Raw genomic sequence first — 71,458 nt, forward strand, 5'->3', positions numbered from 1 at the left:
TCCGACACACGAGGCTTTTGTTCTTTTCGGTCCAAACGTGAGGCTCGTGTTTCAGACGTTTCAGGACTGAAGCTAAAGATAAAACAGCATTTCACATAAGAACTTTTATTTCTCATATTTGAAGTTCATCTTGTTTCATAAATTGACCTTTCGCTTTACAAAAGGACAGCGTCTTTTTTTATCTATTTGACCTTTCTCAATAATAAAAATAGTGTAATACAGTCGTCGTTCTGATCAGCTGCAGGCCGCCATAAACCAAAAACAAGCAAACGTTTACATCCTTAATGCTCCGTTCCACCTTGTGATGTCATCAAGTGGTAGTTCTCAAACAAACTCCTCCTCCTTTTACCTTCAGTTCAGTCGAGATAAACGGCGATTCCAGATTTGCTGAAATGATCCAAACGATTCCATAAATGCAGGTGTGTGGAGTTTAAAAACACAGCGGAGCACTTCCTGTATCGCCACACGATGACATCACAAGGTGGAACAGGGCGTTTTCAGTTTGAGAGAAGATACTCGGCGTCAATCTGCAGGGTTTGTTTGTGCGTTAAACGTGTGCGAATGAAACAAAAACACAACTCCGGGTCTGTTTGTGACGAGGAAACGATCAGAGAACAGACTCATACGTCCACTTTAACTTTAAATCATAAATATGCAGATCGTTACTGAATGTCGTATATAATGCAAACGTATGAATATATAAGAGACCCCTATAGTCCCCACAAGTGACTACAGATGAGCGCCTGCCCAGAGTAATAAATAGATGTAATAAGAGCGCACACACACACACAGACGCACACACAGACGCACACACACACACTAAACAGACCTCCTCTTCACTGCACACACACACATCTTTTACACTGGGCTTAATACTATGGGACGCTGTGGTCGTGTGTGTGTGCAGGGCGGCTCCAGCGCTGATCTGACGCCGACTCTGCCTCCGCGGAATTAGCTGCATAAATAAAACACGCGCACATCACGCACACATCACGCACACACGCCGAAACAGCACACACAGTAAATGCTCCGGCGTTTTAATATGCAGATGAGCAGGTTACAGAGAGAACGAACAAAACCCCGGTGTCTGTGCTCACGTGGTTCGGTTCAGCGTCAGGGGAACGTACAGTGAAAATTCCACCACTGAACGCTAGACAGAGATGTGCTTCAGGTTAGCAACTTAGATCAATCATTAAAGCTCCTGTGTTACGCAAAACCGACCCGTGTGAGGTTTAAGACAAGTTACGAAGCTGCTAACAGACCTGGAGTTGTGTTTTGTTTCATTCACACATGTTTGAGTCACATTTTATTATTAGTCTGTAACATCTACAAAGATCAAAACACTCTGTTCCACCTTGTGATGTCATCAAGTGGTAGTTTTCAAGTTAACAGCTCCTTTTACCTTTAGTTCAGTCGAGATAAATGACAACTCCAGAGCGGAAATGATCCAAATGATTCTAGAAATGAAGGTGTGTGGAGTTTATAAACACAGCGGAGCACTTCCTGTATCACCACACGATGACATCACAAGGTGGGACACATTGTTTATGGCCCTTTAAGTCAAACTTCAACATCATTGGCCGTGTCTGAATCTCTACACTTTTCTCAGAATTGGGGTCACAGCTTTTTGCAGTTCAGTCCAAACGTCCAATAAAATCCTACGACGCAAAGTTAAAAAGTCGTAAATATAGCCCAGAATGCATTGCGAGAGTCATAACACAACAGGGCAGCGTCGCACAAGTGTTTAGCTGAACGCACACAGTGTTTAAACTCACTGTTGAACTGTGATCATGAATAAACCTCTTAAATAAACAGTTTGAGTTTAAGCTGCGAGTGTCACATGACCTGAGCTGAGGAGGAAGTGTGTGTGTGTGTGTGTGTGTGTGTGTGTGCGTGCCTGTGTGTGCGTGCGTGTGTGTGACTCAGTCCTTGAAGTGTGCGCTCTTGAGTCCTCTAAAGGCTGCAGACTGTAGTGACTGAGGCGTTAGGAGCGTCTACATTCACATTCAACTACAGTATTTGTTTTTACGTAAATCCACTGCATAAATAAAATGTACAGTACTTCAAAATGTGCAGTAACAGTAGTATTGAAGCAGTAACGCAGTACTGCACACTTTACACTATCCCTACAGGGGGGCGCTATTTAAGGGTCACGCTATTTTTAAGTGCTGTCCAAATGTCCAGTTAGTGAGAAAATAGTGCACTCAAAATTTCCCACAATGCACTTTAAAAGGTAGCGGTCATCAGCGGTCAGTGGAGCGGTCAGTAGAGCGGTCAGCGTAGACCACAATGCACCGGGAGAGTCGGAAAAACAACAGAGACAGAGAGAACACGACTGAATGAAGGAGAAGAGCTGGTTCATCTCACTGTGGATCCTGAGCGTGAATAAAACTCTTAAATAAACCGGCAGCTAGCATTAGCCGCTTTAGCTTAGCTTTAGCCGTTAACAGAGCGAGAATTTACAAAAAAGTTCATAAATAAATCAATTAACGTGAGATGCAGCTGGACAAAAACGTGTGTGATTATTATTAGTCCATAAACTCTTGTCCCAGTCCGATCGGATCAGTATTTATGACACAAATCAAGTTTTATCAGAGTTTAGACTTTAGAGCCCGAGTCACATGACCTGAGTCACATGACCTGAGTGTGTGAGCCACTATAGAGCAGAGAGATGCAGAATAGTGAATGAAGAAGGATCAGGGCGGATTTTTTTTTAGATTTACAGCTTTGAAGTGACAGTATTTTCACTTAAATTCCATCCTGATTCCTCCGTATCCTGTGGACATGTTTCTGACACCTCCGTATAATTGAACTGTTAAATATCTACAACTCTGCAGCTGTTTAAGACACAAAACGCTTCTTCAATCCAACTTAAAGAGTCAGGACTTATTCAGCAAACACAGATGTCCTCAGAGACTCCACACACACACACACACACACACACACACTCGCGTTTCTTTTATCGTCCGTGCTAGACCGAGGTACACTCCTGACTGCGTGTGAGCTGCGTCAGCCTGAGATAGAAGCTCGCCGTTTCCTGACACAGACGCTGAGCGATGACTTAGGGAAATGGGTTAGAAGAGGAGAGAGATAGTCGTGTGAAAAATGGCTGTTTGGGAACCTAATTTGGAAGAGAGAGCCGTGAGGCACAAACTTAAAAACAAACGCAGAGTTTTCATCTGCCGCTAACCGCATTAATGATACAAGGATCTGAGACGTGTGCGACGCAACGCGCCGGGTCAGAGCCAACGCGCGGGGTTCACCGTGCGCCCAGGAAAAACACGTCAGTAGATCATTATAAGGCAACGGCACAGACGTGTAAAGAGGTGGACTGAGTGTGACGTCGCCCACAGAGTCACATATTTGGAATTCTGACTATGAGTATCATAGCAACCAAAGAGCCAATCAGGAGCGAGGCTGTTGAAGGTAACGCCCCACAACCTGTTGCTAACGCTAACAGGAGCGACCTCGGGGAAAGAAGGACCTGATTTGTCTGTTATTAATGTTCAGATCTTGATTTACAGACACAATAGTGAAATAAAAACCCAGGATCATGTTGAGGGTTAATACGAACATTTAAGACCAGAATGAGTCTGAAGCAGCAGAGACAGAGAGAGCACAGTTTATCAAAATATAAAATACAATAAACTAAAAATAATAATAATAATAATAATAAAATAACACAACTCAAAATAACTAAAATAAAAAAAAAACTCAAAATATCAAAAAAAAGAAAATAAACTTAAAAAAATAAAATAAATAACAACCTCAAAATAACAAAAAAAATTATAATAAAAATAACTTTAAAAAAAATCAAAATAATAATAAAAAAAAAAAATTCTAAAAAAATACAATCAAATTAACTTAAAAAAATGAACCCCAGGATCATGTAGAGGGTTAATATGAACATTTAAGACCAAAATGACGAGTCTGACAACAGCAGAGACAGAGAAATTAACAACGTTTTTCAATAGAAAGTGAATTGGAACCAGAGTCGATGGAGCAGGAAGTGCACTCTAGTGTTGGCTAGCAGGTTAGCTATGTCCATTTATATAAACAGTCTATGGGTAAAGCTGAGGTTAAACCAGTAAAATATATTTGCACCATTATCAAAAAACAACTAACAGCTGCTTCTTCCTTCAAGAGAAACTGCTGCAGCTTCAGTTCTTCAGTCATTAGAATCGTCTCGTTTGTTGGTCAAAAATAAAGAATTGGGAAATAAAATGGTTTGTACAAAGACCAGCCGCTGAAACCAAAGCGAACACAGAACTATGCAATTCATGAGCAAACGTGGACGAGTCGATGAAAAAAGGATTTCACCGTGTTCTCAGGCACAAACGAGACGGGAAACAAACAAGAATGTTCAAACTTTTGTTTAAACAAGTTTATTCACTTTGGTTTAGCAGCACGGCCCAAAAACATGGCGCACGTTGTTAGTTTAACCTTTAGCGGCTAAGTACATCCAGTCCCGCCCACTGCCCACTGACCACTGACCGCTCACATTCTCGTTCGTGTCGTACCATGTGACTGAGTTTAGCTAGCATACATAGGACATAGAGCGTAGCCGAAGGTGACAATTAAGAGATTTTTTAAGACAACAGACGGATTTTTAGTTGCAATTTTTTACCTATTTTCAGATCATAAACTTTTTCTCAACAAAACTGGACCTTTGTGAAAGCTGTAGGTCCCTGTCAGTCCCTGTCAGTCCCTGTCAGTCGAACACGAGCAGTTTGTGATCACTTTCACTTTATAAAAAAAAAAATCTTTTCTGGGCAGGAGGGATTTTTTTTTATTGTAGTACCAATGAATGGCCACTAGTCCAAATCAAGACTCTCCAGTTATTTTAACAGACCCGTGGCTCTTACACAACATTGTTTTACTAGTTAACAGAACAGTAGTGATCGTGATAATGCCCCTAGTGGCCCGACGCGGTCACTACACCACCTCCATTATGTGGCGTAAACAGGCCCCAGACGCCAAAGCTCCGCAGTGAACCCAGGATGCTCTGTGTGCGACGCATGTGAAAACACAAGTCCTAATTATTATTTCCATTGTGCGGCGCTTCAGTGACGAGGACCACTGCTGTGAGTGATTATGATGATTAGCCGTAGTAGAATGGCAGTCACGCTGTTGTGTCATCGGCGACACCACCAACAGATCAGGGTCAAAAAGCAACTTCAAATCCACGTACGCCATTCAAATATTGAGTCTGTTCGCTCCATCCGCCCTCTGCTGGGTGGTGCGAGAAGTGCAAGTATTTACGTACAGGGGCGGCGCCAGAAGGGGGGGGCGTGAGGGGCCCTAGTTTCTCCTAGAATGGTCAACGCTCCCCTAAAGATTTTTGCCCCACTTTCATTGCACATCGAGTCTAAAATGTTCAAATGGCGACCGCAGAGTTTTCAGAATGAGACTATAATAAAACATTTTGAATTCATTAGCTCGTATAAATCACCACGGCGCTAACTGCACTTTAAACTTAAAACAGCGGCTCAAATACGGCGGGAGATGGGGGTACGCTCCAGTGTTATGAGGCTAACTGAGCAGCTACACAGGAAGCTTTAGCGCCCCCTGAGAACGACCTCGAAAACAAAATGAAACTGTAAACAAACAGGTGCGTTAGCTTCAGTGTTGTTAGCGCTTCAGACACATATAAGGCAGCGTCCAGCAGTAATGACCAGAACTGAAGAAGCGGCTTGGACGAGCAGCCAAACGTCTTCACGCTAAAACATTTGTCCAGTTACAGATTAAAATTTTTTCTTTTACTCCGGGTCATTATTGTCTGGCTCCGCCCCCGTTTGCCTCTGGCGTGAGATTGTAAAGTGAGTACTGCACATGACATCAGGCTACCGCATCTGCTCAACAGGCGGCGTTCTCCCTCTACAGCGGCTTTAGCGTGTGATAAAACAACAATTAAATTCAATTATGACTATTGTTTGATTAGGGGACAAGCAGCACGGCATCTGCAAACAGCCTCACAATCACACTCAGGGAAATCACGGCTAACGCTAGCACAAAACACGCCAGATTAGCATTTGAATCACTTGACTTTTTACACTGAGGATAGATGTACTTATTTGTGCACATAAATTCACAACGTTGTTTAGAGTAGCCAACATGGCCGCCTTCAATGGTCGCTAATTATGTGCTGCAGCAAATAAACGTCGGTTCTATTCCCAGACACTGGCGGCGCGTTAAGTGGTGCACAAACAAAGCAGCGTCTACAAAATGAAAGAATGAAAGCTTTTCTCCCATTACATCTGGGTCCATCTGAGAGACGTGTGTGTGTGTGTGTGTGTGTGTGCGTGCGTATGTGTGAGTGTGTGTTACAATGGACAGCAGCCCCCTGACCGGCTGTATTCAGTCCATTCTAATCGTCCTTCAGTGCATCATTAAAGGAGCGAGACAACAGAACAACAATGTGTAAGAAAACCATATTACAAACAAAACCACACCAGCTCTAAATAGGCTCTGAATCGGCCCTAAACTGGCCCTAAACCTGCTCTAAACTGGCCCTAAACCTGCTCTAAACGGCCCAAAACCTGCTCTAAACTGGCCCAAAACCTGCTCTAAACCTGCTCTAAACCTGCTCTAAATCGGCTCTAAACCTGCTCTAAACTGGCCCCATAGCGGCCCTAAACCTGCTCTAAATCGGCTCTAAACTGGCTCTAAACCTGCTCTAAACCTGCTCTAAACTGGCTCTAAACCGGCCCTAAACCGGCCCTAAACCTGCTCTAAATTGGCTCCGAATCGGCCCTAAACCTGCTCTAAACCGGCCCTAAACCTGCTCTAAACTGGCCCTAAACCTGCTCTAATCCAGCCCTATACCGGCCCTAAACCTGCTCTAAACCTGCTCTAAATCGGCTCTAAACCTGCTCTAAACTGGCCCCATACCGGCCCTAAACCTGCTCTAAATTGGCCCTAAACCGGCCCTAAACCTGCTCTAATCCAGCCCCATACCGGCCCTAAACCTGCTCTAAATTGGCCCTAAACCGGCCCTAAACCGGCCCTAAACCTGCTCTAATCCAGCTCTAAACCTGCTCTAAATTGGCCCTAAACCTGCTCTAAACTGGCCCAAAACCTGCTCTAAACCTGCTCTTAATCGGCCCTAAACTGACTCCAAAGCAAAGGTTCTAAAGCAGGATTCATCTTATCGACAAACTGGGACTAATGTGTCAAAATGACTGAATCAGATCTGAGCATAAACCAAACCACGGTGAGGTCAAACAGCATCAGGATCTTAAAACGATTCAAAAATCCAAAATCATGATTATAAAAGTTACAATAATCACACAATCAACACAAACGGGTGTGAGGGGCGTGGATCTTTGAGTCGCTAATGATCCAGTTTCATTTCTGAAGCTTTTCATTCATAAAAAAGAACATTTATTTCACACATCTTCTCTGTCGTAGTGATCTTTATATAAACTGCACATTCAGACAAAATAGAAGTGTTTTTGGCTCAGGTGAAAGTCTGAAGGTGCCTCACGTTGTATTTAGTTGTATTTATTATTTTATTAGTTCATAATTCAATAAAAATAACAGATTAGAATTATAAATATGTTCTAATAAATGTATTTTAGCTAAAAACAATTCGGCAAAGTTAAACACAACGCTCCTAATCGGGCTGTTATGTCACGTCGACCAAACGTGAACTTTAAGAAGAAAAGACCAGGTTTTTATTTTTTTTTTTTTTTTATCATCGCGAATAAATGAAATCACAAAAGATTAAAACACAAACATCTCATTTTGTGACGATCCGGGTCAGTACGAGAATCAACAAAACTGAAAAAAAAAACTGTAGCGATCCAGCTTTTTCCTGTACTGATACCCATACCAACCCGATTCCCGATACCAACCGATACCAGAGACTGAAAACAGCATCGATTTTCTTTAAACACAAACAGCAGAAGGTAAAAAATGATCCAAACGTACAAATACAAGTTCATATTATGAGATAAATCGTCTTATTACACCAGTTTATAAACCAAAATGAACAACTGAACCGATATTTGGGAGCCGATACCCGATACCACCAACATTTTCAGAATCATATCAGTATCGAATCTCAAAATTTGAAGCCGTGACTGTCTGCGACCACGTCCTTTCGCTCCAGTCACACGACAAACGCTCAGACATCACCTGCTTTTGTTCTCATCCCGACCTCTCCGTCCCTTCAGATCCCATCCCCCTTTTTCCTCTTTACTACAAACGAAACACGCGTCGCTAACGAAGGTGACTCGGAACTCCTGTTTTTGTAGACTCCGCACATCCCCGGGCCGAGAAACAACAAACAAAAGCGCGACGAGGCCACAGAGTCGAGCGGCGACGTTATATAACAAAGACGTTTTAGCCGCTGTCGGGTTATTAGAACGGGGAGAACGCACGGCGAGCGCAGCGTGTGAACCCTATTAAAAGCAGCCTCGTCATAGAGATGGAGAATATCAACATCCACAGCAGTGAGGCGGATGTGCTGCACCTCCAACAAACTCCCGAGTCCAGTATCAGTATCGGTATCGGCGTGAAGAATCGTACGCTGAGGTGAAGGGGCGTCAAACTCAAATACACAGTGGGCCAGTGTTTAAAAACGGAGATAAATTCACGGGCGAAACTCAGTGTTTATTGAAAAATTGATACAGGTGTACAGATTTAATGCACAATTGATGAACTCACGGGCCCAATATAATTAAACCGTGGGCCAGATTTGGTCCCCGGGCCTGACTTTGACATATACGACCAAAGGGGAGGGGGAACAACCAGATGGAAATTTCATATTATCTTACACGAGGCTGGCGGTGGACGCGCAGCTAGCCCATAGACCGTCGCGGAAAGAGCCGTAAGAGACGCCGCGGTGACGTTTAGCGTTAATGCTACGAGTCCAGACGCCTCGCTTTCATTATCCGGACACAACCGCAGACTGCGTGAAGACGTGGGCTGAGCGAGTGCGACGTCACCCGCAGCGTTCGGTGTCAAATGAAGCTGTAGCGGTGACGTTGGAGCCCCTTCCCGTCCAACGCTGTCGACGAAACCTGCTGCTAACGCTAACGGGAGTGACTTTGTGGAAAGAGGCTGCCTGATTTGTCGGTTTTTAATGTTCGTATCTTGATTTAGGAACAAAATAGGATCGTGTAGAGCGGATTAATACGAACATTTAAGACCAAAATGACGAGTAAAGTGAATTGACGGAGCTTAAAATGCGGCGGCTAGGAGGTTAGCTGTGTCCATTTCTATATACAGTCTATGGCCACACCTAAATAGAAAGAAAAACATACTTAGACAAACTTTGGTGGAAATAACAGCGGCTGGGGTGGATGTTTTTAAATGAATCTACTGCAGATATATCCGGCCCTTGTGAGACATGCACAAGTTCAAACTGTTTCTCGCTTAAGCCTGCCAGCTGCCGTAAACGAACGCCTCCTTGGACCTCATCCAGATCGTATTATACAAACTTTCCATAAGACTCTTTGAAACATCATTGAGTTTGTTTTTAAAATAGCTGCGAGATGAATCATTATTTGAGTGTTTGCAATTGCCAAATGGAAAAGACAGTAATTATTTAAGACAATATCATTCACTGCACATAACTAAATATCCCGTCTCCATGGAAACGCCCTACGACGACGCCTCCTGACGACCCCGGAGTTTCGCCGGACGGTCGTTCTTGTTTTGGTTGAGCAGTTCATGTTTTAATGTTACTCCTCGACTCATTTAAAACACAACATTTGAACTAAAACTTGAATCTGACGCAGACAGAACATTTTCTCACCGCACTTTTTATAATAATAATCGAGATCGGCCGATGTGGGTTTTCTCTGGGCGATGTTGATATGATCGATTAGAGTCCACAGATTCTAGTCAGTATTTTTGGACCAATTTTGATTATTTTCCCCACATTCTGCCATTTAACTTTACTACAAACTCACTCACACCTGCACTTCAGTGTCAAATAAACCTTTGTGTGTGTGAACCTTTAGGCAGGAGGTCGGACAAACCCAAACATCGGCCTGTGCTGGAGAGTCAAGCCGATATCTGATACGCAAAAAAGTGTGAATATCGGCTCGATATATCTCTGATTATAAAACACACTGAGGTCGATTTGAGCCTGATAAAGACCAGACTGAACAGTATCACATCAGTGTTTTATCACGTAGACCGCGAGCCGTAGACCGCGAGCCGTAGACCGCGAGCCGTAGACCGCGAGCCGTAGACCGCGAGCCGTAGACCGCGAGCCGTAGACCATGAACTGCCAGACTCTTGAATGGAGCAGGCCGTCAGTTACTATGAAGAGATGCACCAAAAAACTATGAATGGCCACATAGATTCACACAATACCCTATATATATACTTTATATATTCACTTTATATATTCACTTTATATATTCACTTTATATATTCACTTTATATATACCATCTGTACCACTGCATATATTCTAAAGTATGTACATGTGTAAAATATGGTTATCAAATATACAACAAGAATTCACCACAGAATCATCTTCATCTGCCAAATGTTCAAATAAACTGTTCCTCCTGTTTCACTGTCTGAGTCCAGTCCAGACCAGAGTCCAGTCCAGACCAGAGTCCAGTCCTGACCACACTCTTCTACGGGCTCATTTCATCCAGTTTGAGTCTATCTTCAGTGTTTGTGTTCCACTCGTGGGCCGTGCTCCAGAGCTGGTTCATCACTGTCTAAGTCTCACAGGTCTGGTCAGGTCTGGTCAGGTCTGGTCAGATCTTTACACTGTTTCTGTCGTTCCATCGCTATAACAACAGCGACTCTGTGGAACATCTCTGACACGGATCCCCCCAAACCCTGCAGACAGTCGAGTCTGTACCACGTCGCACCTCGGCCCCAGAGCACGCCGCTCTGACAGAGGACGCCGCTCTGACAGAGGACGCCGCTTTGACAGAGGACGCCGCTCTGACAGAGGACGCCGCTCTGACAGGACAGTCCTAATGTCGTCTTGATTGCTCTGTTTCTAATCCGTTTCTGACTGATCGTTAACAGTTTTGCCTCTGCGCCTCTCGCCTCACACTGGCACATATTCTCCAAAACAGGAGCGTTGTATAAAGTAGATTAGCAGCGTTTGCCTGTCAGCTACAGATGTAATATTTTTGCCTGCCTCAGCCACTCTCCCGGTGCACGTCTCGAGGCCGGCGGTGACTGTGAGTCCAAACGTGTGTGTGTCTTCTTGAATAGCTCCTGTCTGGGAGGCAGAGCAGGCAGCAAAGAGCTCCGCCGCAGCAGCACCAGCGCCTCCGTCCCCGGGGACCCGCTGCGGCTGTCTCCTCACAGCCATGAAAAGCAATCAGGGCCCGGCGGTCTCCCCTGGACATACCTCTGCCTTTAATTACAGCACAGAGAAGAGTGAGTATACCAGTGTGTCATGGCTCCTAAAGCAGCTCCCTCTGCTCCACTGACGCCCAATCAACAACCGGAGCTGCACATTAGCACCGTCACCTCCGAGAGCGCCGCCTTGAACGGGAGCACGAGCCTGATCACACAGTTTGATACGGGAACTTTTAATCCGAGCTGTCGTGATTGTCTACGTCTAAAAACTGAGATGGGGAAAAAGCTTTTGGTTATTGTGCTCCCTAGAAATGGAATATATTTCAAGGACGTGTAAAACTCTCTCCACTGCAGCGCTTTAATAACGTGGAGATAAACATTTATAATCACACCTGCTCCTGTTTTTAGTGTTTTAAACGGATAAATGCAGTTTTTTAGTTTGTTTGGGTTCGTATTGTTCTGTAAATATTCGATTACGAGGTCACTCTGAGCGATATCCGCCTGTGACCAAACAAGAAATAACGAGATATAACAGCGTAATATTGATACGAGTTGATTTTATACATGTTTAATTTACATCAGAGGGTTTGTGGATCACAGGGTTCAGAGGTCAACCCGGTGACCCCAGAACAGGCCTGTCACGATCATCACCACATCAACTTTTACTTCAGTTTATGAACGATGGAAGTATATTTTGTAGAGTTAATATTTCTCGTGTTGCTTTTTCTTTGCTCTACTGGGACATTTTTGTTTATTTTTTGTCTGTACGATCAGATTTAAACCGTAAAAGTTTGAATAATTAACGTGTCTGACTCATTACAGACTCAAACTAACGACTAAACTGTTTCATTCTGATGTTTGTTTATTGCAGCTCATGATTTTGAACAATATTGTAGATTTAGAATAGTTTTTGTGGCGTAAATGAGTTTCAATATTATCGTTTATCGTCTATATTTACTTCAGCGATGTATCAAACTTTTAAATGCATCTGACAGTGTGAGACCTGAAACTTCTATGTAAAATATCAAGAATACACAATATGTAAAACCAGAGAAAATGAACATTCACTGTGTCTTTATCTGTATTACTGCGTTCTGCTCTGGCTCAGGATCAAACTCAAAGTATTTCACACATGTTCACACTTAAACACAAGCACATCATCATCACTGCCGAACGAGAAGCTCCCTCTGCTGTTTGGGAGAGTTTGTACAGGTAAAACACAGACAGGTAAATCCCACATGTATTTCACAGCAGCATAACACATTCAAAATATTGATCCATAAATACGATTAGCATGTATAAATAACAAGGCCACGAGCTGTCAGAGGGTGATGGATGATGATGGGTTTGTTCGGTATAATTGAGACTCTCCTGTTCACTTACACGAGGAGGCCTGAGGCTGTGGAGGAGCACACATGGGCCAAGGGAGATAAGAGCCATGTCCACAAGCGGCGAGCACAAGCCCCGTGCACACGCCCCGTGCACCAGCTCCACTGCAGCAGCATCACACTCAGAGCATTAGAAACACATTCTGTGTGTATAAAGTCCTAATGTGAAGCAGAGCTCCAGAGCCAAACTGTGGCATTGGGCTCAATTTCTCACCCAATTTAAACTGAAAGCAGATCAGCTCTTAAGCAACGGAGTCTGACCAGGAGCAGCGTCACACAGAGAGGCCCACGGCACAGGCACAACACGCAACTCAACTGTACACGTGTGTGCTCAGACACACTGCACACTGTGTGTGCTCTGTAACAGGCAAAAGATGCAACTCAACACACTGTACACGTGTGTGCTCAGACACACTGTACACACAGGTGCCCTTTAACATGTGCTCTGTAACAGGCTGATACACACGTGTGCTGTGTAGGCCTCAGAGTTTTAAAGTCAAACACTGAATTATCCTTCTAGAAATAGCTCACAATCTGCTTATTGTGGTGCCTAGCAACACCAACACAACAAACTACTGAATGAACGCACAATTCAATGTGAATTCAATCCAAGCCACATTTGTAACAAACCAAGTATCTGCACAGCTCCACAGACTGAGACACCGGCGGGACGTCCCGTCTCCAGGGTCCACAGCTCATCACTTTTACACCTGCCCCGGGTCCACGGGGCAAAAGGGGCTAAATGTTTGCACCTCATTTCAGAGGCAGAAATAATGTCCTTTAATGAAAACTCACTCAGTCTGCGCCCGGGCCTGTGTACGACCTGACTCTGTGTATGACCTGACTCTGTGTATGACCTGTCTCTGTGTATGACCTGACTCTGTGTACAGTCTGTCTCTGTGTCTCTGTGTACAGTCTGTCTCTGTGTACAGTCTGTCTCTGTGTACAGTCTGTCTCTGTGTCTGTGTGTACAGTTTGTCTCTGTGTACAGTTTGTCTCTGTGTCTGTGTGTACAGTTTGTCTCTGTGTACAGTTTGTCTCTGTGTACAGTTTGTCTCTGTGTCTGTGTGTACAGTTTGTCTCTGTGTACAGTTTGTCTCTGTGTCTGTGTGTACAGTTTGTCTCTGTGTACAGTTTGTCTCTGTGTACAGTCTGTCTCTGTGTACAGTTTGTCTCTGTGTACAGTTTGTCTCTGTGTACAGTCTCTGAGCTGCAGTGACAGGGACCTAACCATCAGGGAGAGAGCAGTGACCCTCAGTGCCTCGTTCACCCTCAGTGCCTCGTTCACCCTCAGTGCCTCGTTCACCCTCAGTGCCTCGTTCACCCTCAGTGCATCGTTCACCCTCAGTGCATCGTTCACCCTCAGTGCATCGTTCACCCTCAGTGCACCGTTCACCCTCAGTGCCTCGTTCACCCTCAGTGCCTCGTTCACCCTCAGTGCATCGTTCACCCTCAGTGCATCGTTCACCCTCAGTGCATCATTCACCCTCAGTGCCTCATTCACCCTCAGTGCCTCGTTCACCCTCAGTGCCTCAGTCTCTCCGCAGGCCGCACCTGGGTGTCCTCTGCGTCAGGACGCGTGGACCAGTTTAAACACTGTGTGTAAATCGCGCATGAATCATTGATGGGCCACGGCCCGTGTGGATGATGTGTGGCCCATTGGTTTCAATGGCCCATTCATGAATCTTTCATCAGTTTAGTGGAGAGATTATTCTCGTGGATTCGTTCCTTCGTTTGGTGAAGCTCCGGGCGCAGAGGCTGATTCAAAATGACGTCCACAGGCCAATCTCCAAAACACAACAGTCAGGACGGGCATCCGGGTGAACGAGCACACGTGCCACGTGCACTTAGGCTCTATTTATGAGCCTAACGCATCAACGCACATATGTGAGCCTATGGAAGCACCCAGCCAAAAGGAGCCGAGTGCACGTCGGCTCCTGCAGCTGTCCCAGAGCCGATACTACAGCACATGCTCCGAGTGTGGATGAACGAAAGCCCTGCCTATGTGAACGAACCCTCTGTGTGAACGAACCCTCTGCCCGTGTGAACAAACCCTCTGCCTGAGCTCAAAATGTGCTCAAAACGAGCCCGATGCATCGCACAGACATTAGCCTGTCAGAGCCGAAAGATCCGACTCCGTATTGACACACACAGCCTCAAATGTAGCAGCGTAGTATCGTTCCTACCTCCAGTGCGTTGCTTTTTTCTTCTCTCCTCGTCGCAATGGGCTCCTTCTCAGCAGCTTTTTGGACAGAGTGGGATATGCGTCTTTTTTGCCCCTTTACGCGCACACTTCCCCTGCATGTTACCCCCCCTCCCCGCCCTCCCCGCCGCCGCCTCAGCAGCAGCAGCCCGGGCCTGGCCTCCAGAAAAGAGCAGGTGGACGCGCCTCAGTGATGGAGACGGGCTCCTCTCCCGCGCCGCTCCATTTTCAATCACGGGCCGATTCTTATTCCAGGACTCGTTCTACGGGGCAGGCAGCATGTCCCCGCGTCCCCGCTGCTCTCGTGCCGTCGCTGTCACGCTCCGGTGTCGCGCCTCCTCCCGGCCTCGTCTCTGTTTTACGCGCGGTTGGATGTTGCCATTGTCGCGGTGTATTTTTTTTTTTTTTCTTTCTGTTTTTTTTGCAGCTGGACCTCTCCTCCCCTCCTCGAGCGCGCAGTCTCGTAGGCGCGCGCTGTGCCTTCTCTCTCCTTTTCGTTTCTTCTCGGTTTGGACCTATGAGCGCGCGCACAGTCGACGCAGGGCACGCTGGCGTCGGTTCGCGCGTGTGGACGACGCACCGAGCGGATCAGGTGGAGCCCGCACCGAGGCGCTGGATCATAACCGGGCAGCTGCAACGGCATGAATAATGAATCGATGCTCGTGTTTGTGCGGGACGATCCACCGCGAGCTCGCCTCACACGCGCGCGCCGTGTGTGGACACTTTCTTGTCCAGGAGCATGTGCACGCGCCTGACCAATTAACACTGAGCTGGTCTGCAGGAATGAGGCGCGTGCCACACACAGAGGCACAGCGCGTGGAAACACGTGAGACTCGGGACCTCGTGGACTTTTATTGTTCTGTTTTGTCTTTTACCGTGAGTCACACGAGGACACGGAGTGAACGGGACCAGAGGCGGGACTCGGCTCTGCGAAAGTCACAGTCACGTGACACAGAGTCAGTGTTTAGACAAGTTTAAAGTCACATCAAGAAAACACAGTCAGTGACGCAGAGACACGTGACCCTGGGCCCCTCATTGTTTCATACAGACCCGCTCTGACCCCCACGGACCCCCACTGACCCCGCACTGACCCCCTCTGACCCCTCAAGGTCTTCTAACAAAACACTTAAAATCATCTCATTTTAAATATAGACCCTGTCCCAGAACACAGGACCTCACACACAGGACCTGCACACACTGGACCTCACACACAGGACCTGCACACACAGGACCTGCACACACAGGACCTCACACACAGGACCTCACACACTGGACCTCACACACAGGACCTCACACACTGGACCTCACACACTGGACCTGCACACACAGGACCTCACACACTGGACCTCACACACTGGACCTCACACACTGGACCTGCACACACAGGACCTCACACACTGGACCTCACACACTGGACCTGCACACACTGGACCTCACACACAGGACCTGCACACACAGGACCTGCACACACAGGACCTCACACACAGGACCTGCACACACAGGACCTCACACACAGGACGTGCGCACACAGGATGTGTCTTTGTGTGTGTTTGTGAGGCGTTCAGTGACCTCAGATGAGTTCATATATAAATACTCTTCACGACTTTTACGAGTTTGTTTAATGTGCAGTAATTAACACACTGTGTGTCTGAGTGTGGTGGATATTGGCAGAGTCTTTGGTCACTTTTTACTAATTCACTCATTAAATCCTGGATAATATCAGTCCACAGTGTGAGTGAGGCCAACGCTCTGGCCTCGGGGTCACATGGGCCACACACTGTTCTCCATAAAGAATTATTTTTCAATTTGGAAACTTGTTAAAGTCATAAGTTAAATCCACTTCAGTGTCTCATACTGTGAGCTGTTGAGTTAGACTAAGTGTGCACTGGGCCTGAGTCAGACTAAGTAAAGTTTACACAGTTTCAGGCAGTGACTCTGAGCAGCAGCAAGTGAAAGAGCCACAGCTGCAGCTCTACAAGTGTATAAGTGTATAAGTATATAACTGTAGAAGTATATAAGTATAAGTGTATAAATATATAACTGTAGAAGTATATAAGTACAAGTGTATAAATATATAACTGTAGAAGTATATAAGTACAAGTGTATAAATATATAACTGTATAAGTATATAAGTGTATAAATATATAACTGTATAAGTATATAAGTATAAGTGTATAAATATATAACTGTAGAAGTATATAAGTATAAGTATATAAATATATAACTGTAGAAGTATACAAGTATAAGTGTATAAATATATAAGTATAACTGTAATGTAAATATAAGTATATAACTGTATAACCACAGAAACACAATGAGGCTTTAACAGGAGAACAGTTTTATTACGTCATTATCATTTGTAAGAAAATACTTAATAAAGAAACTGGTCCCACGTCTGACGATAAAACAGGAAAGAGACAGAGTTTAGAGTTTTGTTCATTTTGAAGCACAGGCCTCATCTCTCCGTCCCCTGATCCTCCAGCTCTGAGTTTTATTTACAAAAATGTGGAGATTTGGGATGTTTTTGTTGTAATGAGCCAATCCATCCATCCGTTCATCCATCCATTTTCTTCCTCTTATCCGGGGCTGGGTCGACCCTCCCAGACTTCCCTCACCCCAGACACTTCCTCCAGCTCCTCTGGTGGGACCTTTTGCAGTTCCGAGGCCGTGAGTCTCTTCAGCTTAAACGTGTTTTTCTGGGTTTCTGTTGCTTTATTCTTATGGCGTCAGTTGTAGAAAGTTGTTTGTGTTTATCGTTCATCGCCGTGTGTCTCTGGAGCGAGACGTCGTCCTTCACGGTCGTTCTGGCGACAGGTCGACTGAAGAACAAGTCTGACTTTTGGGAACATCTTGGAGGTAAAAACTGTTCCATGAAACCAAAGATAAAGAGTGCGGCAGTAAACACGTCTGATTATCTTTGTGTTTATTTTTGCTTTATGTGTCTTGTGCTAATCATCTCCATAGTAACCTCACATTTCTATAACCGCAGCTCCAAAAATACATTTTCTTCTGTGGGAAAAATTGACCGACAGCTTCACCTTTAAGCTCACACCTGAAGCGCCGTAACAGGACGAGCTTCAGGACGTACGCTCACACAACGAACGACATCGTGAACCGAGATCCTCAGGTCAGTTTGAAGATTAAAACATTTAAATAAAAATAAACAACAGTGCAGTCATGTGACGTGAGACGCTTTTCTCTGCCGTAAATAAAACTTGTTCTAATGAAGTTTGAGCATCTCCATTTTGTGCTGAGGAGAAGTCCAGCTAGGTGGTCCAGTTTTTATGATTTTTCAGTTGGACCAGACACTTTTTCCAATTCATTTACAGTTTTAGATCAGATTCAAGTTTGGGTAAAGACCGAAAGGAGGTCTTTACCCAAACTTGAAGACGGCGGACAAAGCTCTGGATTTACTGGTCAGTCTTTGTTTCTATACTACCTACGGTCCCTGGTCTGGTCCCTGGTCTGGTCCCTGGTCTGGTCCCTGGTCTGGTCCCTGGTCTGGTCCCTGGTCTGGTCCTGGTCCAGATCTTTGTTCCGACCTTCTCCTGTGGTCATGAGGCCTCCCTGCTCTTCCTCCGTGCCAAAGCCCTGATAAGAGGAAGAAGAAGACGGATAAATACAGACGACCAAATTATCCTCAGGTTTAATTACCTCATGTGTCTCATGTGTCACAGCAGCAGAACTGACGCTTCAGTCCCAGAGACGACGGCACCGGGTGAATAATGGGACGAGTCCTGAGGGATGAGTCCTGAGGGACGAGTCCTGAGGGACGTGGGAGTCCCGGGGGACAAGTCTCTGTGTGTGTGTATATATATGTGTGTATGTTTATATTTATATTAAGGATACATGTTATTCAATTTTTGTTTTTTTTAGCAATAAAAACTCAAAACTCTTAAATGTAAAATAGACTATTTTAAAGTGATCGACGTGGAGACACACAGGACAAAGTTACGTAGTGCAGCTTTAATGTGTTTGTAAATGAAACGGTAAATTCTTTTGTTGTGAATCGCTGGTCACAGACTCACTGCTGTGTTCGCTCTGAATGACCCGGATTCACCAACACAAGCTCAGAGGTTACATCATACAACAGCAGCAGCAGAAGAAGAAGAAGCAGAAGCAGAAGAAGAAGCAGAAGCAGCAGAAGAAGAAGAAGAAGAAGCAGAAGAAGAAGAAGCAGACGCAGCAGAAGAAGAAGCAGCAGCAGAAGCAGAGCACGAAACTGTAACAGAAAACTTCAGGTATTTACCCAAAGTGTGTGTGTGTGTGTGTGTTTAAGTACTTCTGTGAATATTCCTCCTCATTCTGACCACGAGCGCTGACATAGTACACTGGGATTACGCATATAAATTCACACTCCCACACAAAACGGTGGAAATAACTACATCTTCTCTGGGGCCTCGTTGCATATTTATCAAGACTAAGATGCCCTCGGCCTCGCGCTGGTGGAGGGTTTGTGGAGCGGAGCCGCGGCGCCGGTGGAGACTGTCCACAAAGACTCGGGTCAGAAATGTGACGTGTGCGAAGTCACCTGCAAACTCAGGCCTCAAGAGGGCGCAGTTCAGTCGGGGTATTGTAGATTAGGGCACAATTAGGGCTGCACCGATACAACACTGGCATCAGATATCGGCGGTGATACTGAAAAATCTGATATCGGCCCCCAAATATCGGTTCCGTCGATATCCTCGTTGGACATAAACACTGATGTAATAAAACCATCAGCCCAGAAAGTCTCATAATGTTTGATTTTTGCCTCGACTGAACTAAAGGTAAAAGGAGCAGCAGCTTCATGACGTCACAAGGTGGAACGTCGCATTTTGAGCTTTGGAGATGTAACAGACGAATTAAAAGTGTTACTCAAACGTGTGAATGAAACAAAACACAGCTCCAGGTCTGTTTTTTTGAGGAGGGAACATTAGAACATGACTTAAAGCTTCACAAGAGTCAGTTTCGTTTCACATACAGACCTTTAATGTTCCACAAAATGTCCAATAATAAAACGCTGGCTAAAAACAGAACACACATATGACACTTGATCTGTGCAGAACTCCTTTTCACCGGTGAATCTACGACCTCAGACCTCGACTAAACACGACCACAAACTGAGTGAAGAAGTGACTGAGTGAGTGTGACGTCACCGCAGCTTAGCAACGCTGTCAATCAAACCTGTTGCTAACGATAGCGGGAGCAACTTCGTGGAAAGAAGGACCTGATTTGTCTGTTATTAATGTTTATATCTTGATTTACAGAGACAATAGTAATAAAATAAAAACCCCAGGATCATGTAGAGGGTTAATACGAACATTTAAGTCTGACAGACGCGGGTACAGAGAGAGGAAATCATGTCGTATTTAGCACGCGGCCGTTAGCAGGTTAGCTTTGTCTATTTATATGCACAGTCTATGATCACAACACACATTTCTTTTAAGCAAATTTGAAAGGGAAACATTTTTGAAGAGAACCCGCACACCCGCACACACCCGCACACACACACACACACACACACACACACACAGCGCAGCTCACTGAATAATTAGCCCGGACGACCTGTTGGGGGCAGTAGTGGAACTAGTCACTAATGAATAGGCCCATAATCTCGTCCCGGGTTAGATTAGAAAGACGCCATTAACATCCAGCCGTCAGCGCGGACATCTGACGCTTGAAAGAAGAGCCATCCGACCCGTAATGCCCCCCCCCCCCCCGTCACCCCCCGTCCCCCCGTCTCTTTTATAATCAGGGCTCTATCAAAGTTGACTTTCATCTATTATGTTCAGCTTCCTCAGCAAACAGAGCCGGGCTTTACCGAGCGGAGCAGGAGGTCAGGCACTGTGTGATTTTGGCTATAGTCTGTTTCAGGTCTATTGGTGAATGAAGCGGGTCCTTAAAGCGACGTCAGGCACCTGCAGAAAAGCCAGATGCCCTGTCATTCTCAATAGTGAAAACAGATTTGATTTAACACTCGACATGTGGACCAGCTCCAGGTTATTCCCTCAGATTAAAGAAGCCAAGTCCCAAATGAAGTTATTTGGAACTTTACTTTTATTTTTAATTTCAAAATGTTCACGCAGTAGACAAATCAGAACGATAAAAGCTGTACATAGTGTCACTAGACAGATCACTGTTATTATTTAGTTTTAGGAAAAGGTGCGCAGATCACAGAGTCCTCAGAAAGGACAAATACACTGACCCTTCATAACGAAGTGTATTTAAACAGTTCAAAACAGTCAGTCACATTCAGGTTAAATCAGATAAAGCCAAATATTCCAGGGAAGCATCAAGTCGTATGGATTCATTTAGTGAATTATTTCTATACGGTGCAGATATGATCCTATGTAAATGTGAGGTTCACGTTGAAAAAAACTTGAAATTTCATCTTTGGCAAAAAAAATGCTGAAAAATAATTTCCTGATGGCCAAAAAAAATCTATTACCAGCCCAAGAATTAGTATTTTTACATAATAAAACCTCATCTATGTTTTGAAAATAAATTAAATATAAAATATACAATATTTGAATTGTGTCCATGTCCAGAGCAGAGTATCATTACATAACATTGTATTTGTTTTGTTATAAACCTGATGTAAAAATGCAGGGTGCCGTGTCCACAGCAGATGTCTTACACATATGTGATATACAGGTCTCTTTATAAATCGCTTCAGCTGAGGAAACATCTCTGGACAGGAGCCAGTGCGAAACACAGGCTTCCAGTTCTGTTCTCATTCTACTGAGCCGTGCCCGTCACCGACGGCAGGAGACTGAGGAGAAGGTTGGCCCCGCCTCCCACAGAGCAGGTGACACACGGATCAGGTGACACGGAGCAGGTGACCCAGAGTCTGGACGTCCTCAGCACGAGCAGTTCCCACAGCCCTTCACACTGTTCAGGATCTCCTCCTGTAGCTTCTTCCTCTCCTCTTCCTTTTGGGACAGGCGTTCGACTGGAGCCTCGGAGCTCCTCTGGCTGCTCAGGATTTTGCTGTTTTGTGTGTTCCATAGATCTGAATACAAACTGTTGGGAATACTGAGGAGGGCCTGGTGGGTGCCTCTCTCTGCCACTTTACCCTGGATTAAAACACAAAAGATCAGATGGTGTCAAAGACCGGCGTCCTGGAGACAGAAACATAAACGATGACTCTTTCAGCCATCATCTCGTTCTGCGCAGCTCTGACCACACTGTCGACAAGTGTGCTCCCCTAGAAAGCTTACCGCCTCCCCAACAACTGTTGCATTTATCACCAAAATATGGCTCTCACACACAGACGCACATTCACAGGCAGAAAACACTCTTCCCTCCCACACAGTGCAACACAAATGAACCTGCCCCTTCCCCCACTTTACATGAGCGTGCAGAGGTGTTGGCACCATCTTTAGTGCACCCAAGATGAGCATGTGACTCCTTCTGCTCGTTATTTTAATGAGCACCGCAGGCAGTCCTCTGCTGGTGACACCGGCAAACGCATCCGAGAGATGACACGCAAACATGCATTCACACCACACTCCTCTGATCCCTCCCATCTGACTGGTAAACATGGAAGCTCAAATGGACACTGCTGTTCTGAGGAAGAGCCCCAGTCAGAGCCAGGAGGGAGGTGTCACTTTATATTCTAAAGGCTCTGGTCATTTGTGCTGTACGTGGCTTTACACAGAACCTTCACCTCCATATATACAATGTTTTAAGGCTTCATAAAGCGCTCTTTAGTGGAAAACTTAATAAACACGTCCATTCAAAGGCTCTATTCTCGTTCTCGTTTCATTGTCTGGACCATGGCCTGTTTTTTTATAAGACATGAATAGAAATAAAACAGCGCGTTGGGTCTGACCGCTGTAACGAGCCCTTATGGAGAACACAATATGTACGTTTGGACCTGAGGCGTGATGTCGTTCTGGACGTTAATGAGAAAACTAAGCATGTGTTTCTCAGGCACTTTAGAGACAAACTGATCAGAAACAAAAGCAGAGGCTCAGATCGACACAGTGAGGTTCACACACAGGAGAAAATCATTTCTTTTAAAGCACATGCAGCTAATTGAACTGCCAGCTTCTCATACATATATCTCACTGATCATTTTCTCCTCTGAACGGTGATACTGCAATAGTTTGAATAGAAAACGCCCCACGCGCCACAGGACCCCGTACCTCACTGAGCACAATGATCTCATCTGCGTCGACGATGGTGGAAAGTCTGTGAGCGATGAACACTGACGTCCTGTCCTTCACCATCTCCTTCATCGAAGTCAGAATGTTCTGGAACAAGACACAAGGTCGGACTTTACGATCAAATAATGTACAGACAAACAGTGAACTGAGTCAGTGAGAACTCGAGGAACAATGTGAAAGGCAAGAATGACAGGGCAGAAATGAATGTGCTCGAAACGGCGGGCAGAAACGGCGAGCAGAAACGGCAAGCAGAAACATCAGGTCGAAACATCAGGTCGAAACGCCAGGTCGCTCAGAAACAAAACGCTATTTGTCAGACACACACAGAGACACACACAGAGACACACAGAAACAGACAGATACAGACACAAACACACACATATACAGAGACACACACACACACTTGTTCTGGTAAAAACGTGGCATTCAGAGCATGTTCAGTTTGTTCCACACACACACACACACACATACAGAGACACACACACCTCTTCTGTGATGGAGTCGAGGGACGATGTTGCTTCATCGTACAGGAGAATAGGAGGATTTTTTAACACGGCGCGAGCGATGGCCACACGCTGCTTCTCTCCTCCTAAAACACACAGTTTACATTAGATTTGTGCTGCCGTGTTTTAAAACATGTTTAAAGACGGAGGATCAGGTGTGTGACGCAGGCTCCAGAAGGAATAATAATAATATAATGAGGAAATCAAAATGACCTTGTGACTGTTCTAGTGTCAATAATGACTCAATTAAAACCTATAATCACCTGATAGAGTCTGATCTGAAACACCGTCTCAAAACCAGGGGGTAATTGTCATGACTTTGCCGTTGCTTTCATTTTGTCCTCACATAAATGTGCGTTGTTGTGTGTTGAGTGAAGTGTTCAGTCAGACTCAAATGAGTTGAACGATAATTAGAGTCAAATTCTACACAGCCTCATGCGTCTGCATCACTGAGGCCAGTTACGCAGAGGAAATGAAGCACATCTATGACACATTTTGTGTCTAAGATATAAACTGTTTATTTCTGCGTGTTCCTAAATGTCAGAGGAGCTCGAAGCAGAAATAACATGTTCTAAATATTCATTAATAAATTCATTTTTGTAGTAATGACGTGTTTGTTCAGAATCCCTGAAACACATGACACAGAGCTCTACATTAAAGACGTTCAAACAGATTGAAGCTCACCTGAGAGCTTCAGGCCCCGCTCCCCCACCTGGGTGTCGTAGCCATGGGGCATCTTGAGGATGGCGTCGTGGAGGCCCGCCAGGCGAGCGACCCGGTACACGTCCTCCGCTGTGGCGTGGATGTTCCCGTACTGCAGGTTGTAGAAAATTGTGTTGTGGAAGAGCACGGCGTCCTAAAGAAAACGGAGCATTTTTAGCAGCTACGACACAAATAGAGAAGTGCAGATAAAGGAGGAGGCAACGAGAAAAATGAATAAAAAAATATAGTTTGTGGACCATCTGTTCAGACGCTCTGTGTGTGGAGTTTGTTTAATGATGTCACAACTTAAGTCTTTAGGTTTTCAGATTTTTAAAAATGATTTTAATTATTTTTATTAAATCAGTGTCTCAGACACACTGTCTCATATACACACACACATTGTGTCACACACACACACACACCCCCACAGTCTCTCACACACACATTGTCTTTCACACACACATACACACTGTGTCTGTGTGTCTCTTTGAGATTGTGCTGTGAGACAAACCTGAGGTACGACCCCCAGAGCTTTCCTCAAACTGTCGAGGCTGATTTCTCGAATATTCTGCCCGGCGATGAAGATGTTCCCCTGCTGCGGCTCATAGAAGCGGAACAGCAGCCGCACAATGGTGCTCTTCCTGAAACATGGAACAAATAATCAGCTTTGTCTCAGGCTCCAGATGATCTCTGGAGATAACGCTGCTGCGTACACACACGAGACGAGCAGATACCTACCCCGACCCGCTGCCGCCAACTATCGCCACCTTTTTTCCAGCGGGCACGTCGAAAGTCACTCCATTTAACACTTTTTGGCCCTCTAAGTATTCAAAGTAGACGTCCTCAAAGCGAATGGTGGCCTCCTGTGGTGTGATGGCTAAGGCAGGGGCGAGATCCTTCTCCTACGGCAAATCATCAGAGGGATTAGTCGACTGAGGCAGAAAGAAAGAAGAAGAGATACAGAGGAGCCATTGGAATAAGGGGCCTGGTCTGATGCAACGATAGTCCAACACCTTGTAAGGAGGTTAACGCTGAACACAGAGCCTTCACTCTCTACAGCGCTGGTCCTGAAAGCAAACGCAAAAGTGACTCTTCAAAGGCCACGAGGATCTCACACTGTCCTTGGTGTCACTTATAGTCGATCGACACAAAACAAAAGTGAATATGAGATGAAGCTGTCGTACAAACCGTTATGAATATAAACAAATCCAAATCTCATGGAGCATCATCTTAATATTCACCTCACTGTACAATACACCTTCAGATATAGGGGGAGCTAGAGAGTTAAAACGGTTATTGGGGATTTCTACACTGAAAGAGCAAAGGAGGGATGTGGTTCTGTAGCTTTTTAGCGCTTTACTGCTAATCTATCATCTGTCTCCTAATTAAAACTCCACCTTCATACCTAAATCTGAAGGAAAACAATAGCACTAGCCCGTATGCTAATAGCTGGTATGCTAACAGGTGTGACAGGTGTGTTGGCTCCTCCTTCAGACAGATATAAGACAGTGTCCAGCAGGAATCTGACCAAAACTGAAGCTGCTGCAACTAAATGTAATGTCATTTTATTTTGTAATCGTTGGTAAAGAGACTTGACAAATGAGGATGGATGATTAAATATTCTTTTGTGGCAGTTTGGTTCCATCGTGACACTGGAAATGGCCGACTGCTTTAGTCTAATATCACAATTATCACGTAAATATTACTCTGCCTTTACCACATTTTTTTATTTCTTCAGCGTTTAATTGTTACACTCCTGAGATCAGTTTAATAATTGTTAAGCAGCTGCTAAAATCGCACCAAATGTGGACTCGTTAAAGCGGCCATTTTACTCCGTTTCATTCCCACATGTTTAACGCACAAACCCCGCACACCCTACACCTCACAACGCTCTGTTCCACCTTGTGATGTCATCATGTGGCGATACAGGAAGTGCTCCACTGCGTTTTTAAACTCCACACACCTTCATTTCTTGAATCTTTTGGATCATTTCAGCTCCTGGAAAAATTGCAAATTTCGACTGAACTAAAGGTAAAATGAGCTGTTCACTTGAAAACAACTACCACTTGATGACATCACAAGGTGGAACGTCGCATTTTGAGCTTTGGAGATGTTACAGACTAATAAAAGTGTTACTCAAAACACAACTCCAGGTCTGTTTTTGAGGAGGGAACTGCGTTAGAACATGGATTATTTATGTTTTGAAGCTGTAAAAAGTGATAAATCTGGTTATTTTTCCACTTTTCTTGTTTATGGATTTGTTTTAATAATATAATTGTAATGAATCACTTATTTCACTCAATTGTAAAGTGCTGTTTTATGAGGCCTGTAGCATTTGCATGAGGCGTTTTGTGTCAGTTTAGCACGTTTAATGTTTATTTTCTGTACGAGGCCATGATTCCTTCATATCGCAAATGATCCTGGTTCTCAAAACTATTTCAGCACAGATGACGAATTCAGCTCCAACAGGTACAAAATGTGAGCGCTTCCACCTGGATTTTGGCCTCTGAGAAGTCGAAGCATATGGTGAAGAAGGCGAGTTCTAGTGGGAGTCTGACCTTCGACCTTCGACCTGCCACAATATGCTGTAAGTGCATTTTTAGAATGTACCGCGGTCCTTATGGAGACGTATAAAAGAGTCAAACTGCGCTGGTGTAGACAGTGACTCCACCTTCAGCTCGGGGTGGGTCACGGGGGTGGAGCGGGGGACGTAGCGCCAAATTCTGAGCCCTGGGAACGAATCATCATCAAACTGCACATGACAGACTTTGTGGGGGCCCCTCCCTGCACTGGGCCCTGGGTAAATAGTCCAGTTTTACCCCCTGAGACCAACGCCCCTGACATGATAAGATCAGATCTGCCTTTATTAGTCCCACAAAGGGGAAATTCCAGTATTGCACCGCACAGTTAAAGAACAGAAGGAAAATGGTACATGCAATAAAACAAAAATAGACTTAAAAATAAACTAAAAACAGACTCTAATGTGACATCTCCATAAAGTGACTTGAGTATTGCACATAGGTCTGGTTTATATGATGTGACAATATAAAGTGAAACTGGTTTATCAAATTGTAAAGGTCCAAAACAAGACACAGTTCGATCTAAAGGTTCAGTTTAAGTCCGGTGCTCGAGCCACAGTCTGTGTAAAGAAGTGACTGAATCTGACGTCACCACAGCTTCAGCCCCAAATGAAGCTCCTCGACGCCGGAGCAGATAAAGCGGACAATTTAGAGACGAGTTCCATGTTTGGTTGTTATGATACTTGCTCCCAATTGGCTCTTTGAAATTATGACCGCAAGGCTGATGAAGGTAACGCCTCTTCCCGCCCGCAATGCTGATTTGGCAGGGAGCCGGCGCTTAGCAACACTGTCAATCAAACCTGTTGCTAACGCTAACAGGAGCGACCTCGGGGAGAGAAGGGGTCTGATTTGTCAGGCCCAAACTATTTTTTATTGAGGGCCACATCTCAAAACATATCGGAAGCGGAGGGCCACAGACGGGTTATCAATGCAGCGCGGCGCTTTATAAACACGTTTTGACAGATTAATAATAATAATAATAATAATAATAATAATAATAAGGCTTTAAACACTTTCATTTTATGTCTGTGTCACACTGCAACGTGCTGTTTGAGGTTATAGTGGTAGAAATAGTTTAATTTGGTGTTTAAAGTGCTGCTTATGATCAATTGGGTCGGTTCAGCAGGACCAATAAAAACTGGTCTGAGGGCCGCATTTAGCCCCCGGGCCATAGTTTGGACACCCCTGTTTTAATGCCAAGAAAAAACTGGTGGAAGCGACTTTTGTTTCTATTCCACCTCGTGATGTCATGAGGCTGTAGTTTAGTCAAGTTAACGGCTGTGTTTTACTTTTATTTCAGTGGATTGGTCATTCCAGAGCTGAAATGATCCAAATGATTCTAGTGAAGGTGTGTGGAGTTTAAAACACTTCCTGTATCACCACATGATGACATCACAAGGTAGAACAGAGTGTTTACAGTTTGAGAGAAGAACTCAGCCTAAATCTGCAGGTTTGTGTGAATGAAAGACGAAAAAAAAACAACAACTCCAGGTGTGTTTGCGATGAGGAAACGTTAGAACATAGATCAGAAAACAGCGTAATATCGGCTCTTTAAGAACCCAATTATCCAGGTTTATAAACGAGCCGGGTAAAGACACAGGCGTTGCCATGTGATTACTCCGTTTGTTTACAGAAGGTATTTATTTACGGAGCGAGAACGTTATTGGCTCATCTGTTAAAACATGACAGAAGAACGACTATTGGAAAAAAGCCTGCATACAAAACACTGCATAAGTACGACACGGAGAAAGAATCAAGGTTTTCCGAGGTTATGATTTCACATCATCGAAGATCATAACCCGAATCTTTTATGCTTAAAAACTCTATTGAGACGAGTACGGCTCACAAACGGCTTACCTTGATCTTGGTGTCAACGCTGAGCAGAGTGAAGAGCGTGTTCATGTCGATTAGCGCCTGCCTCGTCTCTCGATAAACCGTTCCCAGGAAGTTGAGCGGGAGAGAGAGCTGGAAGAGCAGGCCGTTCACCATCACCAGGTCGCCCACCGTCATCGAGCCTGGACCACAACGCAACAGCGAGGTGTAAGGGGACGTTTGTCACAGTGAGGGACAAGAGGACACTGGACAGACTGTATTGAACTATGGAGGGACAAGAGGACACTGCACCAGTCTATAGAGGGACAAGAGGACACTGGACAAACTGTATCAAACTACACAGGGACAAGAGGACACTGGACAGACTGCATCGAACTATAGAGGGACAAGAGGACACTGGACAGACTGCATCGAACTATAGAGGGACAAGAGGACACTGGACAAACTGCATCAAACTACACAGGGACAAGAGGACACTGGACAGACTGCATCAAACTATAGAGGGACAAGAGGACATTGGATAAACTACATCGAACTATAGAGGGACAAGAGGACACTGGACAGACTGCATCGAACTATAGAGGGACAAGAGGACATTGGATAAACTACATCGAACTATAGAGGGACAAGAGGACACTGGACAAACTGCATCGAACTATAGAGGGACAAGAGGACACTGGACAAACTACATCGAACTATAGAGGGACAAGAGGACATTGGATAAACTACATCGAACTATAGAGGGACAAGAGGACACTGGACAAACTGCATCGAACTATAGAGGGACAAGAGGACACTGGACAAACTACATCGAACTATAGAGGGACAAGAGGACACTGGACACACTGCATCGAACTATAGAGGGACAAGAGGACACTGGACAAACTGTATCGAACTATAGTCCGGGTCCAAGTCCAGGTCCAATTTTTTTTCAAGTCTGAGTCTAAGTCCGAGTCCAGGTAAGAGTCCGGGTCCACGTTTTTTTCCCCCAAGTCCACGTCCACGTCCAAGTCCAGGCCACGCTCTTTTCAAACGTGTTTCTTTGGAGACTAAAACAAAAAAAATAAACACTTTTCATTCAAACTCAGACAAAAGCTGAAACTGTCCAAATCTGTGTCCACCTACTGTTATTTCATTTTCTGCATCAGGGCCATTTTTTATTTCTATTCATGGCACTTTTTTCATCCTCGCTGTGTTTTGTTCCCGTTTAGTTTCAATTATTCAGTTCACTTAGGGGTTTACCTGCCGTTTTCTCATTGTCAGTGTGACGCCTGACGTACTTCTGCTCGTGACTTTCTGCCGCTGATCCCGCTCATAAAAGAGTCGCCGGTGCGTTTTGTTGATACGAGCTCATGATGATTACCTTCAAAACTCAAACGCACGGCTTTACCTCCAGCCGCTCGGAGCAGAGGTAAAGTTCACTCACCTGCAGCTATGCCGTCGCTGGCTAACAACATAATGGCGGTGAGGCCGACGCTGAAGATGGCGCTCTGGCCAAAGTTGAGCATGGCCAGCGTCGACGTGGTTTTCAGGGAGGACGACTCGTAGATCTTTAGGAAGGCGTCGTACCTTTCAGCCTCATACTTCTCATTGTTGAAGTACTGCAGACAGGTCAGAGGAGAGAACACCCCAGAGGGAAAGTGAAAAAAAACTATTAGAAACATCCAATCCACTCAGAAGGAAGTCGCAGCTCAGGGCTACATGAGTTCGTAGCATAGACTGTATATAAATGGATGTGGCTAAACCGCTAACCCGCTAACCCGCTAACCGCCGTGGTCCAAAAAAATTGAAAAGTTTTCTCTGTCTCTGCTGCTGTCAGACTCATTTTGGTCTTAAATATTCGTACTAACCCTCTACATGATGCTGGGGTTAATTTTTTTGAGTTTATTTTTTAAGTTTATTTTTTATTTATTTTGAGGTTGTTTTTTTTTGTTATTTTTATAATTATTATTTTGTTGTTTTTGAGGGGTTTTTACAAGTTTATTTTCTTATTTATTTATTTATTTATTTTTTTGTTATTTTGAGTTTTTTTTTAGTTTATTTTCTTTTTTGTTATTTTGAGATGTTTTTTATTTTGAGTTTTTTTTTTTTTGTTATTGAGATTATTTTTTTTTTGAGTTTTTTTTTGTTATTTATATAATTATTATTTTGTTGTTTTTGAGGGTTTTTTAAAAGTTTATTTTCTTAATTTAATTTTAGTTATTTTGAGTTTTTTTTAGTTTATTTTCTTTTTTTTGCTATTTTGAGTTTTTTTTTTTTTGTTATTTTGAGTTTTTTTAAGTTTATTTTCTTTTTTTTGTTATTTTGAGTTTTTTTTAGTTTATTTTCTTTCTTTTGTTATTGAGATTTTTTTTATTTTGAGTTTTTTTTTAGTTTATTTTCTTTTTTTGTTATTTTGAGGTTGTTTTTTTATTATTTTGAGATGTTATTTATTATTATTATTATTTTTTTTTTTTTAAACTGTGTACTCTCTGTCTCTGCTGCTTCAGACTCATTCTGGTCTTAAATGTTCGTATTAACCCTCTACATGATCCTGGGGTTTTTATTTCACTATTGTGTCTGTAAATCAAGATCTGAACATTAATAACAGACAAATCAGGCGCCATTTTTTCCCCAGATGTAGCATCAAAAAGGTTGTTCATCATCCTCGCTCCTGATTGGCTCTTTGGTTGCTATGATACTCGTGGTTGGAATTCCTAATGTGCAACTCTGCTCCAAATTCGCCGCTATAACTGCTCTGGCCTCGATGAGCTTCGTTTGACTGGAGCTGAACGCCGTTGGTGACGTCACGCTCACTCAGTCCACGTCTTTACACAGTCTGTGGTTCGTAGCGATCGCTGTGGACGAAACTCGGGTCTACACGGAGGCTTAGATCAGAAGTGCTTCATAAGTAATTCTACACTTGTATTTGATAAACATCTGTATTTACAATGCTGGCTGATAACAAAACAATCATGGCTCTGTGAAGTGTTGTTCAACACAAGCCGCACTAATTTGGATTTTAAAAAATATAGCGCTCTTGTGGACTGGAAACACCTCCTATGAATCAGCCATAAGCAGCACCTCTTTTCATGGACAACAGAAACTAAAGCATCAAAACAACAGCTCTCTTTAACTCCGCTGCCAATTACCTAATGTCGATGTTTTGTTTAGTTAGCACTATTGTTTTGCCACTACGGTTAAGTGGGCGATTTGCTTCTCCTGCTCACGGCGCTGGAGCAGAGCTACAGCAACACGTCTGAATATAATGAAACAGGAATATGACCAAAGAGGGAAAGTAGCACACTGAAGACAAGTGAAGCAGCGGCGTGTTCAGGCGACGAGGTGTGTTCAGGCGACGTGGTGTGTTCAGGTGACGTGGTGTGTAAAGGCGCCACGGTGTGTACAGTCGCCACGGTGTGTACAGTCGCCACGGTGTGTACAGGCGATGTGGTGTATTCATGATGTGTTCAGGCGCTGTGTTGTGTTCAGGCGATGTGGTGTATTCATGATGTGTTCGAGCGCTGAGTTGTGTTCAGGCACCATGATGTGTTCAGGCGATGCATTCAGGCGCAGTGATGCGTTCAGGGACTGTGGTGTGTTAAGGCGCCGTGATGTGTTCAGGTTGTGTTAAGGCGCCGTGGTGTGTTCAGGTTGCGTTAAGGCGCTGTTGTGTTAAGACGCCGTGGTGTGTTCAGGTTGCGTTAAGGCGCTGTTGTGTTAAGACGCCGTGGTGTGTTCAGGTTGCGTTAAGGCGCAGTGGTGTGTACAGGCGATGTGGTGTATTCATGATGTGTTCGGGCGCTGTGTTGTGTTCAGGCACCATGATGTGTTCAGGCGATGCATTCAGGTGCAGTGATGCGTTCAGGCGCAGTGATGTGTTCAGAGACTGTTGTGTGTTAAGGCGCCGTGATGTGTTCAGGTTGTGTTAAGGCACTGTGGTGTGTTCAGGCACCGCGGTGTGTTCAGGTTGCGTTAAGGCGCTGTTGTGTTAAGACGCCGTGGTGTGTTCAGGCGATGTGGTGTATTCATGATGTGTTCGGGCGCTGTGTTGTGTTCAGGCACCATGATGTGTTCAGGCGATGCATTCAGGTGCAGTGATGTGTTCAGGTTGTGTTAAGGCACTGCGGTGTGTTCAGGTTGTGTTAAGGCACCGTGGTGTGTTCAGGGTGTGTTAAGGCGCCGTGGTGTGTTCAGGGTGTGTTAAGGCGCCGTGGTGTGTTCAGGTTGTGTTAAGGCGCCGTGGTGTGTTCAGGTTGTGTTAAGGCGCCGTGGTGTGTTCAGGTTGCGTTAAGGCAGCGTGGTCTGTTCAGGTTGTGTTAAGGCGCCGTGGTGTGTTCAGGTTGTGTTAAGGTGCCGTGGTGTGTTCAGGTTCCCAGCAGCTCTTGGTGAAATTGGAACGGATTTGTGAGTGGGCGGAGATCTAATTCCATATGCACACTCACATCCAGAGTGATGCTAAATCAGGCCACAGTGACACAGATGACACGAAACACACACGAAACACACACAAAACACACACGAAACACACACAAAACACACACGAAACACACCAAGAACAACACAAGCAACACAACACAGACGCACAAACACAAAGCAGACGCACAAACACAAGGCAGACGCACAAACACAGACCTGCGCTTTGACGAAGTGTTTGGAGATCAAAATAAATACACGATTATGTAAGCGCGCTGCACATAAACAACAGGTCTGACTCGGAAAATAAGTTTATATTTATACGGCGTTATGTTTGTGCGTGTGGACGTACAGACACGCCCCCTCGTCACAATAAAACGACGAGCGGGCGCGAGACTCGGACGATGTTTAAATCAGGTCCAAACGAGTCTGAAGGGTTTTATTCTGCCCCTTCTGTTTTAACGCTCACTTTATGATGATTATTTATGTTTTTATTTGTTTGTTTTGTGATTTTTAATGTGTTTCTTCTTCTGTAAAACATAAGAAAGATAAACTATTAGTTCGACCGATTCAGATTTGATTATAATTATCATCAGGGACAGTCACATCGTCTATAAATGTGAAACAAACTGATTTGGACGGACGTGGGATCTGGAGGATGTGTGTAAAATTAAAGTCTAATATTCAGAAGTTATTTATCACTGTGACCAGGTTTACATTATAAAAGTTTACATTATAATAAAACTTTTATTGATGTAACAAAGACCATTACTTCCTGTCATTCTTTTATTCAAACACACTTTCCCGATAATGTTCTTTTGACATGTTTATTATTATTATTATTATTAACTGGATTAGATAAGTACAAGTGCGCTGTTGACATTAATAACTGGCTATTTCTCTGCGCACAGTAGCACGTTAGCTATCTCAAAGTGTCTTAAAGTTTATGATAACTGTTATTAGTGTAAAAATAAAAAGTAATAAACGATAAAAAAACCTAATTAATTAAAATACAGACTACATGGTTTATTTTACATGTACAATTCTTCAGTTTGTGGTGTTGTTTTACTGTTTATTACGCCGCGAAATGTGCATTAGCGTTAGCATTAGCACTGAAACCCAAACCCCCTAACCTCTGACCTCTGACCTCTGACCCACCTGCAGCTCCTCGTCTACTTCATCTTTAAATATTTATTCATTTTATCAAAAACGTCATAGATAAACTGGGCAGGGCGTCGTGGCGCTAACCGTGACGTAGAGGGCGCTGTTGTGCACGGAGCCGATTGCGCCGCTGAAATTTCGTCCGATACTCACGTTTGTTTTAACAGATTTTGATTCAGTAGGAGCATATTTTTTGATCTAAAGTTAATATTTTGGACAGCAAACTAATATAAAGCAGCGCTGGTTTTACCTTCACCGTCTCGTAGTTTAGAAGTGAGTCGATCGCGGCGTTTCCAGCGTCGTTGTCGGCTTTGTTCATTTCTATTCGGAATCGCGTCCTGTGAGAAAACAAAGCAGATATATTGTTTTAGTGAGTCACTCTGCACACGTTTTAGAGTCATATCCTCAGACAAATATGAACCAATAGACACGGTTATTGTTACCTCCACTGGGTGACGAGAATAGTGAACATAGTGTACGCCGATAAAGTCCCCAAGGCTACTGCAGCAAACTGTCCGCCGCATTTGTAATACTGAGGAGAGAAATGTCTGTCAGAGTCACGTCTGCGCACACATCAGAGCACCGGGCCTTGACATCAGAATCACAAAAGACATTTCAACGTGTTTTGTCCGTTCCTCTATTAAATTGAGTGTTACAAATGGAGGAAAAAAAAAAAAATGAAAGAGCTAATCGTGCTAATACTGCGGCCATTTAGGCGGTGAAGTCTGTCCTCGTTACAGACACATTACGGTTTACGCTGGGGTTGTAGAACAGAACGGAGATGGAAACGGACTTCGCCGGTGGAGTTTGGGAGGGAGCGGCTCTCCAGGACAAACAAACATTTCAAACGTCAGATGGGCAAGGCGCAAACTCAAAGAACAGCATTTTGACATTATTAAGTACGGCCCATGTTCTGCTTAGATACTTTTTCAAATATTATCAGGGGATCACAAGTTTCCATCTGCACTGGTCCCTCGTTTATCGCGGGGGTCACGTTCTAAAAATAACAAGCAACAGGCGAAATCCATGAAGTATCATCTTTATTTTTTATATTATTCTCTCTGTTTTTGTCTGTAAAACCCCTCACCACACACTTTATACACTTTTCTCACACTCTTCCTTCGTCTTCCTTTTTCTCTTCTCTTTTTCTGTCTTTCTTTTTCTTTCTTTTTTATTTTTCCTCTTTCATTTTCTTTTTCTCTTTCTTTCTTATTCTTTCATTTTCTTTTTCTTTCTTTTTTCTCTTTTTCTTTTTCCTCTTTCTTTTTCTTTCTTTTTTCCTCTTTCTTTTTCTTTTTTTCTTTTTTCTTTCTTTTTTCTCTTTCTTTTTCTTTCTTTTTTCTCTTTCTTTTTCTTTCTTTTTTCTCTTTTTCTTTTTCTTTCTTTTTCTCTTTCTCTTTTTCTTTCTTTTTTCTCTTTTTCTTTCTTTCTTTTTTGTCTTTCTTTTTTTTCCTCACCACACACTTTATACACTTTTCTCACACAGGCGTTAACATTTTCTCACATTTCTCTCTCGTTTAAACTCTCTCAAAGTTCAAACCTTCGTAGATTTACAAAAATAACTACAGTGTTATAAAATGAAACCAAAAATCATTTGTTTGAGAAATAAAAATATAAACCTTTTCCTGTACTATAAATAAAAATGATACGCTGTTAAAAAAAACAAAAAAAAAAAAACATGTAAAATTGCATAAAAAATCTGCGAAACTGTAAAGATAAATCTATAGAAAATCAACAATAATAATCAGATTTATTTTTGGTCTCTTCTTTAAGTAATAATTTCCAATACTGTATTCGTAGTTTGTTTTCAAAGCCACAGTAGATTAGTGTTTGATTGTGAGTTCAGTGCACAGCTCTGACGAGACGTGACCACAGTCTGACGTCATGAAATCACCGTTTTAGAGCAAATATATCGGACTTTATAATATTTTTTTCTGTGCGTTCATGTGTTGTGTTTAACTTACAAGAATGGCACTGACGAGCCCCATCTCAAACACCGTCGGTCCTAAATTGAAGACCAGAGCGCTGAGGACGAAGGAGATGCCCCTCGTGCCGCGGTCGATGGCTTTGGACAGCGCCCCCGTCTGGCGGCTCAGGTGAAATCCCAGGTCGAGATTGTGCAAGTGAAGGAAGACGTTCTTAGCGATTCTGCGGATTGAGCTCTGGGCCACTTTGCCGAACACAGTGTTCCTCAGCTCATTGAACAGGGCGGCACAGGCCCGTGACGCGCCATCTGGGAGAGTGAAGAAACAGACACTTTAGCACACCTGCTGTGAAAGGCAGGACGATCCAACTGGGCCTGGTGCTATCAAGACTAAATCTATCTTCACTGAGAAACGTTAGCGCGCACTCAAGGGTGAAGTGTGTTTTGACCTGTCCCTTTCTGTGTTTATCCAGGACCGATGGAAAAAGTTGAGTCACTTCAATCTTGATCAAGCCTAAAGTAAAGAAGAGTTTTTTTTTCTCATATTGTGTCTATAGGCTCTATAGTGGAGCACTGGCCTCCACTCGCCTTTGTAATTACAGAGATGGACGCTGTCTCTAACTTATGACACTACAGTGCTCCACAAAAGGACACACACACTCACACATACGCACACACACACACAGAGCGATGTCAAGTGAGTGCAGAATTATATTTAAACAAAACAAAAAGGTGAAGGAAATTCAAACCCCTCAGGTCTGAATTAACAGCCCGTTCCAAAGATAAGCTCTGTGCACGTCAGGCGTTTTTGAGACGTATTCTTCCCGCCGCAATTTCACCTGTGTGAATAATGTGCCGAGACCAAAGTGGGGTAGTAATTGTTCTGTCTGTCGATGTTCATGGGGCTGTAATGTGGCGTTAAATAGGGAAAGCTCCTCTAATGAACAACGTGTCCACATCTGACAAGGAAGGATGAGCACAGCACAGCCTCTGCAGATAAATCACATGTACCCCAGCTCGTATACCACGTCCGGCGCAGGACACGCAAATTAACACAAAAATACAGCCCCTTTCTTTAAGTGTTTCCTGCCTTTTCACTATACCATTCAGTCCATCTTGAGTTCTGCTCATGTGCTCCAATTACTTCACAAGGACCATTAGTGTGCCAGACCTAACAGGCTCATTAAAATAAGTGCCCGCAGAGCTCAGTATATATACGCCGACTGACTGGTCCCAGAGACTTGCTGTAGGAGCTGGGTCCACTGCATTTATTTATGTCTCTTTTTAATGCGGCCTCACACTTCACACACACTCGCGTTACATCTCACCTTTGCCTCGCATTCAAGAACTGGAACAAATGAGAACAATATACAGACCCTGCTCGATATCAAAACACATAAAACTCAACTTGTACATTAGCAACAGGCCAGAGTGATGCATTTCAAACGTAATTAAGCTGAAAATGCACTTTGAGCTACTGGATTGTGAAGCTGGTTATTGGCATCTATTTTGAGACTGTTCCCAATACAGAGTGTCAGTCAAGTCTCTTTACAATTTAAAAACTGTATTATAAAAGCATTGATCCGATATCTTAAACCAGACACTGTTGTTCTCAGCGGTTTCCAAAGTGTTTATCTCATTTAATCCACTTCTATACGATCTCCATTAGAAGAACATCGAGACGGGACTGTTTTTTTTTTGCCGCGTTCGCTGTAGCGGAGCCTCATCAAAGGTTCAATCACATCTGTATCTTTGGTTTTTAGTTCAGTAATGTCCTGTATCTTTGTTCGATTCACGATATTTTTAACACAGCCCCATAGAAAGAAATCCATCCCTTCCAATCAAACGGTCTGGAAATGTTTGAAGAACTCAGGAACATGCAGGCCCCAGTGTGACGACGAACTTTTATAACCACTGACTACAACAGAACAAATCAAATATATCTAATCACTTGCCTTTGTAATTACATTTTAAGATTATAAAAGAGACATTATGGACACTCTGTATAATATAAAACAATTTTGGGCAGAATTCCACACAACAGAACCACTATATTTCACATTTCTGCCATTTTAATAACGTAAGATAGTAACGTAAATACAAATATCGCTTTGCTCTTTTGATCAGCTGCTCAAGCGTACAAAACGATGGATCAGAAAGGATACGCACTGTAAACGACACATATGTAATGGAAGCTATTACTTTCTTTGTTCGTCTGAAAAACCTTTTTTTGTTACGTGATGGTGAAACTGGGTCAGATACATAAAGCCTTTACAGACGGAGGATGTAAAGGGAGAACTAACGATGGGCCAGGGACGTTTTTCTGGTTTTCTTTCCATTTCCTTTTTGGGGAATTTTTATTTTGCGTTTTACTTTTGTTTTTAATCATTGCACGTGCACATTTTATCTCTTTCCCTACGTGTATACAGTTCTGTTTACATGTATATACTGGTTAAAAAAAAGTTTCTATAAACCATGACCTGAAATGAAATGATTAGAAAAAAAAAAACCCAAACTGAAACTGAACTGTTTGGGGTAATCATCAAAAGAGTGGATGTATTTTTTTTAAAAGAACAAAATCCCGTATTTGTTTACAGAAAGAACTGGTTGTACTTGTAGTTTAGCGAGACCTCGACAAACTGGAAAACCTGAATTCATGGGATGTTTGTATTAGTTTATCAGCTCTTCTCTTAAATGTTTTCTTTTAGAACGTGCACTATGAAAAGAATCCCACTTTCCCTAACCTTAAACTATATCACAAAACTAAACACAAGCGTAATCAGAAAAGTCGTAACTCTACTTTTCCACAGTCGCACAGTCCTATTTTTAGACATTTCTTCCTTAGCGATTGAGCTCTGAAGCCCTGTTGATCTTGCGAGGACAGAAAGTGTTCACTTGTCTCAGAATAAGGTGATGAGATGAACGCAGGTGAAGTGTGACTCAGAAGAGCACAATGTAAACACCGGGGTGGAGGAAAGAGCACGGATATGAATGTTTGCAAAGGTCAGAGTGTTGATAACAGGGAGGTCCTCGGTCCCCTTGTGAGGAGAGCCAAAGCGCCGAGTGCGGAGCGTGTCTGGGACTCACAGCCAATCAGCACGGCCGTTGCCATGGTAGCCACAGTGCTTGGCGCGTCATTCACGTTCAGCATGTGTCCCGACATCTGGTTTAGCTCGTCCACCGCATACTTAAACATGAAGGGCACCATCACATTGGTGAGCTGGGAGGGCACAGAGACAGAGGGGGGGCGTATTAGTCAGGCATATGCCCAGTAAACCCAAGTGTCATTTTCCTCGCTCCCTGTAGAGTCACTTCAGCAGACAGATCCACATTGTGTGTCGTGTTAACGCTGCAGTCTCCACAAACAAAAAATTATCATTATTTCTTTATTTCTTTTGTTTGTGGCTTATTGCTAGCGCGTTTTGTGTGTGTATTATTGTTACTGGCTTGTGGGCTGTGGGTGCGGAGCTGGTGCTTCCTGCTAATGGAATTGAAATGGTTATTAGGGCTAATTAAAAGTGCAGGGACAGCTGTGTGAGTCAGGCGAGTCCGCTGCACATTAGGACAGCCAGCAGACAGCGGCTCACAGCTACGGGTTTTCATTTGAAACACATTTCAGATGACGCTCTCAGCCCCACACAGAGCAGCGCTTTTGTTAAGTTTTCAGATTGTTTTTATGTCGTTTGGAAATTAATTTTGTGAAATATGAAAGATCTGCCAATGAAGAGCCAGCACAGGGAATTACAGCACACACACACAATTTGAAATAACAGATAATTTTGGTCATTTATCTGAGGTCTGTGTTTGTTGTGTTCATCCAGATCCACTGATAACAATCCTACATATTTAACTACACCTGCTCCTGTGTCTCTACAGAATGCACATGTAAATGGACATAGCTAACCCGCTAGCCTCTGCGTTTCAAATAGGAAGTGATCATGGGCGCGCTTCCCTCTCCGTCGACTCTGGCTCCAATTCACTTACTATTGAGAAACTGTCACCCTTCTTACCATATCTGCTGCTGTCAGACGCGTCATTTTGTTCTTAAATGTTCGTATTAACCCTCTACATGATCCTGGGGTTTTTATTTCACTATTGTGTCTGTAAATCCAGATCTGAACATTAATAACAGATCAGTCAGGCTCCTTCTTGCTCCTGCTAGCGTTAGCAAAAGGTTTGATTAACAGCGTTGCTAATTGCCCGCTCCCTGCTAAACTGGGCGTTAACTTCAGCAGCCTCGCTCCGGATTGGCTCTTTGGTTGCTATGATACAGAACTCAAAATATGGAACGCTGCTTCAAATTAGCCACTACACCTGCTCCAGCCTCGATGAGCGTCATTTGGAGCTGAACGCCGTGGGTGACGTCACACTCGCTCAGTCTGTGCTCTCCAGTTGTTTCCATACACATCATAATAAAACATGTCGTTATTAGAAACAACCAATGCAAAACCAATTTCCAACCACGAGGAAGAACACAGACGGAAACCTTCCTTTTTAAATTAACACACAGCCAAGTGCAGAGGTGAGTGGGACAGTAACTATGCAATTACTCAGTTGATTTAAAAATTGCCTCCACTCTGCTGGAGATCTCAGCTCAAACCGACAAAGTGGAGAAATTGATGCTAACTCCAGCCACGCAGGGAAAGGGAAAGGAGATTGGATTGCATTCGTGCCCAGTCCTCTTTTGTACACACTAGAGGGAGCCACGCTGAGCAGCTCCAGGCCACTGTACTTACTTCGGAGCTGTGAATGTGTGATTGTTTTCCAGGGTGTAAATTAGAGGCCATCAACAAAGGAGCTGGAAATGCATCACCGAATGACTGATGTGGGCGAGAATTATCTTAGAACAACGAAGCTTTGTTTTATACACAACATATTGTAATGATCTGATGTTTTGTGTGTGACACTTTGTTGCTATGACGACAAAGGTTGTGTAGTTACTGGAGTCAGTTAAGAGGCTGGTTCAGGTGAATTAACGCTTCTGTCATTTTTGTGTTTGTTTTGGTGCGAGTTACGACTGACAGTAGCCCTTTTGTGTTCAGAAAATAAACTAAAGAAACTTCAACTCATTTCCTCACACCAGAAAGTTATAATATTTAGCTTTGTCATGATGAGTGGGTTGAAAGGTAAAGTGTTTTTTTTTTGTTGTTTTTTTTTAGTTTGTGTCCCTTAGGTTTAGGTGTAATGTGTTAAAATATAAAAATAACAATAATAATTAAAAAAAACAATTAAAATAAATACATAAATTAAATAATTAATACAAAATAAATTAATAAAATAATTTAAATTAATTAAATCATGAGGTGTTCTGGGCATGTCCCACCGGGAGGAGGCCCCGGGGAAGACCCAGGACACGCTGGAGGGACTATGTCTCTCTGGCCTGGGAACGCCTTGGGGTCCCACCGGAGGAGCTGGAGGACGTGTCCGGGGTGAGGGAAGTCTGGGAGTCCCTGCTTAGACTGCTGCCCCCGCGACCCGGCCCCGGATAAGCGGAAGAAAATGGATGGATGGATGGATGGATAAATCATGATCATATTAATAAGTACCTTAGCTCCCGCAAGAAGACCCAAAGAGACCGCAACACGCGCCCTCAGGTCTGGTCTGTCTTTTGGCCACACATACGACAGCATCGCAGACAGAATTGTTGCAGAATTTACCTCCTTCAACTGTCAAAGAAAAAATAAATAAATAAAAAAAAAACAACATTTACACAAGAAAGCCTTTATTTGTCAATGGGTAAATTCCAGTGTTGCTACGCACAGTTGAATCGAGTATTACTTTGCATTTGAAGCATTTATTTATTTATTCATCTATTAGAATCTATCCTAAGATTTACCTCCAAAAAAGCAATAGAAAAGTCTAAACAGACATGAAAATCAAATATAAACAGAATCCCCCTGAGAAATCGCCACAGTGGAGTCTCCAGGTGGACTCGGGGATCCAAACTGACACTACAAGTCCCAAGAGAGGCCTGGACTGTCATCCCAGCTGAGGCTGCCAACACGGCTGTTTACTCTCACTCCTCTACACACCTGCTACTGTGGCTCCGTGCAGGCCAAAGAATATGCAGTAATTCCTCTAATCCGCTCAATATGCTAGGACCACGTTATATGGCACTACCTCCAAGCAAATTACAGAGAAAATGCGCCCAACACCTGTGTGTAATCAAATACAATCAAGCAGCACAGGGGAAGGGCGTATTAACACTGAATGTACATGTAAAACTCTAGTATATGAAATTAAAGTACACACACACACACACACACACTTGTTTCCAGGCCTGTCACAATAACTATTATAACTTATTCATTTACGTACACTTATCGTTCAATATATGAAGCTGGAACAGTAAATTTTGAGGCTCTATATTTATCGTGGGTATTTTTCCTTTGCAAAATTGTGAAGATTTTTGTTATTTTTGTTATAATACAATAAGATTTGAGCTGCAGGGAGTTGAAAGAGTAACGTCTGTGGTTAATTACTGCTTCATTCTGCTGTTTATTTGTCGCAGCTCAGGTCTTTTAATTAAACTGTCCCTTTAAAAACGTTTTACTGGGGTTATCTTGCTTTATCTTTATTGAGTCAGTGTCATAAATTTGTTTCAATATTAATCGTTTATTGCACTACATCTCTATAGCAACATATTGTTCTTCAAAATGTTTTATCAGGAAAGTCCGACCTGTTACAGTAGACGCAAAGGCTTTTTTAATTTAATTTCTTATTGACTTCAAGTCAAAACACACAAAAATGAACAAAAAAGAGCAGAAAAAGTAAAAATAACTGACAGGTTTATACCATTTAAACTTTTAAAGTGTCAACTGTAAAGCAATATTAAAAACTCCCCAAACAGACTGGTGTGTTTGACTTTGTGTAATGTAACAAAACACACTTTCCACAGGGGCATTTCATTTGGTTCTGCCACTAAACTTGAGGAAAAAGTGATAGAAATAGCACTTTTACTCACCACATTCTTCGGATCTGCACTCAACCCTCCTCCCGCGTGTCCGTGCCAACATGATCTTTTGTCTATTAACTGCAAATGCTGTAAAACATCAAGGTTTTTAGAGCCAATTCTACTTTATAACTACAGTTGTTTGTACAGAGTGAGCTGCTGACCCTGGCTGCCTCCAGGATCTGTCGACCGTTTCCACATCTGTTTGAACTCCATGCTGCTGTTCTTTGGTTACTGGCACCCAACTGTAACACAGCACAGAGAGTTAAACATTAAGCTAAGTGAAAACTCGAGTCATTTTGTGTATTTTGTGGCGTTAAAATGGTTGATGTTTGTGGAGAATAGAACAAAAACATTAACAGTGTAACAGATCTAAGAAATGTGGGCTCCTAAACATGTTTTAAAATAAAAATATATATACAGAAATGTTTAAAAAATAAAGATAAGCGTTACTTTGTTTGGATAATCTCAAAATTGGGGTGATAGCGCGTGATAAAATGTTAAATTGTGGGAGTGGGAGCTTTATCTCACTGTTCAGACACAGAAGTTTGGCTGGTGCTGAATGATGTCGAACACGTGACAGATAACAAACCACAGACAAACAGTCCAACAAACACTTTAAACATTCTACAAAATGTGGAAAAACTAAAGCAATCTGAATATAAACTTTGTACAACTGACAAAAGCATCACAAAAGCACAAAATAAAATATTGTTGACATCACAGGTCCACGTGACACTAATGAAGGTGAGTTACTGAACAATTTTCGTATAAAACCTTTAAGTTTGACATCTAAAATCGCGTACAACATAAGTCAACACATTTCAAAGAGAACCCACACATCTTAAAGACACGACAAAGCTCAAAAAGTGAAGTATTTTTGAACAAGAACTCGCTTTTTCCTGTAAAACGTCGCCAAAAACCCAGTGTCCTTTAAAAGTACTGCACTTTCACTCACTAAATACGCGTGCTGCTGTTTAAAATCCCCGCCGTTTTCAGTCCGACTCCTGTTCCAAACGTGATACGAGCTGCTTTGTCGAAGAATACACGCCAATTTTCGTTTTTGAAAGTAAAATCCACATTTTAGAGGGAGCAACATCGGCGCCATGTTTCTGAACCCGGAAGCGGCGGTGGGCTCGCCGGTTACGTCACATCCGGTCTCCAAAGGCGCTGACAGCTAGCATACAAGCACGGCTGATTATTGATTTTTTAAAGGAAATGCCTGTCTGATTTTTTGTTAATCTTTAATCGAACCAACAGTTGTAAAGTTTTTGATAGATATAACACATTTTTGGACGTCAGGGGGAGAATATTTGTGCATAAATCGAAGCTAAAGGAGGAGCACGTTGCCTGACAGGCTCCTGCTGCTGCTGCTTTTTGTTGGAGTTTAGCCTCAGTGCGCGCGTCTCTCTCTCTCTGTCCAGTTCCTCAGGATGCCATGTCATAACCAGCAAGTGAATAATGTCAGCAGTGGGCCAGAGCTCCCAATGAAGCAAGTACGATTCGCAAATAGCACCAACAATGTGCCCGGGATCCTGCCTGAGAATGACTCGAGTAATGTCACTTTACAACCCGTTAATAATCAAGACAACCTCGGACCTCAACTAAAGCTGCTGCCTCTGAACGACCAGATCCGAGAGTTACAGACGATCATCAGAGACAAGTGAGTGTTTCTGTTTTCTATCTCACCCACAGACTATAACAAACATGACCCCACTGACCCTTGTTGACCTTAAGAGCTGCATGTGACACATTAACACACAAATACTGCTCAATAACACGTCTAGCACATGTTCAGACACATATTTTTGTTATTACAGTGGATTGCTCAATGTGTGTGCATAGTAAATGATAAATGGTCACATATTTATACAGCTCTTTCCCCCTTCAAGGCTCAAAAGTCTTTACATCAATGAAGCACTCACCCATTCAAACACACATTCAAACACACATTCATACACACATTCATACACCAGTGAACACAGAGACTGGGGACGAGGGGCGTTAAGTGTCTTGCCTAAGCGCACAACAACAGCATTCATCTGTGTGTCAGTAGATCTACCAATGATGTTTACGTTGAAAGCTGGATTTGAACCACTAACCTTCAAAACAAATGACAAACACTCTACCAACGGAGCTACTGCCGCCCGATATGTGTAATAAATGTGATATAAAACTTACAAAAACATGTATATTGTGTTTTATGCTTCCAGGACCACCAGCAGAGGAGATTTTGTGTTTAGTGCGGACAGATTGGTAAGATTACACTGGGTTACAAAAAAAAACATTTTTGAAAGTTGTCTGTGTTTTTTCAACTGAATTAGGGCCATTTTGCTCCGCTGAATCCAAAAATCATATCCATTTTTCTCAGTCAGGTCAGGTTTTTATGCTAAATTGATTTTGAAAAATCTGATCTTCTGAATAAATTGATTACAATTTTGTGACATTATCAGTTGATTTTCTTTAATATTTCTCATCCAAAAAATGTTTTAGGAGATAAAAAATAGTTTTCTAACAGAATGTATTAATTAAATGTTACGTTATGTTAATTGATAAAGGTAAGTACATGTAAATTGGAACGTTACGTTATCATTGTGCAAAATTCAGGACATGAACTTCTGTTTCTTTGAACCCCTTGAATGCTCAGCAGCAGGGATGTCTCTCTTCAGAGTCCAACAGTAAACAGCCATCATGACTGCATCCCAGCGTCCCTGATACTGGTCTCCATCTCTTTTATGTCCTGATGGAATCTCTCCACCTGCTCATCACTCAGTGATCCCAGATTCTCAGGAAACCTGAACATTTATCTCCTTTTGGGAAAAAGGATGTGGAGCATCATCATTAAAACCACACTGGAGGAGTCTTTGTCACTGATGTCAGGAACTTCTACAAAGACAGGTACTGGAATTTCATCAGAGTGAGCTCCAGGACGACGTGCTGATTCACGCTCAGGATACTTGAGGCTTCGGTTCTTTCTGTTGGTCCCAGTCACATCAATAGCCCAGAAGTAGCTATTGATGTCGGCTCCCTCCAAACCATGGGAATTCCAAACTTCAGACTCTTCTTGCCTTTAGTCGCTGACGCAGATACTCGGTGCATGACTTACATGCCATGTGTGGCGCCCAAGCTTCATCTTGGTCACCAAGTTTAATACCAGAATAAGCATGGTAAGCACACTTTATGAAACTTGTGACTTGATTCCTGTTAGGAACATTGGTGTATTCACCGCAGATGTAGCAGAATATGTCAGGCTTATTTTTGCAAGATCTTCAAGTCGAAGCCATTTCATTCACTTGTAATGTAAAAAAAAACAATTAGTCATAAGTTGGCACATGCAAAATCTTCAGAATTTGTTTATAGTGAGAAATATAACAGAATTTTGCATCATATGACGTGAAAATACTCATACATGTAAACAAAGTCGTCCAAAAACAGATATGTAGCTTAGTTCAGAACGTTGACCTGATTGAGCAAAACCAATGTGATTTTGGATTCAGCAAAATGATCCTAAATCAGCTAAAAAAACTAGACAATAAATGTAGTGTTGACCAGTGTTATAACTCATCCATGACTGTAATAACATGCATTTAAATGTTTTGTCTTATCACTTTCCCAAACACACATGGATAAACCAGTGTATAGAGTCTAACTGGAGAGGGGGAAATGCCCAAGGACTCGACAGCAGTTTGCACCGGGCATAGCTGGGATAGAAACCTGAACGCTGTGTCACTCAGCCAGGACAGCCATGTTGATGTCATACTGGAATAGTTTGAGCTTAATGTCAGATCTACATTAGAACATAAAACCTACAAGCCAGACCAAGTGTATCACCATAATTATGTAGCAGACCAGGAATAAATGTGCTTCAATAGTCTCCTGTCTGATCACAGATTAGACTTGTTGTTGAAGAGGGTCTAAACCAGCTGCCCTATTCGGAGTGCACGGTTACAACACCAACAGGTGAGACACAGAGGAACGGCTGATGAGTAGCTCTGTTTTGCTGTTTTGTTTGTGTTTATTCCTTCTTTCTTTTTTCTTCAGGGTATAAGTATGAAGGTGTGAAGTTCGAGAGGGGAAACTGCGGCGTCAGCATCATGAGGAGCGGTAAGTCCCGTCTGCACAAACCCGTCACGTACGAGTCCAGTTTATTTTTATTTACACACAAAGTCACTCACATGGCTGATAACAAAACAATTTAACACAACAGTAAATGTATTTTCATTAAACGAGACAATGGCAGATTTAAAAAACTGTCAAATGTACTGCTAAAATGTTTAAACCCTTGACCTGAAACACAATTTGAAGTAAGTGGGATGCGGGTTGTGCAGTATTGGCACTTTTAGTTGTAAAATACAGTTTTTTGTGAGTTATATTTGTTCTTCACGTGTCTTTTGTTCTTCGTAGGTGAGGCTATGGAGCAGGGTCTCAGGGACTGTTGTCGTTCGATACGAATTGGCAAAATCCTTATCCAAAGTGACGAGGAAACGCAGAAGGCCAAGGTCTATTATGCCAAGTTCCCCCCTGATGTTTACAGGAGGAAAGTGCTGCTCATGTATCCCATCCTTAGTAAGTACAAGTTTATTTGTGTAGCACATTTAAAACGACTTGAGCGGAACCAAAGTGTTTCACATAAAAGTCAAGAAAAAACACAGGAAAAGAACAATAACACCTGTATATCCTGTCTAGTTTTAAATACCTGGGAGAAGAGGAGGGTTTTCAGTCTAGTCTTAAACTGTGTCAAAGACTGAGAGGATCTGACAGGCAGAGGGCGCTGTTCCATAGTCTGGGAGCTGCCACAGATAACGCTCTGTCTCCTCTGGTCTCGAGCCTGGCTTTGAGCACGGCAGAGGGAGTTGCTCAGCTGATCTCTGACCTCTGACCTCAGGGTTTGGGTGGAGTATAGAGCTGCAGCTGTAACCCCCGAGCCGCAGCGTTCTGGACATTCCGTACGCGCTGCAGAAATGTGTGGACGTTAGCGAGAAGCCGGACTTAATGACGGAGCTAATGTGCTGTCCAGTTTGAACACATGGAGATGCACTTTACTGTCGTTTACCAAATCCAGGTTTATCTCCCTGTTTGTCCATAAATGTCAAAGAGGCTCAGAGCCGTTTGCCGCTTCCACCGGAGAAGTTTCTGCTGGGTTGACCTTTAGTGCGAGTCTGCATTTCCACATCATACCAATTCACACTGTTCTGATAATTATAGCTCTTAGGACAAAATTATACACTGCCTCGGAGATCGCCAACTAGCAGCAGAATCACATAATAAGGGCCAGCAAAAATAGTATCTTAATAGCCTTGGTTTCCCAGTGGCATAAAGTAACATTTTCAGTTTCTATACGATCAAGGTTTGAAATATGTTTTAAAAATGTAAAGTATAAAAGTACATAGTCATCCTGATGTTTGTAACGGGGAAATGAAAGCCTCCCAGATGTGACGCTCGTAGCTACGTCTTTCTCTCTTTATTTATTTATTTATATATTTATTTGACAGGGACAATGCAATCTGACATAGTTACAACATGAACATTGCAGCTGATGTGATGCAGACAGAGTTTATAGCCAGAGCTAATTCTCAACTCCCGTCCCTGGTTGAGCTTCTCCACAATTCACCAATATGCAAAATATATTAAAACACCTGCCCCTTAAAATAGTTACATCAGTGCACAAAAATACATTCAACACTCACACGTTCTCTCACTCACCAACTGTCATACGACCTATTTACACGTGGGGACAGTTTTGACTCATTTTCAGCCAGTTCTTAACCCTAGAGGTGAACATTTTCAACTCAGAAATGTTTTTTATTTCAGTGGGCAGTGAGTTCCACAGTTTGCAGCTCTGATATGAAAAGGCGGACTGTCCAAAAGAGGTTCTGCGTTGTGGGATTGTACAGTTCTTGTTTACGGCGCCTCTTGTCGCTCTGGTGCTGTTTAGTCTTTGTATAAATGTACTGAGTGACACTTAAAACATAATTTAAGAAAACATAAACTAGTAAAACTTTCAAAACTTAATAGATTATATTTTTTAAGGATGTGACGATATGTTCAGTTCTTTCAGTGTGTTGTAAGCTGTAGAAATACGTCTCAACTTTAAAATGACTTTCAACACAACATAGTTTTTTTGGTAGTAATGTGCGACGTTTGTTCGTGCAGGTACTGGAAACACTGTGATTGAAGCGGTGAGAGTTTTGCTTGAACACGGCGTCCAGCCTCGACATATCATCCTCCTCAGTCTCTTCTCTACACCTCATGGTAAAAAACGATCTCTTTTCATTCACGTTTTTGAATTTAGTAGTGCAAGAGCAGTCACTTAGCTATTTTATCTGTATAATTTGCATTGAACGTTTTGGAGAAAATCGTAAAAAACTGGCAACGACATAAACTGTGTAAAGAAAACTAAGTGAGTGTGACGTCGCCCGCAGCGTTCGGCTCCAGTCCAGAGCAGTTATAGCGGAAAATTTGTTGCCGAGTTTCATATTTACAAATCCGACCCTGATTGTCATAGCAACCAAAGAGCCAATCAGGAGCGAGGATGTCAGTCAAACCTGTTGCTAACGCGAGTGGGAGTGACTCTGGGGAAAGACGACGCCTGATTTGTCTCTTATTAATGTTCATGTCGTGATTTAGGGATAAAATAGTGAAATAAAAACCCCAGGATCATGTAGAGGGTTAATACGAACATTTAAGACCAGAACGACGAGTCCGACAGCAGCAGAGACAGAGAGAAGTGATAGTTTTCCGATCTAACGTGAACTGAAACCAGAGTCGACGGAGAGGGAAACGCGCCCACGTTCACTCCCCGTTTGTGTGTTGTGGCTGTTGCCGTAGTAACCGGTCTACGCTTACACATCACCTCCGTGTTTACAGGAGCCAAATCGATCATTCAGGAGTTCCCCGACATCACCATCCTCACCACGGAGGTCCACCCGGTGGCGCCGACACACTTCGGCCAGAGGTATTTCGGAACAGATTAAAGACGTCTGGGTCCATCACAAACATAAGGGACATGATCTTGTTTTATTTTATTTTTTTTGTCTTGTTTATTTAAATATTCTAGAAGTGTTTCCTCTTGCTGTTTTGTCAAATACGACTCTCTCCAAAGTATGCAACGTCAGGCAGAATCCAGCTGTATTTTCAGTGTAATCTGTGTTTATATATTGTTCAGTTTATTGACAATGGATCATATTATTTTGCATGTTACAACACAGATGACTTGATAAAGGCTTTATATTTGTCAGATGACGCTTAAATAAAATTAAAATAAATAATAAAATTGAAGTTTTGTTGTATTTGATTTACTGAGGCATGATGGCATAGTTTTTTTTTTACAGAATGAAAGGATTTAACAGGACAATAGATACATTATATATGATCACGAGTGTTTCCTCAAGGCCGGTGAGACCTTCAATTTAACATTTAAAACGGCCCATATTACTTTAAAGGGCCCACATTACCTTAAAGGGCCCACATTACACCATTTTCTGATCTGTTTTAATGTCGTTTCCTCGTCACAAACAGATCTGGAGTTGTGTTTTGTTTCATTCACGCATTTTTAACACCTAAAACCTGCAAATTTAGGTTGGGTTCTTCTTCTCTCAAACTGAAAACCCTCCGTTCCACCTTGTGATGTCATCATGTGGCGATACAGGAAGTGCTCCGGTGCATTTTTAAACTCCACACGCCTTCATTTCTAGAATCGTGTGGTTATTTTCAGCCCTGGAATTGCCACTTATCTCGACTGAACTAAAGGTAAAAGGAGCTGTTGACGTGAAAACTGCCACTTCATGACATCACAAAGTGGAACAGAGCGCGTGCGAATGAAACGAAACAACTCCAGGTCTGTTTTTGAGCAGATAACAACATTAGAACATGATTTAAACCTCATAAGAGTCATTTTTTGTGTAATTTAGGACCTTTAAGATGTACAAACACCGCCAGCACCGGGTGATACAGTGAATCCGTAAACCTAAAAAAAAAAAGTTCCACATTTAAAAACAATAGAAACAAAACATACACTTTAACCTTAGTGTTTTTTCATTTTCCAGCAGCGCCGTCCCTCCTTTTACGAGCGCACAGCAGTAATCAAAACGCCGCCGTCTATATTTCCGTTTATAAGCAGCATTAACTTGGCGCGACACACAAAGGTTTTTACAGAACAAAGCACAAAAACGTGACGTGGAAACACCGTCCAGACAAAGACCCGACACTTTGTACAAACACACACTCGGGTTTACGCCGCGTGAACGAGAAGATGTGATCGGTAGCGTTTAAAAAAGTCATACAAACAAAGTAAAAAACATATTGCAGAGTTCTGATCTCTACCAACCAGCGGATGAGGATCAGTCACTTCATCTACAGTATTTACACGTACCTGCATATTTAATCAACCCTCAAACGTAAAAATACACAAACACAAATGTTAATGAGTCTGGGAATGTGAACGGGATTTACAGGAAAAGGGAAAAGTCCGGACGCACCCACGGAATTCTCTGTTTTTACTCCTTTTTTTACATTTTATGCAAACGGAAGAAGCAGATATGTGGAATTATACAGTGAAGAAAAACTTTAAATAAAGCTACGAAATATTCTACGAAAAAGCAAAGGATTTGAAAATGAAATGGGGAGGAGGAGAGGGGGAGGAGATGAGTAGAGAAGAGGAAGAGAAGAAAAAGAGGGGGTGAGGAAGAGAGGAGGAGGTGGAGAGGAAGAGGAGACCAGACAAAAGAGAAGAGTAGGAGAAGAGGAGAGAAGAGGAGGGAGACAAGAGAAGAGGAAGAAAGAAGAGGAGAGGGGGAGGAGAAGAGAATAGGAGAAGAGGATAAGAAGAGAAGACGAGAGGAAGAGGATCAGAGAAGAGAAGGAGAGAAGCTACTAAATATTTTCTGACAAAGCAAAGGATTTGAAAATAAAATGGGGAGGAGGAGAAGAGAAGAAGAGGAGGAAGAGAAGAAAAAGAGGGTGAGGAAGAGAGGAGAGGAGGAGAAGAGGAGGTGGAGAGGAAGAGGAGAGGAGACAAGACAAAAGAGAAGAGAAGAAAAAGAAGAGTAGGAGAAGAAGAGGAGGGAGACAAGAGAAGAGGAAGAAAGAAGAGGAGGAGAGGGGGAGGAGAAGAATAGGAGAAGAGGATAAGAAGAGAAGACGAGAAGAAGAGGATCAGAGAAGAGAAAAAGAATAGAAGGAGAGAAGCTACTAAATATTTTCTGACAAAGCAAAGAATTTGAAAATAAAATGTAAAAAAGAACATATTTAGTGTTTTTCTTTGCTGCTTAGTTCCATAAATCTCACTTCATGTCTTTTCTCTTGTATAAAATGTAAAAAAGTCGTATAAAAAAAAAACACTGAATGAGAAAATGTGTCCAGACTTCTGCCTCGTCGTGGACGTCCAGACGTTCTCAATCGACACATTAACTTGATAAAACGTAGCAAACGATACGTGACATGTTCAGATATGCAGATACTTTGAACAGTACTTCACTCTGTTTTAGATACATTCTTTGGGTCCATTTGTGGAGAATTCAGCAGAAATCGTCAAGTTTAAACGTTTCCTTTAAAATAAAAACAGTGGAGAAATAAATACAAAACAAAAAACGACACTTTTAAACGAGGTTGTTCCGTGCGGAGGTGTTTCCGTTTCCACGCTCAGGTACAGGTCAAGTTATAGGAGAAACACTGTACACGCTCGGCGCTAACTCAACACCTCAGTGTCAAAAAACAGACCACGCCTCCTTTAACGACAGGTCATCTGAGCAAAGATGACACGAAAGAGAAACAGACGAGAACACGACCTCCGCGCTGAGATTATAAACTGCATATTTCAAATTTATGACTAAACTAAGACGCCCCTCGTGTCCCGATCCGCAGGTTTGGCCCCTTCATGATTTCATTCAAATTTAACTGGAATAAATCGAGACCGAACAGGTTCAGACGCTCTTTAAAATAGTTCTTGTTTTAAATGTCTACTCCTCCATCTCAATCGTGACGGACGGGTCGCGATCTCCCACTGAAAAGCACAAAAATGACAAGTTTAGAGTCGAAAAAGTAAAACTGTCCTGTGTGTAGTTCAGCGTTCAGCCACCGGGAGGCAGTAGAGCGCCAACAGTGACAGCACAGTTCACCCTCAGCCACGTCACAGGAGAAGAAGAAAGAACCAAAACAGTTTCCTACAGTGAGCAGATCCCACAGGACAACGGAGCGTTTGAGTTTTTACGTCATTTTTGTCGTAAAAACTGAAACTGAAAAACTAAACTATTTCAAAAGTTGCAGAAATTCCCCAAAGAAGAAAAAGCCTCTTACCAAAACTTCCTTCCTCAGAGCCGTCGTCTGACTCCTCCCACATCTCCGTCGACAGCAGAGGATTCTGGGACTCGCTGTGATTCTTCAGGGGGAAGAAGTGACCGTTTCCTTCACTGAAAAGGACGAGAGTGACACAGAGAAAATACTGAGTAAACGAGACGGGAAGAGAAGAAAAAGAGGGGGGGAGGAAGAGAGGAGAGGAGGAGAAGAGGAAGAGGAGAGGAGGAAGAGGAGAAAAAGAGGGGGTGAGGAAGAGAGGAGAGGAGGAGAAGAGGAAGAGGAGAGGAAGAGGAGAGGAGGAGACAAGACAAAAGAGAAGAGAAGAAGAAGAGTAGGAGAAGAGGAGGGAGACAAGAGAAGAGGAAGAAAGAAGAGGAGGAGAGGGGGAGGAGAAGAGAGGAGCAGAAGAGGAGGAGAAGGGGAGGAGGAGAGAGGAAGAGGAGAATAGGAGAAGAGGAGGAGAAGAGGAGGTGGAGAGGAAGAGGAGAGGAGAAGAGGAGACAAGACAAAAGAGAAGAAGAAGAGTAGGAGAAGAGGAGAGGAGAAGAAGAGGAGGGAGACAAGAGAAGAGGAAGAAAGAAGAGGAGGAGAGAGGAGAGGGGGAGGAGAAGAGAAGAGGAGGAGAAGAGGGGGAGGAGAAGAGTGGAGGAGTAGAATAGGAGAAGAAGAGGATCAGAGAAGAGAAGGAGAGAAGCTACTAAAGGAGGAGGACACGGTTTTATGTTCTAATGTCGTTTCCTCGTCACACAGACCTGGAGTTGTGTTTTTTTGTTTCATTCTCACGTTTAACACACAAACCTGCAGATTTACGCTGAGTTCTTCTCTCAAACTGAAAACACTCTGTTCCACCTTGTGATGTCATCGTGTGGTGATACAGGAAGTGCTCCACTGTGTTTTTAAACTCCACACACCATTTATAGAATCATTTGGATCATTTCAGACAAGGAAAAATTTTCAATCTGAACTGAACTGAAGGTGAAAGGAGGAAAACCACCACTCGATGACATCACAAGGTGGAACAGAATGAAACAAAACACAACTCCAGGTCTGTTTTTGAGAAGAAGAGGAGGAGGGAAGAGGAGAAGAGAAGAGGAAAAGAGGAGAGAAGAAGAGGAGAAAAGAAATTAGGAGAAAAGAGAGGAAGAGAAGAGTAGAGAAGAGGAGGAGAGAAGAGGAAAAGAGGAGAAAAGAAGAAGAGAAGAGGAAAAGAGGAGAGAAGAAGAGGAGAAAAGAAATAAGGAGAAAAGAGAGGAAGAGAAGAGTAGAGAAGAGGAGGAGAGAAGGGAAGAGAAGAGGAAAAGAGGGAAGAAGAAAAGAGGAAAAAGGGGAGGAGAAAAAGAGGAGAAAAGAAATTAGAAGAAGAGAAGAAGAGGAAAAAGAAGAGGAGAGAAGAGGAGGAGGAGAAGAGAAGAAAGGAGAAGAAGAGTTTTTGAGGAGGAAACGTTCTAACATGACTCGAGTCCATTTTGATTCATATAAATGTGTCACTGGACAAATCGTTGTAAAACTGGAGACGTTTGTTTCTACAAACGTCTTTTTGTGACAGATTTAAACTTTGTCTTTTCCTGTGGATCAGACCTGGACGACTGAAGGACACAGACGTCACATAAAAACTTTAAACTCCTGGTTAGATTTGTGTTCAGTCTCTAAAACGTCCCCGTCGTATAAATATAAACGTCCTATCGTCCCTTCTGTCCCCGCGCTCTCTCATGGGTCGGGGGTCGGGGGTCAGGGGTCGGGGGTCAGGGGTCGTACCCGGTGAAGACGGGGATCAGCCACAGTCTACGATCTTCTCCAAACACCTGCTGCAGGTTTCTCCTCATTCCAACATTAAACCCGTTTTTGTCGGGTCCATTGACAAAAACTGGAGCAGAAAAAGCCTCTAAAAAACAAATAATATTAGAAAAAACGTCTAAAACACGAAGATAAACTGATAAAAACACGAGATACTGACCTAAAGTGGATCGATTTTTTACCACGAGCCAACAGTGATAACCAAAGAGAAACAGGAGGCTGACGAAGAACATGACCGACACAAACATCAGGAACAACACGTGGAACTTAGCAGGACCGTTAGGAAGAGCGCCCTGAGAGGAGGAGGAGGAGAGGAGGAGGGGGGAGGAGGAGGAGGGGGGGGAGAGGAGGGGGAGGGAGAATAGGATGGGGGGATAGGAGAGGAGGAGAGGGGGGACAAGGGAGAAGAGGGGGGGAGGGGGGAGGAGGAGATGAGGAGGAGGAGAGGAGGAGGAGGAGGAGGAGAGGTGGGGGGGGAGGAGGAGAGGAGGAGGAGGAGGAGAGGTGGGGGGGGAGGAGGAGAGGAGGAGAGGGGGGAGGGGGGGAGGAGGAGGAGAGGAGAGGGGGAGAGGAGGGGGGGAGGGGGGGAGGAGAGGAGGGGGGGAGGAGAGGAGGGGGGGAGGAGAGGAGGGGGGGAGGAGAGGAGGAGGAGAGGAGGGGGGGAGGAGAGGAGGAGAGGCCAAAGCGCAGATGAACTTTTATTACATCATCACAGAATTGGTCCTTCATTTCTGTCGTGACTCACTCACCTCCCAGAATCTGAGGAAATACTGAAACACTGTGGCGGCGATAAACACACAGTAAAACATCGAGTACGACAAGAACAGCAGGAAAAACTTGTAGTTGGAAAATCCCACACAGTTGTTGACCCTGAAACGCCACAAATATTTACAGCGTTAGACCAGAGTCATGTGACCAGAGTCATGTGACCAGAGTCAGAGTCATGTGACCAGAGTCATGTGACCAGAGTCATGTGACCAGAGTCATGTGACCAGAGTCATGTGACCAGAGTCAGAGTCATGTGACCAGAGTCAGAGTCATGTGACCAGAGTCATGTGACCAGAGTCGTGTGACCAGAGTCATGTGACCAGAGTCGTGACGAGAATGAGTCAGAACGAACCAGGGACAGTGATGGTCCATCTTCAGAACACAACTGAAAAAAGAACAGACACAAACGTTACACAAGAATTACACAAACACAAAAGTTACACAAAAGTTACACAACACGTCTTTCCGTTATGATGTAAACGGCGGGTGTGAAAATCAAACAGTTAAATTCTAAATATTGTCTGTCGTTTTTGTGTTATATTTTTTTTCTTGTTGGCGTTTTGTCTTGTTTTTGTTTGTTTTTTTTACCTGTATTTCATATTTTAAAACACAAAAACTCCTGATCCGTCTGAACTTTTCCGCTTTTCGCTTTTGAAAGTCCAGACGTTTTGTTCTGTTCATCATGACCTGATATTCTCATTTAATATTGTTTTTTGCAACTTTCTACATTTTATAAACACAAAGAAGACGTGAAAAATAAGAATCAGATCTGTGGAATTATGTAGAAAAGAAAAGAGTTAAATAAAGATAAAGTAAAGAACGGAAAGGTGGTGGTTCAAATCCTCCAGACGGAAAGAAACATGAACTGAACCTGCTCCTTTTATAAGACTCATGAAAAATAAATAAATAAATAACAAAGAAAGAAAAAAGAAAGAAAGAAAATAATAAAATAAAGATATAAAGAAGGAAAGAAAGAAAGAAATACAGAAAGAAAGAAAAGAAAAAGAAAGAAATACAAGGAAAGAATAAAAGAAATATGTACAGAAAAAAAGAAAAGAAATACAAAAATACAGAAAGAAAGAAACATCACTGGTCGAGCTCAGACCCACTGATCCACAGGTCGGTCGTGCGATTCCAGCTCACACAGATGAACGCTGCTGTTGTGTCCTTGGGCAAGACACTTAACCTCACCCCAGTGTGTGTGTGTGTGTGTGTGTGCGCTCTGCTATGTGACTGTGTGTGTAAATGTGTGTGTTTATAATTTACTTTGAGTATTTGAATAAAATCGATATTACAAATGTAAATCCTCGTTATATAAAATTCCTATAATTCCACATTTCTGCTTCATTTATCTGATGTTTTCTGTATAAAAAGTAAAAAGCCTTAAAAACAAATAAAAAACATTGAAAGTGAAGGCGTGTCCAAACGTCTGAGCCGTCGTGTCCGTGCCAACAAAACCGCACTTAATAATGACAAAGTGACTCTTCACCCAACGACACGTCCGTCCTGGGGCAACGTTTCTACATGAATGAAGCGAAGACGAGACTTACGTTTCACAAACAGAGCAGTGGTGACATCGGTCGGGCTTCAGCACCTGGCAGCGGTCACAGAACCTGATAGCTGGAGACAAGAGGATGACCAGTTGAATGAACGACATTTGAGACTCGCTTTTACCCTTTGCTTATTTCCTGAAGCCTCGAACTCCGCAATCAACTAATGAAAGAGACGACGGCGACGGAGCGCGCTGGACGGGGATGCTCCGCGGCCTCTGATTGCCCTACTTTACCTCAGGAGAACAAAAACACAAAGGAAACGACTGGGTGGACAGATTACCTCCAGATTGCGCCCGGGTGGAAATGGGCAGCTTCTTTGCGATGTCGACGAGGATCTGTTTCTGCGCGTCCGGCCTCTCCTCCAGCTCGTACCTTTCTTTGTCCGAGTACGAGAGCTGAAACTGACAAAACGCACGAAAATGTAAGTGTCATCCAAAGATTCAGCCACGTGTTTGAGGCTGGAGTACCTTTTTACACGGGGAAGCGGGAGGCGTGAAGATGGACTTCCAGTAAGTCCAGGAGAACATCACGAAACAAATGTGGAAAACTAGAAGATAGGCCACTGCAACAAAAACAAAAGTGTCATTAATCATTCATTAACCACACAAAACCATGTGATTATGACAGCAAACTGCAAATAAACACTTACCTTTTTCGAATGTGTTAGAAATAGTGACTGTAAAATAAGATTAAAACATGAATTAACGAGTATAATGTAAAAACATGCAGAAAAAAACACTATTTAGAAGCTGCTACATGTAAAAACACGTGAAATCTGATTATTCCTTAAACAATCACACAAAGAGTGACTGTCCTGACACAGTTTTAACACATTCCTCACTGATTATTCCACTTAAACTCGTGTATTCTTTATAAAAATCCCTCTTAAAGCCTTTTCCGTGTTGTGAGGTGCTGCATTACGCTTCAACACTGCGCGCAAATCTGCGACGTCGCCGGTAAAAAAAAAAAAAAAAAGAGACAAAATCACAACAAACCGGCTTCGTTTCGTTTACTTACACAAACATAACTCAAAGACGTAGGCGTAGTACGACCACAGGACCACGGACGTGATGATGAGCACCGGGATCCACGAGAAAACCCTCTGACAGCATCTCAAACCCCTGGACAGAGCCATGGTCAGGTCCACGCGATCGGCGCTCGACTGCTCCTCCTGGGATTGACTGATCAGTGACGAGCGCGGATCTGGCATCGATTCACCAGGACGCGCGCTCAGGGGTTGCCAGGTTGGGAGTTTTTGCTGCTCATAGTCTGGTTTTTTAGCTGAAAATGGAAAAAATATGGGATGAATCATTAGATTTTGGAGCTGTGCGTGTGGAGCGGACGGTTTTAGGGAAGTAACTCAACACATGTGCTGAAAATACACTTTTAGAATACGGATTTTGAGTAACTGTTCTGGTGCAGTTTGTCTTTCATTTGCGTTTTGTTTTTTTTAATTAAAGGGTTACGTTGCAATATAATTTAGGTTCAATCTGCACGAAAAAACCCCACAAAATACAGCTCCTGTGGTGAGGCATGTGTGAGTCTTTCTTCTCTAATAAGAAATAAAAGAAATATAAATCAAACATAAAGCTGTTTTTAATCTTATGTTGTGTTTTTTGTGTTTTTACTTTATAATTGAAATGCTACTCGACGTAAAAGTATTCAGAGTATTCAGAACACAGCGCTCTGATTGGACCACGTGTGAGAATATGATACAGAATACATTTTAATGCAGTATATATTATTATTATTATTATTATTATTATTATTATTATTATTATTATTATTATTATTATTATTATATTTTTTTATTTTTTTATATATATATTACAGGAGGCTGAATTTGTAGGTTTATTTATTTTATTTTATTTTTTTGAGTCATGGCTATTGTCATGGCTGTGACCTGGAGGAGCAGGTCAAACAGGTGAGGCCGGACTCTTTGTGTCAGAACAAACACAGCTCTCAAATCTCTCTCTGCCAAGAGACAATAAGAAAAAAAAAAAAAAAAAAAACTGAAACACGAGCCTGTAATGTGTCTTTACATCCACTGGAGGACGCTGTGGGATTGTTTAAAAAAGCTGCAATAAACCCAAGATTTAACACTTTAGACAGATTCTACTAATGCAGTCATTTAGAAATAATAATAATAATAATAATAATAATAATAATAATAATAGTAATAGTAATAGTAATAATAATAATAATAATAATAATAATAATAATAATAATAATAATAATAATAATAGTAATAGTAATAGTAATAATAATAATAATAATAATAATAATAATAATAATAATAATAATAATACATTAAATTAAATTACATTAAATTAATAAAATAGGTTAAATATTTTATTTTATTTATTTATTTATTTATTTTAATTATTATTATTTTAAGGTCCTCTCCTCGGTCTGGAGGTGAGAGTCAAGCTGCTGTTTCCACATTTGCCCTGGACCCGACTGAAGGAGATGTGGATGTCACCAAACGAGCTCTCTTACCAAGAATCACACCTGACTCAAAGGCAAAGTGAATAAAGTGTCTTGCCCAAGGACACAACAGCAGAGCATCTTAAATAAGTCTGTAACAGTTTGGCTCTTTCACTTAATTAAGGAAGAAGACGCAGAGGCTGTTGTGTCTTTTGCATCTTCATCCTCCTCCTTTTTTTCCTCCTTGAAAAATGAGCTGGATCAAATATCGGCTTCCAAATATCGGTCCAGTCGATATCCTGGTTGGACAGATTAAGACGATTTCCTGGTTGTAGAATGTTGAACTTTTTTTTTTTTTACATAAAGCTGTTCTGTCGTTACCTCAGAGAAAATAACATCTCCAGAACATGTTTGGATCAGTTTTATCTTATTTTATTTTTGTTTAAAGGAAATAAATTCTGTTTTCAGTCTCTGGTATCGGCCGATATCGGGTATTGACAGATACTTTCAGTTCATCTCTGTGTGTTTCCTGATGTTCTGGTCACTGTGTTGTGGCCCAGTGGTCCGGCTCAGAGGCTCAGAGGCCCGAGCTGCTTCACTGTCCCATTGAACATAATGCAGAGTCCCCCTCAGCCGACGCTTTTGTGATTGGGCCGTGAGGTGCGTCCAGATCTGACCTCGTCCTTCCATAACACATGTCCGCTCTTTCCTTTCACGGGGCCCTCCTCTGCCCCTGACATTTTGTTCCACTTCAGCACATTGTCTGCGCCTGGCTCTCCGTGTTTTTCCTGTTCTCAGACTTCTTTCCTCTCGTCAGGCAAAAGTGTCGGCAGCAAAGCGACGACAGCTCCTCTCCCGTTCATCTGCACGAAGGAGGCAGGGAGGGGCCCACAGGAGGCAGGGAGGGGCCCACAGGAGGCAGGGAGGGGCCCTCAGGAGGCAGGGAGGGGCCCACGGGAGGCAGGGAGGGGCCCACGGGAGGCAGGGAGTGGCCCACGGGAGGCAGGGAGGGGCCCACGGGAGGCAGGGAGTGGCCCACGGGAGGCAGGGAGGGGCCCACGGGAGGCAGGGAGGGGCCCACGGGAGGCAGGGAGGGGCCCTCGGGAGGCAGGGAGGGGCCCACGGGAGGCAGGGAGGGGCCCGCAGGAGGCAGGGAGGGGCCCAGGGTTCCTTCACAAAGCCGAAGTGAACGGCTCAAGAGAAACTGCCTTTTAATCCAAACATTTCCCTCAAACACGTCGCATTAGCAGGTTGAGACAAACTGCCTCTTAGTCTGGCCCGCGCTGAGGTGCATTCTGGGTAAGATTCATAGACAGTAGAGCTGGGTGAGAGTGTTTTGGGGGGAGAATTAGAGTCAAACCACAGGGACTTACAGCGTTGCTCTTAAAGATGGTGGCACTTAAAAGGCCCGTATGACACTATGGTCTGTTTTTGAGAAGGAAACAGCGACTTAGAGCTCATAAGAGTGCGTTCTGTGTGATATAGCACCTTTAAAGTGCATTTTCCTTGACCCTGCGTCGTGTCAGAGTTGCAGTGCTCTGGTCTCATTGTGTCCGTTTGTTTTTATTTGTATAAACGTGTGATGTGCTTCGAGTTCCCGTTTCGTTCCCTCGGTGCTTCAGGCTCTGGACACAGCTCCTGCCGTGTGTCTGGAGTCTCTGTGGAGCACGTACTGGAAAGTGGGCCTTGGTCTCAGAGTATTGTCGTTGGTGAGAGTCCAGGTGATCAAAGCTCTGCTGCTGCTCAGGTTCAAAACGCCGTGTGTGAAAAGTGGAGGAGACTAATTAGCAGAAAGACTCGAGAAAACACAGCTATGATTTCACAGAACACGTCTCACACGCCACGAGTCGTTTAGAGCGACACAAGACAGAAAACGACTTAATGCATTCGACCATTAACTTATTAACAGACGAGGAGTCTCCTGGAGCCGCCCACGCTGCTCTAGATGTGAGTTCTACAGGGACGTGGTTCTTTGTTCTCGGTCTAGAAGTTCATTGTTCTAGATGGTTCAGTATAATTATATTTAACCCTCAGCCGCAGCAGGACGGCACATTTGTGATGTGTATTATTCTGTCTCACTGTAAAAACCTGCACATAATTGATTTTTTATATTGTTTTGGTTTGTGGGAAACACACTGCACTGGACATGAGACTTACATGACATGGGATTTATTATATTTTCCTGCTGGTGTCAATGATGAACTGTTTGTTTTATAATGTAACTGTGATTAAATGTGTGTTTTATTGTGTGTTCACCTGCAGAGCCACAGGGCCAAAGAGCCACAGAGCCACAGAGCCACAGGGCCACAGAGCCACAGAGCCACAGAGCCACAGAGTAACAGAGCCACAGAGCCACAGAGCCACAGAGCCACAGAGCCACAGAGCCACAGGGCCACAGAGCCCTAAACTCTCTCTGTTGCTATGGAGAATATGTGAAGAAACTACATTTAAGTGAAATATTTATGACACTGTGCCTGCTCCTCCACAGACGTGACTCTACAGGAGACACTGGTCTGTTTATTTCCACTTAAACTTCAGTAAATGAAGCTGGAACAGTGGATCTGAGGCTCAATATTTATCGTGTGAACTTTTTCTTTGCAAAAATGGGGAGATTTTTGCCATTTTTATGTAATAATGTAATATTTTCGCTGCAGAGAGAAGAATAAATCATCTCTGCAGCCGATTTGTTTTGGCTCAGTGTTTTTAATGATCCTACAGTTAAAACCAGGACATAAAAAGACACATACGCTTTTTTTTCTCACTGTCTGACATGAAATCAGACTCAACTTTTCCTGTTTTAGGTCAGTTTGGATTAACTAAATTATTTCTATTTGCTAAATGCCAAAATAACGAGACAAGGATTTTTTTTAAATACATTTTTTCATTTCATTAGTGTTTGTTCCGTTGCCTTTAAACTGTGCGACTCGGGTCAAATGTTTTTTTTTTCCTTCCACAAACTTCTCTTAATAGTTGACAGGAGTTTTGTCCCACTCGTCCAAACTGACTAAGGCCCCAGTCCATTTTAGTGAAGAGTCGCACTGGAGAAACTAAACACTTCATAGGAGAATGAACCAACACCGAGAGACAGAGAGAGCAGCTCAGGACCACAGTCTGCTGTCCATCTCCATCTCAGAGACACTGTAGGAGCCACATGGGTGATTCTGGTTGCTATGGCGACGCGTGAGAGTGGTTCAAAGGTGACGTACTGAGAGATTCAAAGGCGCCGGTGTTTCCTGCTGCATTTTTTTCGTTGACGCTTCATTTTGCTCGTTACCGGACTCTTTTTTTGCGGGTCCACGTTTTTACTTTCCGTGTGTGTGACCGGATTAAACCGCTGTCGGGTTAAACCACCAGAAAATGTGACTCCGTGCATCATCACACCACCTCCCTGTGTCAATAAAGAGTTCTTTTACTGATGACTTGATGAATCTTTTAGTTGGTAGATGTGCAGATTTAGTTGCTAACGTCAACAACACCAATAAAATAAAACACACACCTCTCACTGACACAGACTTAGGAGCAGAATGAGCTTTAATACACTTTGAATAACTGAATTTTAACTTTAATATACTTCAACAACACGCCGCACTTCTGCAGGTGAAACTCTAAAACACCAAACGACAGATTATTCTACTTTTATTTAAGTAAAAGGTAAATCAAAATCGTCTATTTCTCACAAACGGCAGAGCGTCAGACCAAGATTCTCCTCAGACTCAGGGTCGCGACAAATAGAAATCATTTAGTTAATCCAAACTGACCTAAAACTGGAAAAGTTTAGTCTGATTTCATGTCAGACTGTGAGAAAAAAAAAGCGTATGTGTCTTTTTATGTCCTGGTTTTAACTGTAGGATCATTAAAAACACTGAGGAAAAACAAATCGGCCACAGAGATGATTTATTCTTCTCTCTGAAGCTGAAATCTCACGTTATTACATAAAAATGGCAAAAATCTCCCAATTTTTTTGCAAAGAAGTTTCATTTACTGAAGCAAAAGTGGATTTATGTGTCTTTTTCTGTCGTTCATGTACATTTCTGGTTTACTCTGTGACATAAAGTAGTTTCAATATTATCGTGTATCGTGATATTTCTCTGCAGCGATATATCGTGATAAAAATGTGTGTTAACGTGCGCGCCGCTTCAGATAAATAAAACACCTGGATTTAATTTTATGTCACATTTCCAGTGTCTCGTTCACTGTCGATGCAAAAATAGTCACACATTTTTAAACTTGTTGTTGGATCAGATCAAATCCTTTACTCGTTTTTCTTCCCTCAGCTTCAGCCTCACGATGGCGCTGTGCTGAAGCGGCGCACTCGGCCTTGAACTTGGCTGCACTCAGAGTTTGAAGTGTGTGTCGTCTGGTCAGGCTGAGGTCATCGGGGTCAGATAACCCCCGCCGTCGGTTTGTGCGTTGGACACATAATGGAAAGCAGACACCGCACGAGCAGGTCCCGGCCCTTCGCTCGTCCAATCCGCTCGGTCCAAACTTTTCTTTTCCCTCTTCTCTCAATCACATGTTTGATCAGCGTTGCCGTGGACAATTAGTCTGATTGCAACGGCATCAAAGGAGAGCGAGGTCTGAGGCCCCGACGCAGAACCGGACCAGCACGAAAACACGTCCCACGTCTGTAATTTCAATCTCTCGTGTAAATCGCACGAGGTTCAGAGACGAATTCAGACGTTTGAGCGATGATTCTGCCAAAGATCAAACACCTTTAAAGTGTGTGAAACAGACAGAGACACAGAGGCAGAGACACAGAGACAGAGAGACACAGAGACAGAGAGACAGAGAGACAGACAGAGACACAGAGACACAGAGACAGACAGAGACACAGACAGAGACAGACAGAGACACAGACAGAGATGGAGGAGCAGACACAGAGACAGAGACACAGAGACACAGACAAAGACACAGAGACACAGAGACACAGAGACACAGAGACAGAGACACAGAGAGACAGACACAGAGACACAGACAGAGACAGAGACACAGAGACACAGAGACAGAGACACAGAGACACAGACAGAGACACAGAGACAGAGACACAGAGACACAGACAGAGACACAGAGACAGACAGAGACACAGAGACAGAGACACAGAGACAGAGACACAGAGACAGAGAGACAGACAGAGACACAGAGACACAGACACAGAGACACAGAGACAGACAGAGACACAGACAGAGGAGCAGACACAGATGTAACATGTAAATAAAACACACATAATAAGAACTTTACGAATGCTTCTCCTGATGACGAGCCACATCACTGGAGCGGCCGTCTTTATAAACACGGTGGAAGCAGCTGAAGCTTTTCACTGAAACAAACCATTTCTTCCTTGAATAAAAGGCAGATCTGGAGTTTTCTCATCGTTCAAACGGTTGGCAGTTCAATCTCAGCTCAGGCCACTGCAGACTGATGTTGTGTCGTTTAGCAGGACACTTCACTGCAGTGTGTGTCGTGTGTGTCGTCATGTGTGTGTCGTGTGTGTGTCGTGTGTGTGTCGTCATGTGTGTGGTGTGTGTGGTGTGTGTCCTGTGTGTCGTGTGTGTCTCGTGTGTCATGTGTGTCGTGTGTGTCATGTGTGTCGTGTGTGTCGTGTGTGTCGTGTGTGTCTCGTGCGTCATGTGTGTCGTGTGTGTCGTGTGTGTCGTGTGTGTCCTGTGTGTCCTGTGTATCGTGTGTGTCGTGTGTGTGTCGTGTGTCGTGTGTGTCGTGTGTGTCGTGTGTGTGTCGTGTGTGTCGTGTGTGTGGTGTGTGTCGTGTGTCGTGTGTGTCCTGTGTGTCCTGTGTGTCGTGTGTCGTGTGTGTCTCATGTGTCGTGTGTGTCGTGTGTCGTGTGTGTCGTGTGTGTCGTGTGTGGTGTGTGTGTCGTGTGTGTCGTGTGTGTCGTGTGTGTCGTGTGTGTTGTGTGTGTCGTGTGTGTTGTGTGTGTCATGTGTGTGTCGTGTGTGTCGTGTGTGTCGTGTGTGTTGTGTGTGTATCGTGTGTCGTGTGTGTCGTGTGTGTGTCGTGTGTCGTGTGTGTCGTGTGTGTCGTGTGTGTGTCGTGTGTGTCGTGTGTGTGGTGTGTGTCGTGTGTCGTGTGTGTCCTGTGTGTCCTGTGTGTCGTGTGTCGTGTGTGTCTCATGTGTCGTGTGTGTCGTGTGTCGTGTGTGTCGTGTGTGTCGTGTGTGGTGTGTGTGTCGTGTGTGTCGTGTGTGTCGTGTGTGTCGTGTGTGTTGTGTGTGTCGTGTGTGTTGTGTGTGTCATGTGTGTGTCGTGTGTGTCGTGTGTGTCGTGTGTGTTGTGTGTGTCATGTGTGTGTTGTGTGTGTCATGTGTGTGTTGTGTGTGTCGTGTGTGTTGTGTGTGTCATGTGTGTCGTGTGTGTTGTGTGTGTGTCATGTGTGTTGTGTGTGTCATGTGTGTGTTGTGTGTGTCATGTGTGTGTTGTGTGTGTCATGTGTGTGTCGTGTGTGTCGTGTGTGTCGTGTGTGTTGTGTGTGTCATGTGTGTGTTGTGTGTGTCATGTGTGTGTCGTGTGTGTCGTGTGTGTTGTGTGTGTCATGTGTGTGTTGTGTGTGTCATGTGTGTGTCGTGTGTGTCGTGTGTGTTGTGTGTGTCATGTGTGTGTCATGTGTGTGTCCTGTGTGTCGTGTGTCGTGTGTGTCTCATGTGTCGTGTGTGTCGTGTGTGGTGTGTGTGTCGTGTGTGTCGTGTGTGTCGTGTGTGTCGTGTGTGTTGTGTGTGTCATGTGTGTGTTGTGTGTGTCATGTGTGTGTCGTGTGTGTTGTGTGTGTCATGTGTGTGTTGTGTGTGTCGTGTGTGTCGTGTGTGTCGTGTGTGTTGTGTGTGTCATGTGTGTGTTGTGTGTGTCATGTGTGTGTTGTGTGTGTCGTGTGTGTTGTGTGTGTCATGTGTGTCGTGTGTGTTGTGTGTGTCATGTGTGTTGTGTGTGTCATGTGTGTGTTGTGTGTGTCATGTGTGTGTTGTGTGTGTCATGTGTGTGTCGTGTGTGTCGTGTGTGTTGTGTGTGTCATGTGTGTGTCGTGTGTGTCGTGTGTGTTGTGTGTGTCATGTGTGTGTTGTGTGTGTCATGTGTGTGTTGTGTGTGTCGTGTGTGTTGTGTGTGTCATGTGTGTCGTGTGTGTTGTGTGTGTCATGTGTGTTGTGTGTGTCATGTGTGTGTTGTGTGTGTCATGTGTGTGTTGTGTGTGTCATGTGTGTGTCGTGTGTGTCGTGTGTGTTGTGTGTGTCATGTGTGTGTTGTGTGTGTCATGTGTGTGTCGTGTGTGTCGTGTGTGTCGTGTGTGTTGTGTGTGTCATGTGTGTGTTGTGTGTGTCATGTGTGTGTCATGTGTGTGTCGTGTGTGTCGTGTGTGTGTGTGTCGTGTGTGTCGTGTGTGTCGTGTGTGTGTGTGTCGTGTGTGTCGTGTGTGTCGTGTGTGTCGTGTGTCGTGTGTGTCGTGTGTGTCGTGTGTGTCGTGTGTGTGTCGTGTGTGTCGTGTGTGTGTCGTGTGTGTCGTGTGTGTCGTGTGTGTCGTGTGTGTGTGTGTGTGTGTGTCATGTGTGTGTGTGTGTCGTGTGTGTCGTGTGTGTCGTGTGTGTCATGTGTGTGTGTGTGTCGTGTGTGTCGTGTGTGTCGTGTGTGTGTCGTGTGTGTGTGTGTGTGTGTGTGTTCTTTCACACAGCAGACACTGATCGTCCTCTGAACGCTCTGATACGTCGCATTTATCAATCACATAAATGGCCCAGTCCATCTGCACAAGGTGCTCCACCCTAACTGGATCCAGATGAGCTCCATCATGTCATAGTTGGAGGAGACCCAATCTTACATGACAGAAGTGGGTGGAGACGTGGCTCTGATAAAAGTGGAGAGCAGGAAAACACATTTCTAGGGGACACTCTATTAAAGAAAAGGCATGAGGTCTTTTCCACAGCTGTTTTGCACATTGGCCTGAAAACTTTGCCGTGGTAATAGGAGCGTTCGCAGAGGCGCGCTCCACCGAGGGTCGCTCCGCCCAGGGTCGCTCCGCCCAGGGTCGCTCCGCCCAGGGTCGCTCCGCCCAGGGTCGCTCCGCCGAGGGTCATCTTATGCTATTTGGGGTGAAGAAGCAGGGCCCACACAGAACATGTTTGCTCCTCACAGGAATGCACCGAATTTAAAACAAACGCCAGGGTTTTACTTCAAGATTCAGCCATCGCCAGGGACAGGAGACAGAGACAGAGACACAGAGACAGACAGAGACAGACAGAGACACAGACAGAGACACAGAGACAGAGAGACACAGAGACACAGACAGAGACACAGACAGAGACAGAGACACAGAGACAGACAGAGACACAGACAGAGACACAGAGACACAGACAGAGGAGCAGCCACAGAAACAGAGACAGAGACACAGAGACAGACACAGACACAGAGACACAGACAGAGACAGAGGAGCAGACACAGAGGAGCAGACACAGAGGAGCAGACACAGAGGAGCAGACACAGAGGAGCAGACCTGTGTCCTGCCTGAGGAGCTGCTTTTATCACATCACTGTCGCCTCTGAGAGCTTCATAAAAATACTGCAGTCGTTCTGAGGGTCTGTGGAGCCGTGGCCCCTCTGTCTGTGTCTCTGTGTCTGTCTCTGTGTCTGTCGCTGTGTCTGTCTCTGTCTTTCTGTCTGTCTCTGTCTGCTCCTCTGTCTCTGTCTCTGTGTCTGTCTCTGTGTCTGCTCCTCTGTCTCTGTCTCTGTCTCAGTCTGTCTCTGTGTCTGTGTCTGTCTCTGTCTGTGTCTCTGTCTCTGTCTGTGTCTGTGTCTCTGTCTCTGTCTGTGTCTCTGTCTCTGTGTCTGTCTCAGTCTCTGTCTCTGTGTCAGTCTCTGTCTCTGTCTCTGTGTCTGTCTCAGTCTCTGTGTCTGTCTCTGTCTCTGTCTCTCTTACAAAACCACACAGAAAAGCATGTGTCATTTTTACTCCTCAGATTTAAATGTAAATCGATTTAATCCTATGGGCTGATGTAAAAACAGATTTAAAAATGTCTCATGTAAAGTTGATTTAAAACTCAATTTTCTTTTTTGAAAACAGCCTTTGAGGCCCTGCAGTCCCCCTGAGGCCCCCCAGGGGTCCCCAGACTCCTCTGGGAACCACAGACCTAATGTAAAAAAACAACAACAAAAAAACAACAACAAAAAAAACAAAAACCCTGCTCCTCTTGATGTTTCCATGGTAACTGAACATTAAACTGTGCTTCAGCTTGTGTTTGTGTGGTGTTTGTATAGTGTGTGTGTTGTGTGCGTGTTGTGTGTGTTGTGTGTGTTTGTCTTTGTGTTGTGTGTGTTGTGTGTGTTTGTCTTTTGTTTCTGTGAAAATGTGATTTCACAGATGAGTGTAATTTAACCTGTCACCACCAGAGGGCGGTACTTTAGTGTCACTCTGAGGTTCAGGCTGATGACCTGGTCCCGTTTCACTAAAGAAACAAATGAAACAGTAAAGAGCCACAACATGAAGCGAAAAGCTCCGGAATATAAAACTCTGAGGCTCGTGCGCCCCCTTCAGGACAATCTGCAGCTTAACCTCATTTAAAAAATTAAAAAATTAAAAATAAATTAAAAAATGTGAGATTCAACAACCAACAGAGTCATTGGGGTAAATGTGATCACTGAAGATTATTTTTTACAAATACTTCATTCCATTTTCAATTCAGTTTTAATTCAGCACATTAAAAATACAACTTAAGCCCAAAGCTTCACACAAAAATCATCAAAAAACAGAAAATACAACACAAAACACAAATCAAACACCAGGATGCCCCACGACGCTACAATGAAATATCAGAGAGAAGAGGTGGGTTTTTATTCTAATCTTAAACTATGACATAGAAATATAAGATAAAAATATTAGAAATCAGTGAATATTATTACTTCAGATCAGTCTTAAATGTTATGTTTAAATGCTAATGCTAATGCTAATGTCTTTATCGGGCCTGTTTGTGCATAAAACTGTATATTTTGTTATCTCTGTGTCTCCGTGAGCAGATCCGACTCTGATTTTCCGTCAAATTCTGCCAAACACTGCATCATTTCTGGTTATTTGGGTGTGGACTTTGGAGGTAAGTATTTTATTTTTTAAGTTCAATGTTTGCTCCATTATCGTGAAAAGTACAATTATTATTATTATTATCATTATCGTTTCAGGTCCGTTTGATTTTATTCTTAGTGAAACGCTCTGAATAATGATCTCCGTCGTCTTTGGGCGTTGGTTTTTCTCGTGCGTCTTTGAGTTCACACCTTGTTTTTTGCAGAGAAACATGCTCACGCTGGTTTCACGGAGCTTTGGCCGGTGATGAAGAGGATCCACAATGAGCTGTAAAAAAGTCAGTGGAAAGTCAAGGTAGTTTTGCCCCCGCGATGGGAGATACAGCCCGACACAACAGTAATGTCAGAGAGTGGAGAAATGGATCCATGGAAAACACATCTAATCCTCATTACAAAGGCTCTGGCGTCGCTCGGTATGACACATGTGACTGTACAACAATTACACTCGCTCTAATCCCATCGGCTCGTCAGCACCGACTTCTTCACGGCTTAACCTTTTCTGCTTTCAGTGGAATCTGCCGTTCACAGACGATGTCACTCCTTCCTTCCCATGATGCCCTGAGCCCGTTAAACCCACTGTTTTACGGACTCATGGCGTGGAGTTTGTGTTTGAGGTCATTTTCAGACAAACGCGGTCAGACGGGCCTCGGATGTGTGCTGTGTGTCGTTGTGTACGTGTTTAAAGTGGTTGTGTACGTGTTTAAAGTGGTTGTGTATGTGTTTAAAGTGGTTGTGTATGTGTTTAAAGTCATTGTGTACGTGTTTAAAGTGGTTGTGTGCGTGTTTAAAGTGGTTGTGTATGTGTTTAAAGTCATTGTGTACGTGTTTAAAGTGGTTGTGTGCGTGTTTAAAGTCGTTGTGTATGTGTTTAAAGTTGTTATGTACATGTTTAAAGTCGTTATACACGTGTTTAAAGTCGTGTACGTGTTTAAAGTCGTTGTGTACGTGTTTAAAGTCGTTGTGTATGTGTTTAAAGTCGTTATGTACATGTTTAAAGTCGTTGTTTACGTGTTTAAAGTCGTTGTGTATGTGTTTAAAGTCGTTGTGTATGTGTTTAAAGTTGTTGTGCATGTGTTTAAAGTCATTGTCTACGTGTTTAAAGTCGTTGTGTACGTGTATAAAGTTGTGTACGTGTTTAAAGTGGTTGTGTACGTGTTTAAAGTGGTTGTGTACGTGTATAAAGTCGTTGTGTATGTGTTTAAAGTCGTTATGTACGTGTTTAAAGTTGTTACGTACATGTTTAAAGTCGTTGTGTACATGTTTAAAGTTGTTGTGTACATGTTTAAAGTCATTGTGTACGTGTTTAAAGTTGTTATGTACATGTTTAAAGTCGTTGTGTACATGTTTAAAGTTGTTGTGTACATGTTTAAAGTTGTTGTGTACATGTTTAAAGTCATTATGTAGGTGTTTAAAGTCGTTGTGTACATGTATAACGTCGTGTACGTATTTAAAGTGGTTGAGTACATGTTTAAAGTGGTTG

The 71,458-nt window shown here is 43.4% G+C and overlaps 3 protein-coding genes across 3 annotated transcripts; 1 reads left to right on the forward strand and 2 right to left on the reverse strand.

Moving 5' to 3' along the window:
- Positions 1-19,829: 19,829 nt before the first annotated feature.
- Positions 19,830-44,243, reverse strand: abcb7 (ATP-binding cassette, sub-family B (MDR/TAP), member 7). The gene is made up of 16 exons (XM_033973514.2): positions 44,039-44,243; positions 43,245-43,325; positions 43,093-43,170; positions 41,675-41,794; positions 39,216-39,348; positions 36,169-36,437; positions 34,648-34,736; positions 34,455-34,542; positions 30,075-30,249; positions 28,673-28,830; positions 24,975-25,138; positions 24,748-24,877; positions 24,219-24,390; positions 23,517-23,620; positions 23,011-23,118; positions 19,830-21,936 (listed from the first exon to the last, which is right to left on the reverse strand). Exons 1-16 carry the CDS (start codon positions 44,186-44,188, stop codon positions 21,721-21,723), a joined length of 2,235 nt encoding a protein of 744 aa, XP_033829405.1. The 5' UTR covers positions 44,189-44,243; the 3' UTR covers positions 19,830-21,720.
- Positions 44,195-50,325, forward strand: uprt (uracil phosphoribosyltransferase (FUR1) homolog (S. cerevisiae)). The gene is made up of 7 exons (XM_033973541.2): positions 44,195-44,743; positions 45,294-45,336; positions 46,971-47,040; positions 47,122-47,184; positions 47,485-47,646; positions 49,234-49,332; positions 49,948-50,325. Exons 1-7 carry the CDS (start codon positions 44,514-44,516, stop codon positions 50,052-50,054), a joined length of 774 nt encoding a protein of 257 aa, XP_033829432.1. The 5' UTR covers positions 44,195-44,513; the 3' UTR covers positions 50,055-50,325.
- A 30-nt stretch (positions 50,326-50,355) lies between these two features.
- zdhhc15b (zinc finger DHHC-type palmitoyltransferase 15b) lies at positions 50,356-58,646 on the reverse strand. Its single transcript, XM_033973556.2, has 11 exons — positions 58,506-58,646; positions 58,138-58,164; positions 57,956-58,050; positions 57,769-57,889; positions 57,486-57,555; positions 56,288-56,320; positions 55,917-56,037; positions 55,328-55,460; positions 55,129-55,255; positions 53,374-53,486; positions 50,356-53,080 (listed from the first exon to the last, which is right to left on the reverse strand). The coding sequence occupies exons 1-11, from the start codon at positions 58,621-58,623 to the stop codon at positions 53,037-53,039; spliced, it is 1,002 nt and encodes a 333-aa protein (XP_033829447.1). The 5' UTR covers positions 58,624-58,646; the 3' UTR covers positions 50,356-53,036.
- Between the last annotated feature and the right edge of the window lie 12,812 nt (positions 58,647-71,458).

The sequence above is a fragment of the Periophthalmus magnuspinnatus genome, chromosome 10 (assembly GCF_009829125.3).
Source record: "Periophthalmus magnuspinnatus isolate fPerMag1 chromosome 10, fPerMag1.2.pri, whole genome shotgun sequence".
In the NCBI taxonomy this organism is placed as follows: domain Eukaryota; kingdom Metazoa; phylum Chordata; class Actinopteri; order Gobiiformes; family Gobiidae; genus Periophthalmus; species Periophthalmus magnuspinnatus.

Bases quoted from the DNA above. Each gene is read 5' to 3' on its own strand.
- zdhhc15b (XM_033973556.2), bottom strand. From the start codon at position 58,623: ATGGCTCTGTCCAGGGGTTTGAGATGCTGTCAGAGGGTTTTCTCGTGG. The intron at 56,321-57,485 runs GTAAGTCTCGTC...TTCTTTTTTCAG, and splicing joins CACTGCTCTGTTTGTGAAAC to TTGTGTTCTGAAGATGGACC. The intron at 55,461-55,916 runs GTGAGTGAGTCA...TCCTCCTCTCAG, and splicing joins ATTTCCTCAGATTCTGGGAG to GGCGCTCTTCCTAACGGTCC.
- uprt (XM_033973541.2), top strand. From the start codon at position 44,514: ATGCCATGTCATAACCAGCAAGTGAATAATGTCAGCAGTGGGCCAGAG. The intron at 44,744-45,293 runs GTGAGTGTTTCT...TTATGCTTCCAG, and splicing joins CAGACGATCATCAGAGACAA to GACCACCAGCAGAGGAGATT. The intron at 47,041-47,121 runs GTGAGACACAGA...TTTTTTCTTCAG, and splicing joins CACGGTTACAACACCAACAG to GGTATAAGTATGAAGGTGTG.
- abcb7 (XM_033973514.2), bottom strand. From the start codon at position 44,188: ATGGCGCCGATGTTGCTCCCTCTAAAATGTGGATTTTACTTTCAAAAA. The intron at 41,795-43,092 runs GTGAGTAAAAGT...TTTCTTTGACAG, and splicing joins GTGCAGATCCGAAGAATGTG to TTGAAGGAGGTAAATTCTGC. The intron at 25,139-28,672 runs GTAAGCCGTTTG...GATTTGCCGTAG, and splicing joins GCGTTGACACCAAGATCAAG to GAGAAGGATCTCGCCCCTGC.